This window comes from Quercus robur, chromosome 6 (genome assembly GCF_932294415.1).
Source record: "Quercus robur chromosome 6, dhQueRobu3.1, whole genome shotgun sequence".
Lineage (NCBI taxonomy): Eukaryota > Viridiplantae > Streptophyta > Magnoliopsida > Fagales > Fagaceae > Quercus > Quercus robur.
The window spans coordinates 35,854,431-35,926,519 of record NC_065539.1 but is presented as its reverse complement, the minus strand read 5'-3'; the positions used below and the strand labels follow the sequence as shown (position 1 = coordinate 35,926,519).

The 72,089-nt window shown below is 36.9% G+C and overlaps 1 pseudogene; it reads left to right on the top strand.

The window, feature by feature from the left end:
• Nucleotides 1-20,371: 20,371 nt before the first annotated feature.
• Nucleotides 20,372-50,201, top strand: LOC126690135 (metalloendoproteinase 1-like; annotated as a pseudogene).
• The last annotated feature ends 21,888 nt before the right edge of the window (nucleotides 50,202-72,089 follow it).

Below are 72,089 nucleotides of genomic sequence, written 5' to 3'. Positions count from 1 at the left end.
TGACACCTTGCACCAAGCCAAGGTTGTTTGATTGCGATTTAATTGAGATTTAACCTTGATTAATCATGATCAAGTTTTATGTCACTTTATCCAAAAATAGCCATGTATTTGGATAATTTTCAATACCTTTCTCGCTTTACGTCCAATGTGGGCTTGCAAGTAATTATTTTAAAGGAAATTACTTAACATTTTATATGAGCATGAATTTATGTTGGTTGAATTAGCTAATGTTTTGTCAACTTTCGGTCAAATTTTGGTTTCCTATGGTAAAACTCAATGAATGTTAGGAAACATGTTGTGGGAGATGTATTTTGGTGTGATATGATAGAATTTGGTGGTCGGATGATTTGTTCTTGTCGATTTGATCGTCGATCAAGGTTTGATCAATGAGGGGTATTTTGGTCAATTTAGGTCTTAGTTCTTGAATTTCGTTAATTTGACATTCTATTGGGTCAAATTAACTTAATTTTTTTTTTCAATTCCTTTGATCTGAAGGTATAAAAAAAATTAAACAATTTTTTTTTTTTTAAATTTTATGGGCTTAATTAATCGAGACCAAACAAAATGAAGTATCAATAAAGGAAACTTGTGGTGCACTAGTGGGTGAGATTTTAGGGCTTGTTTTCATAAGTGGCCTAGATTTAGGTTTATGATCACTACTCTTGTAAATTTAGGAAACATGTTTCAAGAATCACATTTCCCTATCAAGATGTCTTCCCAGCTGGTCTTGGGGGTAGTCTATCCCACAAACTCATCTTCTGACTCCTTTGTTTTCTTAGTCATTGAGTTCTACTTGAGGCGTTCACAATGGCTCAATGGATAAGAATCTTAGACAAATACATTTTTATCCATATTATTTTTAAAAACTTTATTAGTAAGATGACTACTTTAACTATTATCCTATTTTTGAAAGTAACAAATTTATAAGACATCTGTATTGGAAGTCAATCGTAAAAAGTCCAAAAAAAAATTATTAATTTTGGTTATTATAGTTAAAAAGAAATTAAAAAGTTTTATCTATCACAATACAAATTTCCAAGTTGTATAATTCCATGATAGTATAAAAATGAAGCATTATTATTTTATTTTATTTTATGATTTGATAATTGGGGTGGAAGGATTTGCACATTGTTCATCTTTGATGTAAACATCAAGAGATTTTAGTTGAACTACATGGTTCTTGAAAAAATGAAATAGTATTATTACAACATGAAGTAAAATACAATCAAGCGTCACTTTATACCATGAGTAGGTTAAAACTTTATTTTTCCCTCTTTGTGTTTCTACTTATATGGTCCAATAGTCCTAGTGCCATGCATTGGCACTATACTTTATTCTCTACCCGCTAATAATTGCATATTGCAAATCCTTGAACACTTAATAATAAGCCCCTTCTCCTCAATAAGCCTAACTAGCCTCACCCAAGCAAAAACATGTTCCAAACTTTGGGTTGGATAGTTGATATTTGGGTGAGGCTAGCTAGGCTTATTGAAGAGAAGGGGCCTAAAGCATGTTCCAAATTCATGTTCCCCTTCTAAAACTTTAGGCCCCTTCTCCTCAATAAGCCTAGCTAGCCTCACCCAAATATCAACTATCCAACCCAAAAACTTAACAAAAACAATAAAAACATTCACAATGATAATTGTATTTTAGCCACACACACACACAAAAAATATATATATATATATATATTACCATCAAAGAATAAAAAAATCATGTGTTATTGGATAAAATAAAGCTAAATTTTTTTGTAATAACAATAAATTGGTATAAATACTAGTTGACTGTAACAAGTTGTTAAAAATGAAATACAATATTTTATTAAGATTATATCTCTTTCTTCAATTAAAAAACTCAAATTCTCTCTCTTCCTTTATTATTTTAATGAGTTGTTTATATTATTTTAAATGAAGTGATAAAAAAAAAATAGAACATATGATATTAGATGTATTGTAAAGTGAGGTGGTAAAATAAATAAAGCAGTTTTTTAAAGTGCTAAAAGCTAAAATTTTTAGCATCACCACTATGAATGCTCTAACTTCAAAAAAAAAAAAAAAAAAAAAAAAAAAAAAAAAAAAAAAAAAAAAACCTAGCCAACCTAGTATTAAAAAAAACACTATTTTGTTTTTGTTTTTGTCTTTGTTGGTAACTAATTACATCTTAATGTATTTAGAAACAACAATTTTGCTGATAAAAAAAAAAAAACTACGATTTTGAGTATTCATAATTTTTTAATACTATATGGATGCCTATTTAGAGGTTTTTTATTTTTTTATTTTTTTATTTTTTATACTCCGATACTCGCTAACTTAAAATTCTAGGTCTGTTCCTAAGTTACCACTTTGATTATTTCTCTTTAGTAGTAGTAAGCTCTAAAAGAAAAATGTTCTTCCCATTGTAACAAGCATTTCATATAATTGCAGATTTGAAGAAAGTGTGCCTAGCTCATACAAGAAGGCTACGAAACACCCCCTAAACTTCGTCTTGTTTTAGGAATTGAATCAATTTATTTTATTTTTTTGGAAAAGGAATTGAATCCATTAATATGATAAATGAGACTTGAGAATAACGTTAGGAATGTCTTATAAATGCCGGTCTATTGGCTAATCAAAGTCATACAGGATACAGCCATAACGAACGACTCAAAAGGAAAATCAAGGTGCTTTCAAAAGATAAAAGATAAAAGCACGTCACATAATACATTCTCATTCGTATAGTCTTTAAATAGCACACAAACTATAGGACTTTTACACCGTCCAATAACTGCTTAGTTTCAAATTTCCGTAACCATGGCTTCAAAGTGCAGAAGCTTTTTTTTTCCTCACATGGTGGACTGAACACAATTTGAGGACTAATGCGAAAAACTTTTATGGGCCTTTTATGTATTTAAATATCAATTAATAATATTTAATTTATTAACAATTAATTTAATTATTGTTCTGTATTATAAATTTTTATTTAAAATCAATTATTTCTTAATTTTTAATATGACAAATTTACTTGAGTGATGCTAACTAGAGATGCTACAAATTTTTACTGCATATCCCTTACGAACTAGTGTGTCAATAATTAGAAGAAGAAGAAAATGATTCAAACATTCATTTATTATGTTATTTAAGTGGTATCATCCATACTCATCTTGTCATATTAGTTTGAAATATTCTATAATAATATTTGTAATAGTTTTAGCATTTTCTAATTACTTAGCCATGATTTGGTTGGATTTCTATTAATCTATAATTTTTTTGTTGTTGGAAAATACTAACACTATTATAAATTTTACTATCAAAAATTACAAACTGATGTGAAAGAGGATATGCTTGGTGATGATGATGCTGAAAATCGTCAATAAACTGTACAGTCCTCACGTGATCTAGACAAAACTTGCACGACAAAGAAGAAGAAAACCTTACAGAAAATACCAGTGTGGTATCAGCCAAATACCCTCCGAAGGTTAAGTTAGAGAATGTTCACAACCCTAGAGTGCCAAAGCTGGGGTTAATTATGCGTACCTTATTCTTTTAGGGCTTTGGGTTTTTATTGTAGCATAGAACCAACCTTTGTTTCTTGGCGAAGAAGATGTTTCCTTGTGGGAAGATCCTCATAAATACACGTATTTTGTAGGATTCTTCCTATATAGAGATTTCGTTGACTAGGGTTAATCGTAGGATGCAAGACATTTCCATTTGGGGTTCCTTGGAGACCACTTAGGCCATGTAGTTGCCACATGGCTTCGCTATCCGTCCCCCTCGTGTCCGTTTAGTTGGAATCCGTCCACTATGGAGGGTTCGTCCGTCTTTTTTATTCTCCACCCGGAAGATAATCTGCTTCATCCATTATTTTGTTCGTATGCTTTGACCGTCCATTTCCTTAGTACCATTGCCTAGGGCTGGCCTTACTGAATGGGTATGTCTACCTCAATTTTATCCTCTCCAGTTGCCCCCTCACTCTATGGGTTCATTGCCCAATTTTTACAAACGGACACATGGAGTGACGGTCTAACTTAACCTTTGGGAAATGCGCCTTAATGGACAGGCTAGCCTACGATCATTAATGTAAGAGGGGCACGTGGCACCTTTTTAGTGGTTGATCACTCGGACCAAAGCGTCCATTCGTCTTCCGTGTCATTTCCTCTATATATATGTCGCTTTTCCCCTTCATTTTTACTTTTCACAAAAAATTTCCAGTGTTAGAGTGCTATTGTTTCCTACCAGAAATCAACATACCATCTGCTTAGTGTGACTGTCCGCCACACCTTTTCCGTCGCCTTTTTGTATCATTCAATTGTAAGTATCCTTTGCCTTATGCTGAACTCTCTTTTTGTTTAGTTAAATATTGTATGCCTGTCACCTATGTAGACCTATACAGTCTTAGGGTTTTATATGTCATGTGTAGGTGACAGATGTCTAGTAAGGAGTCGAGTGAACAATCGTGTGTGTCCGCGAAGGAGCGGGCTACGATGAGGTGTATCTGTCAGGTCAGGATGACCTTGGCACCTTCTATGATGAAAGGGTTCCATCTGCCAACTCACCTTCTGCGTAGGAGGATAAGGACTTGGATGTGGATGGATTTGAAGGTGATTCAAACGACGAAGAAGATATAGGCAGTGTTGAACCCCCCATCCAATCCGTCATAGGTCCTGATGGTTTTAGGCGGTTTATCCTTCTTTTGTTGTGGACGGTAAACAATTTTAATTCTACTATCAACACTCTTAGGGAAAAATACCAGATTCCTATCAACATCCCAATCCATCTGCCATTCAAATTCGAAAAGTGCCACTACCAGGATGTTGAAGACGTTGGAGTGTATGATCAGATGTTGAAAGTGGGACTTAGATTCCCTTTAAGTGCTCTTCACTGTCGTCTCCTTCAATACCTGGGACTGAATCTCTCCGAATGCTTGGAAAGTCTTCCTTGGCGCGGAAGTCTTATATGGAGTCTTAACTAATGAGGCGTGCAAAATGACAGTGGAGGAGTTCTTTCACTGCTACCATCCATCTGAGATTGTCTAGCCTAGGGGCATGTATGATTTCCTACCAAGGAGGCTGTCACTTAGGCTAGTGTGCGAGACCCCCAACTCAAACAGAAACTGGAAGAGTCAGTACTTTTTCATTCAAGGGGACGATTGGATGTGTCACCCTGACAATCAAGGGTACATGCCTATGGACAAAACTTGGGGTATAATACCCCCATCTAGTAGGTGTCCATCCATCTTAAGTTTCATTTTCAATCACTTGTTTTATTTGATATCCTAATTGTCTCTTATTGCAGCTTGTGATTGCACAGAGGTTACTCTTGAGCAATGGAATTTCTTGGAGCAGATCTTTAGGATTAAGTTATTGGACAGAACGTGGGCAAAGCTGGTTACTTTGGACTCCATCCATTGGTATTGTGAGGGTCCCGAACCTATCGCAGCTACTTGTCGCCACAATAGTCAAGTGCACCGACGTAAGTCTGTTGCTCAATATTTGTTTTCTTTTTAATTTTTAGTAGTTTACCTAACTCCCTCTTTCCATCCATCTTTATGCAGAAATGGAAGACAGTAAAAGGAGGGCTTACATCAAGTAGCAGACTACTACACAAAAGAAACAGGAGGGAGGCATTCCCCCGAAGGGGTCAAGCCCGTCCATAAAGAGGAAGCTGTCGGATAAGACTAACCATTTGCCCAAAAGGCCTAAGGTGGCAGCAAGGTTAGCTATCAGGGAGATTGCTGATGCAAGCAAGCTGCCTCCTTCGTCTAGTCCTGGGAAGGGGAAGGGCTTGATGGCAAGTCAAGGTCCCGTCACCAAGAAATGCCCCGTCCTCTTCCGCAAAGACCCATAGTACGCCCTTAAACAATTTTCGTCCATTATTAAAGGCGACAACTATGAGGACCTGGGCAACCATGCCACTGAGGCTATGGGGGAGACGAATCTTTTCAGTCTGGCACAAGTATATATTCGTCCTCTTTTTCCATAAGTCATGTTGTTTCTTCATTTTTCTAACCCTTGTTTCTGATTTCTGTAGGGGGTGCTCATGATGAAGGGCCTAATGGACCGTTGCTTGTCTCAAGAGACGGTGGTGGATCGTGTGAGGGCGAAGGCGAAGGCGATGGAGGCAGAGTTGAGGGAGCTGAAATCCTGGAAGGTCATCTAGGAAAACAAGCTTGATATGATGAAAAAATTCCTGGACGAGATGAAGGCGCAAACAGAGGCACCGAAAAAAGTGCTCAAGGACAAGTAAGATGAAATGTCTAAGTCCAAAAAGCAGCTTCGTCAGGCTGAGGACGCGATAAAGGAATATCGTGACTCTGACACTCTTTTAGCCGAGCTAGGTAGTTCCTTTGCCGACGGCTTCGATGACTACCTCCGTCAGGTCAAGGCCTCCTTCCTTTGCCGACGGCTTCGATGACTACCTCCGTCAGGTCAAGGCCTCCTTCCCGGATCTGGACTTATCTTACATCACCATTGATATCGAAGGCCAGACCCCAGCCCATCCTGTAGACTTTGAAGGCACTGATGAGCTTTTTGCAGATGATACCACTCCCTACCCTCAAGGTGACGAGGAGGCTGCTCCTCATAATGATCAAGCTAAATCTATCGAGGAGGAGTCCCGTCCACTTAAAGGGATCTAGATGGTTGAAGAGAAGGACGGAGAGACCCCGGTTGACCAGTAGTAGACTTTATTTTTTGTTAACTTTTATTTTCTTAGTGTGAAATTATTTTGGGAGAACAATGTGTCTTGTTATTTTCACCATTGCCCATTGTTTTTTGGGCATTATATGTAAATTTTTACACTTCATGGGCTTTTAACTACTGCTTATATTTATAAATTTTTTTCTATTTCCTATCTTTAAGACGTGTTTTTGTTCGTCTACCTTGGAATTAATATTTAGTATGTATTCGTCCCTTTGAGGACTTATTGAGACTTGGGTGTGCCTGGTCATTTTGGTACTATGCTGGGATGCACCCGTCCCCTTGAGGACCTGCAATTTGAATATTTTTGGGATGAACCGGTCCATTCGTGAACTTAGTGTCCATAAAACTTATCCATTTGTAGATTTAATACTCGTCCATTTAAGGACTTGGTAACTTTTGAGCATCTTTTGATATGAACCCGTTCACTATTGGACTTAATAGTTTCAAATCACCCTTTGGGATGAACCTGTCCACTTATGGACTTAATAATTTTTTGTAGTGTAGACAGTACACACATAACATATTTGAATAACTCCTCTTATTGTGATAAATATGCGCATATAAAAAATTGTTCTTGAAAAAATGAAAAACTACCCTTTGGGCTTAAAACTACTGTAGATAGTGAGAATTAACTAAAAAGAAATAAATTGGGAATGAGGAGTGTTGTTGGCCGCACCATCATCTATTGGTAGTATTTCTTCAGTTGTTTTGTGTTCCATGGGTGGTGCAACTTTTTCCCGTTTAGCATCTCCAAGTGGTAGGTGTCTTTCCTATGCCATGAAGCGATCCTGTAGGGTCCTTTCCAATTAAGTGCTAGCTTTCCCTAGGAAGGGTCTCTTGTGGCACCTGTCACATTTCTCAAGACAAGATCTCCAACTTGGAAATCTCTGTGTCTGACCCTAGAGTTATAGTGTTTGGCCATGAGATCCTGGTACCACGCTAACCTTTGTTCAGCCGTTGCTCTGATCTCATCTACCAAGTCAAGCTGTAGGCACATAGCTTCATCATTCCTGCTTTTGTCATTGTTCTCTACCTTATAGCTTGTGAGTTCGACTTCAGCTAGGATAACAGCCTCGCATCCGTACATTCGTCGAAACGGTGTCTCTCCTGTAGGTGTTATTGTCGTCGTCCTATATGCCCATAAGACACTTGGCAACTCTTCTAGCCATATACCTTTCGCCCCCTCGAGCTGAGTTATGATGATTTTGAGCAAGGATCGGTTCGTGACCTCAACTTGGCCATTGGCCTGAGGGTGAACGGGTAAGGAGTAGTGATTCTTGATCCCTAACTGTGTGCAAAAATCACTGAATGAGTCGTTGTCAAATTGCTTTTTGTTGTCTGAGATCAGCACTCTCATATATCGTACCTGTAGATAATGTTCCTCCATATGAAGTTTCGTACGTTCTTCTCCGTTATGGTGGTCAGGCCTTTGGCTTCAACCCATTTGGTGAAATAAACTACAAAAAAAATGTATTTTTAGTGACGAAAATTAGTGAGAAAATATTTTTCGTCTCTAAAAATACAGATTTAGCGACGAAAAATAATTTTCGCCGCTATTGTGATCTGAAAAATGAGCGCCAGCAGGGGGAACATTGGCGTGAACTTAATTAATCTATAGTGACGAAATATTTCGTCGCTAAAAGTTGAAATTTTTAGTGACGAAATATTTCGTCACTGTAGGTATTGATGTGCATAGTATTTGCGACGAAAATCATTTCGTCGCTATAAGGTAGAAGTAGCGACGGAAAATAATCGTCGCTAAAAATAAATCACAAGTTTTCATTTCATTGTTGTAGCGACGAAATCACAATTCTTCACTAAAAGTATGCTATAGCGACGAAATATGAATTTCGTCACTAAAAATCTTAACAAAGTTTGGGTTCTTTAGTGATGAAATGGACCTTCGTTGCTAAAAACGTAAAAACCATACCTTTTGCGAAGAAGAAATGGGCATTGGCGATGGAACTAGTTCGTTACTAAAGACGTGAATATAAACCCATTTTATTTCACTTCCCCCCGTTTATTTCTTCACTTCCCCCTTTTATTTCAGCTCCTAAAATTTTGAGCCCTCCCACCCCTAACATAGCCACCACTGTCGATACCTAAGCCACCACCGTCGATACCTGAGCCTCTCGCCGTCGAAAACTGAACCATTCGCTGTTGATTCTCCTTCGGCTTGACTTAGTGCCCACCGTCCCTTCGTCTTCCCTGAGTTCGAGCTCCGACCCTTCGCCTTTCCTTCACCGATTCAACTGACCCTTCGCCGATTCAACCGACCCTTTGCCTTCCCTTCGCCGGTTCGCCCGATCTCTCTTTCCCTCCCTTTCTTTGATCCAAACTGCCGCCTCACCTCAGCTTGCCAATCCAGCCGCCAATCCAACTCGCCGTCGCTGCCATTCCAGCTCACAGACAAACTCACGATGCCGCCATTCCACAGTAAGTCTCTCAAACTCTCACTCTCTCTACCTCACCTCTGTTCGGAATCGGTAAGTGTTTTTTTTTTTTTTTTCATTCCCTTTTTGCCTTCCCTTTCTCTTTGTTTTTTTCATTTTGGGTTTTAGGGCCCTTTGGCTCATGTTTGTTAAGAATGAGTATTTTTATTTTTGTTGAGAATGGTATAAATCAAATGAAAAGGCATGACTCAAATACTCTTATGTTTGTTTTGTTGTGGTGTGGCTCATTGTCTTGGCCCTCATGGGTCTGTGACTCAGAGTATAATTTGGGTAATTTTTATTATTTTATTTTTTGGGTAATTTCCTTTTTGTTTTTATTTTCTTTTTTTGGGTTTCTTTTTTCAGTTCCAAAAGGGGAGGGGTCCGGCCATTGACAACCCGGATTTCTACAATTGGAACCTAGCCAGATTTTCTTTTTTCAGTTGTAAAGGTAAGAGTGCTTCTTTTTTCTTTGACAATCGGAACCTACAATGTGTCGCTTTTTGTTGTGGGTGTTCTTATACCTTTTGGGGCTTTCAGCTTAATTTTGGGTTTATTCATTGTTAGACCATAGCAAAAGAAGAAAATAATATGAAGTGCCTTCACATAAGAAGGAGATTATTTTAGTTTATGAAGATCTTTGACCGAATGTCTTATCAGAGAATCTCTTGAGAGTATTTGTCTCATCGGAAAGGTAATTTCATACCTATGCTCATATTTGATTCTTTTTGTTATGCTTTGTTATGGGGCGGATGAAGAGTTTTCAAATTCAAAACCACCAAAAGAGTTTTAATATCTTCATTATATTCCTCTCTGCTCACAGTAGTGCAACTCATTTAGGCTATTCTCAAAACAAGAAAAAGCCCCACCAAAAAGGCTTCAAATTTATCTTGTTACATAAACATCATGCAATAGTGTAAGCACTACCTTTTTTTACTTGTTAAAGATAACTTTCCCCTCATCACTTTTCTGATTGTAGTTAGCACTACCTGTATTACATGTGTAAGCTATGAGTTTGTGTAGTAATTTATGAGAGGATCATTTTCAAGACTGAAGTACTTATAAATTTAACTTTTCTTTTGTAGGCTAAATACATATTGTTTGCAATAACTTTGGATTTTTTCTGAAAGTTGTAAGCTTAGTTTGAGCAAAGTAAGTAAATTTTAGTTAAAAACCTTATAAAACTCTATACTTGTAGTGTTGGAAATTGGATTTGTGGTGGCATGTTGTGTTGGAGCAAGCGGGTGGCTTGCATGGTGTTATAAGGTGGTTTAAATACATATTGGGAGTGTTTTTCAATTCTTGCAAATGTGAATGAGCATTGTTGATTAGATGTGAAGAATAGTATTTTATTTGATTTAAATACTTGTAAAACTCTATACTTGTGATGTTGGAAATTGGTTTTGTGATGGGTTGTTGTGTTGGAGCAAACGGGTGACTTGCATGGTGTTATAAGGTGGTTTAAATACATATTGGGAGTGTTTTTCAATTCTTGCAAATGTGAATGAGCATTATTGATTAGATGTGATGAATAGTATTTTATTTGATTTAAATACTTGTAAAACTCTATACTTGTGATGTTGGAAATTGGTTTTGTGGTGAGTTGTTGTGTTGGAGCAAGCGTGTGGCTTGCATGATGTTATAAGGTGGTTTAAATACTTATTGGGAGTATTTTTCAATTCTTGCAAATGTGAATGAATATTGTTGATTAGATGTGATGAATAGTATTTTATTTGATTTAAATACTTGTAAAACTCTATACTTGTGATGTTGGAAATTGGTTTTGTGATGGGTTGTTGTGTTGGAGCAAACGGGTGACTTGCATGGTGTTATAAGGTGGTTTAAATACATATTGGGAGTGTTTTTCAATTCTTGCAAATGTGAATGAGCATTATTGATTAGATGTGATGAATAGTATTTTATTTGATTTAAATACTTGTAAAACTCTATACTTGTGATGTTGGAAATTGGTTTTGTGGTGAGTTGTTGTGTTGGAGCAAGCGTGTGGCTTGCATGATGTTATAAGGTGGTTTAAATACTTATTGGGAGTATTTTTCAATTCTTGCAAATGTGAATGAATATTGTTGATTAGATGTGATGAATAGTATTTTATTTGATTTATATACTTGTAAAACTCTATACTTGTGATGTTGGAAATTGGTTTTGTGGTGGGTTGTTGTGTTGAAGCAAGTGGGTGGCTTGCATGGTGTTATAAAGTGGTTTAAATTCATGTTGGGAGTGTTTTTAATTTCTTGCAAATGTGAATGGACTTTGTTGATTAGATGTGATGAATAGTACTTTAATTGATTTCAATACTTGTAAACACTCTATACTTGTGATGTTTGTGATTAGTTTTGTGGTGGGTTGTTGTGTTGGTACAAGCAGGTGGTTTGCATGGTGTTATAAGGTGGTTTAAATTCATATTAGGAGTGTTTTTAGTTTCTTGAAAATGTGAATGGACCTTGTTGATTAGATGTGATGAATAGTACTTTAATTGATTTCAATACTTGTAAACACTCTATACCTGTAATATTTGTGATTGGTTTTGTGGTGGGTTGTTGTGTTGGTGCAAGTGGGTGGCTTGCATGGTGTTATAAGGTGGTTTAAATTCATATTAGGAGTGCTTTTAGTTTCTTGAAAATGTGAATGGACCTTGTTGATTAGATGTGATGAACAGTACTTTAATTGATTTCAATACTTGTAAACACTCTATACTTGTGATGTTTGTGATTGATTCTGTGGTGGGTTGTTGTGTTGGAGAAAGCAGGTGGCTTGCACGGTGTTATAAGGTGGTTTAAATTCATATTGGGAGTGTTTGAGTTTGCAATGTATATTTGTTTAAGTATTAATATAGATTTGTGCATTCATGAATGGGATAGAATTTTATCTAAGTAGCTTATAGACTTAGATGTTAGAATACATTATGCATGAGTTGTCCTTATTTTACTAAAGTAGCATTCACCTTGCAATTGTAGTCAAACATGGATAAAAGTTGGATGACAATGGGTAAGACACCTAATGACAAATTAAGTCATCCATACATTGAATGGGTTAATGCATTTATTAATTTTGTAAGAACGGTTATGGACTTGAGTGTAATATTCTGTGCCCATGTATTCACTGTGTGAATTGCTATCGACAATCTCCTTATAATGTGCATATCCATTTGCTTCATCGTGGGATTATGAAATCTTACATTAATTGGTATAATTATGGAAAACCTCGTATAATGAAATGTCAGATGGTGATCATATAGATGGTATCGATGCCTTAGTAGGTGACCGAATTAGAGGGGAATCAAGAAATGCAACCGAAGATGAGGAAGTGAGTAATTTTGACAAATTTGAGGAAGATGCAAAGCATGAGTTGTATCCGGGTTACACTGATTATAGTATCTTGAAGTTTGTTATTGAGCTGTTGAGTAATAAAGGACTTGATATGATGCTAGAATTACTGGCAAAGGTTTTACCAAAAAGTAACTTGGTTCCAAGGTCAACTTATGAAGGAAAGAAGATATTACGTGACTTGGGCATGTCATATGAGCATATAGATGCATGCAAAAATGATTGTGCACTATTTTGGAAAGAAAATGAAAACCTTAATAAATGTCCGCTGTGTGAGGCGCCTAGGTACAAGGATACACCTGCCCAAGGTAAGAAGATTCCTTATAAGGTATTGCATTACTTCCTGTTGACATCGAGATTAAGGAAATTATACATGTCAAGCCAAGGAGCTAAAGACATGAAATGGTATATAGATAAACATGTGGATGATGGGATAATGAGGCATCCGGCTGATAGTGAGGAGTGGAAGGAGTTTGATTTGCAACATCTTGATTTTGCCCTCAAACCTCACAATGTAAGGCTGGGGTTGGCTACAGATGGATTTAACCCTTTTGAGAATATGAACAACAACTATAGTATAAGGCCTGTCATACTTATCCCCCTATAACCTACCGCATTGGTTGGTTATGAAGGAGCCATATTTTATGTTGTCCTTGATTATTCATAGTCCCTATCAACTGGGAAATGAGATTGTTATTTATGATGCTTATAGTAAAGAGCATTTTTAGATGCGTGCAACTTTGTTGTGGATAATACATGACTATCCTGGATTTGGTAACGTGTCTAGGTGGAGGACAAAGGGTTATCATTGTTGTTACACTTGCAACGATGAGCCATATTCAGAAGCTTTGGAAAGTAAAATTGGTTTCATTAACCATTAAGCTTATTTGCCTATGGAACATCATTGGAGACATAATCAGCTGCATAATGGTTTATCGGAGAAACAGAAGAGATCTTTAGAGTTAAAAGTGGGAAAGATACAAGAGCAACTAGATAGAATGCCAAATATAATTTTAGGAAAGCATCCAAGTAACAAGAAGAGACAACTCATTGGGGAGCCAAATTGATCAAAGGTAAGTATTTTGTACAAGCTTCCATACTGGAAAAATAAGAAACTTAAGCACAACATTGATGTCATGCATGTGGAGAAGAACATTAGTGAGAGTACTTACGGTACTTTGTTGGGCATTGAGGGGGAAAAACAAGGACACTGACAAGGCACGGATAGACTTGCAAAATATGAACTTTAGGCACATATTGCATTTGAAACAACATCCTGATGGATCATATGACAAGCCTCGGGCTTTCTTTTCATTAAGCCCAAATGAAAACATGATCATAATAATGAGTATTGAGGTGTCATTTAATCTTGCCTTTCCTGTGTTGAAATCCTGGCTCTGCCATAGAGTTGGGGTGACCTCTTTGTGCACAAATTTGTCACAACTCACCCATGGTTGATCCAAAAAGTAGATAATTTCATAAACTAGGAGCAATTATCTACATCTTAAAAGAAAAAAAAATGGCATCTCAAGATCATGTCTTTATTTATAGATATTTCTTGTACAAGAACAATAAAATACCTACTTTGAATATATATTTCCCATGTGAACCATCCTACTTCTTGACTAAATAACCTTACCAAAATACACAAAGTTGATACCTTTATAAAGATTGTTGTACAAGCTTTCCAACCATACCAAAAAATGCCTAAAACAGAGTTTGGTAAGGCCTTCAATCCAGTACGCGAAGTTATTTCCTCAAAACTGTAAAAAATGGACAAAAATCAAATTGGGATAGTGGAAAAATTGAAACCAAGCGCATGCACACACATACCCTACGCAGGGGTCCTATTTCTTGGGTAAGTGTGAGAAAGTTTGTTACTTAATAGCTATAAAAATTTAAAAACAATTCCACTCCCACTAAAAAATGCAAGCAAAAAACCCATAAAATTACCCAAACTATTCCCAAATTTCTTTAGAAAATTCATAAAGAAATGTCCTATAATCAAAATCAAGATATGCAAGGGTATCTTTGTAGAGAGGGAAAATTCTTGACCTATTACAAGCAGACACATCATACTACCAAGTCCACAAAGTAAGGTCAATTACAAAGCGTCATGTACTACAACTAGGTTCTACCATCACCATTCAGGAACCAACAGAAATTTTCCAAGTCTCATGAAAGAAAAACATAAAACGGCATGCAAAATGCCAATTACACATCGGCACATGTAAGCAATAATGTAAGCAGTCTTGCGTGTGTAAGTAATGACATAGACAGTCTAGTCAAGTGCTAACATGTGTCACCTTGAAAATCAAAACATTTCAGCCAATCAAATTTTGCCACGTGTCTTGGAAAAAAAGTCTTAAAATTCCTCTAATCAGACTGTGACACATGTCACTAATCAGACTTTGCCACGTGTCGCTTACCCACCCCCAAACTCCTATAAATAGAAGCCTTCCTAAGGAATTTCTACACACCAAGACATCCAGAGCATAAGCAGCATCAAAGAAGATTCAGAAGCACTTAGAAGTATAGAAGCTCTAAAGGAATCAAGCCTCAAAGCCCTCAAGAACTTCAAGAACTTCAACCTTAAAATTGAAGAACATTCGAAGTAAAACCATCCAAACTACCTTCCTAGATCTTAAAGTTTGCTGGAATCAAGCCCAAAAGCCTCCAGAAACTTTAAGAAACTAGAAATCAGTGAATCTCTATGGATTCAAGCCATAAAAGCTCCAAAGAACTTTCACCATAAACTTTCAAAGACAAAGAACACATGAAGAACACACAAAGAACACGAAGAATAAAGAATTTCTAACAAGCTTTTAGCCAGAAATTCATTGTAATTCTATTTCAAGAGTCTTCGATCTATTCTTCAGCCAAATTGAAAGATATTTGGTGTTCAAGTCAAAATCACATTACCACAATTCCAATCAACAAGTCTTGCAAGGAGATCGAATTAGAGGATCACTCTTTTATAATCATAGAGAATTATACCACATATTCATCAATACAAATTTGCATTTGTAAAACTATTTTACTTGTTTGATTTATTTCAAACTTAAAATTTAGTTATCCACAATCTTTATTTTCAATGTTTTTGTACTCCTAGTTGTAAAGTTGTGATTTACAACTATTTTGTGTTGGCTTCAATCTGTGCCAAATTTGATTGTAATTATATTCAATCTTATGTACCCTGTATTTTATGTGGGATTTATTTGTAAGGGTTGTGTGTGAGAGAGAGAGAGTGTGAAGACTCAAGGCAAAGTGCAGACCAAAGAAGATTTTGCGGGTAGCTCACAAGAAGCCTTCCTGTGAAGTGAAGCATGTGATTAACATATGACTGGAATGCGAAGAGTCATGACAGATGGTGACAACTGGTTTTCGCGAGTGTCTCGTGGGTAAGGCCTTCCCACGAGATACCTGCGAAACATTATATTTTGCCAATTTGTCATATTTGATATACCTTGTCCCTAACCACAATATATATTCCTACATTATCCACAGATGTTGAGGAGTGCTTTTTAGAGCGAAAACCCTAGCCACAACCCTTGAGAGTGAAAGATTGTTATACCCAAAATTCTCTACACAATCCATTGTGGTTTTCCTCAACGCCTACCTCTCCATTTCCATATCCTTGAAAGGTTGATAGCCCAAACACTTACCACATCCATTCTGAGTGTCAAGTGAGGTTTTGGTGCTGCTAGGAAGCATTGGAAGAAGCCAAGCTTTGGCGGATGCAATCGGGCGTATTGTGGGATCTGGAGAGTTAGACAAGACACGGTTCTGAGAAACCTTGTTGGAGTAGGAGCTTGGACGGCTTAGGTGCATTGGGTAGATTAGGCTTTAAAGGTCTCTTGCTATTCATGTATCCCAATTGATTGTCTAGTGGATCGATTTACCGCTTGGAGGGCGGAGGAGAGGTTTTACGTTGAGTACTTCGGTTTCCTCTTCGATAACACATCAGCGTGTTATCTTGTATTTGCATTCTTCTTCCCTACTCTTTTAGCTTTCATTTTACTACTGTGATTTGATGAATATGGCTTAGAGTAGTTTCATTGTTTGTTCGCTCGCATTTACTCTATTCCGCATTTAGTTTAAGTAAGAGTAAAATTAACCGAGCCGTAATCTTTAATTTGGGGGTCTAAACAGCTGTTGTGTTTTAACACAAATCCGAGCTTTCACTAGTTAATTAAATAAATGCATGTTTGTGTGATTAATGTATTGAGCATGTTTCAGATATTTATGAATGAGCATTGCCATGCATGATTGGGCTAGAATTTAATTGCAAACTTATGATTAGTTTGTTAATTCTAATATTTAGATGAACATGTTCATTTTCTCAACCAAAAAAAAAAAAAAAAATGAACATGTTCATGCATATTAATGTAGGTGCCATTTGATGTTTTATTTTACATAATATTTAGATTATGTGTCTAACCCATTTTATTTGAACGCACAAAAGCGCATGTCAACATTGTATTTTGTCTACCTTTGATTTACATCTCGGGCCCTAGAAATTCTCAAAAAATATGTTTCTATCCATGGAACGTGGGAATGTCAAGAATAAATAAATTTATCCCATTCAAACGTTGGATCACTTAAATTTCCAATGTACGAGTTGAAATGACTAAAATGCTCCTAGTTGACCAAACTTTGATTGGTTTGGCCAGTGGCCTGATAAGTGCAATGTTTCACCAAAATACTAGTTTTCTACCTTTTTGTTAGGACATATGTGAATCATGTTAGGAACATATGTCAACATTTTATGTAATTGACTAATCCTTTGACAAAACGAACTTTACTTGTAATTGGGTAGATCTAGGATGTGTTTAATACTTCAAGAAACAAGGTTTCAAGTTCAAGTGTTAAAGCCATGCAAGTTTGTCCAAGAATCAAGTGAGAAAGTACTGGATTTTAAAACTCGACAGCTAGCATCTATCGAGGTTTAAAAGCTGTTTCAGCTCGTGGCTCGATAGCTAGCTCAATAGATGGCTATCTATCAAGATTTATGAAGTTTAGTTTTTCAGAGCTGATTTTCATCCAATCCGTGAATGTATGTTTGTGCTTTCTTTTCTCATAACCCTAAACATATATAAGGATTATTTTAAGGTCCGTAAAAGGTGATGATGTTACACAAGAGCACAATTCAACAAGTGTGAAGAAAAGTGTGACCAGAAACCTTGTTTGCCCTAGTTCTTCTTTCTCTTGAAGAAGTTGTTGTGTTTGTACACCATAGGGTTTTATGACCAAACAACTTCATGATCTTCATCGTGTGATGAATAGAAGAACTTTGCACCAACATCATTCTCAAATTAGTGATCAAGTCGCGTACTAGGATCTGCACATCTATTGGTTAGTCACGTACTACGAGCCATGCATTGAAAAGGAGAGATTGTCACTACAGAACAAGTCCAATTGGGTATTGGGGTAAGTGTTCAACTGTAGGTTGGTATAAGGTACTGGGATTCCTTTACTTGTAATCGCTTGTTTTGATAATAGTGGATTTTTAGGAGTGGTGACCTTAAAATCACCCGGTAGGGTTTTTGCTATGTAGGTCTTCCCCATTTGTAAACAAATCATTGTGTCAATTTATTTTCCGCTGCATACTTTAGCTAATTGGTGATTTGTTTGTGCTACCACGCATATTGCATGTTAATTTGATTAATTAATAAACTTGGTTAATTAATCAATTAATTCATCACAAGGGGTCAATACATTCTTGGCCTATCAAGTGGCATCAAAGCTGGCACACTCTGATTAGGGTTAATCTTTGCTGTGTGATCCATTGACCCTCTGTTGTCATAGCTGTAACCGGCTTGAAGAGATCTTTGTTTTCAAATACATCTTGTTTTTCTAACGTCTACTTGTTTGAGTGTATTAGAAAATTCAAGTCTAAAAGTTATTTGAATTCCATTATGATGACTATCGTAAAAGATCTCAGCTTGACAAAGAAGAAACTAGACAGTCTCAGAATGAAAATGTGCAAAGGAGTTCGTTTGAGAAGAGTGAAAGTTAAAGGTTTAGTTCATAAAAGGCATATGAGAGAAAACACCATTCCTACTGATCTGTCATCTAAGCATGAAGTGTGCTTCATGATGAAGTCCTCATTTAAAGTTATGGACACGTGCTTGTGATACCTTGACAGCGACTGCTCAAGACACATGACTGGAGACCGATCTCTCTTCAAGGTTTTTGAGTATAAAATGGGTGGTAATGTCACTTTTGGTGATGGGAGTAAATCACAGATTAAAGGAAAGGGAATCATCTCTCTACTTGGACTGCCAGACATTGCAAATGTTCTATATGTAGAAGGTCTGAGAGTGAACTTGTTGAGCATAAGTCAAATATGTGATCAAGACTTCATGGTACTATTCTTAAAGGGAAAATGCCTTGTCGTGGATGAGTTTGAAAATAAGCTTATAAGTGGTGTTCGCACTTTAGACAATTGTTATGGCTTGGTTCCTAATGTTGATATTGTGTGCAATAGCATTTGTCTACCAAATGAAGATCTATGGCACCAAAGGATGAGACATGCTAGTTACAAATATCTTTCAATTTTATCTAAGCACGAGTCAGTGTTGGGGGTACCAAAACTCAGTAGAGTGAACAATGTGGTGTGTGGACTATGTCAGCTTGGGAAATAGACAAAAGCTAAAAATTCGGGCACTCAGACATCTGCTACATCCAGACCATTGGAGCTACTATATCTGGATCTTATGGGTCCAACCAGAACCAAGTCTTTTGGTGGAAAGACATACATCATGGTTATGGTAGACGATTTCACTAGATACACTTGGGTCATCCTCCTACGATCCAAGTCTGATGCTCCTGAGCACAATGAAGCTTTGTGCACAAGATTGCAGAATGAAAAAAGCCTGAAGATTGATCAAATTCAAAGTGATCATGGTAAAGAATTTGAGAACTCATATATGGAGTCTTTTTGTACAAGATCAGGTATATCTCAAGAATTCTCTACTCCTATTACTCCTCAACAGAATTGTGTATTGGAAAGGAAGAACAGGGTTATTCAAGAGATGGCAAGAGCAATGCTGCACAACAAGGATGTGGCTAGAAACTTGTGGGGAGAAGCCGTCAACACTACTTGTCATATGGTTAATAGGGTGTATTTTAGACCCGGTACCAAGAAGACTCCATATGAGTTATGGAAGGGAAGGAAGTCAAATGTGAAGTATTTCAGAATCTTTGGAAGTACTTGTTTCATTCTCAAGGATAGAGAGAATGTGGGAAAATTTGACTCCCAAAGTGATGAAGGAATATTTCTGGGATACTCCTCTACAAGCAAGGCTTATCAGGTATACAACAAAAGAACCATGAAGGTAATGGAAACAATAAATGTTGTTATTGATGAATCTTTAGATTCTAGTTCTGAGAAATTTAGTGAGGAAATCCCCAAAGAGATTCTTCCTCTCGAGCCCAGGGAAGTTCTAGAAATTGTTGAACAAGAGCCCGCATCTTCTAGTACTCCAAATACTCCAAGTGTTGTAGAAGATTCAGCGGACTTATCTACCTCACCTGATTTTGAAACCCATGAAAAGAAAGGACCTTCCTCCAGGATCAAATTGAATCATCCTTTTGAAGTTATTGTGGGAAACATGAATGAACTTACACTAAGAAAGCGTACAGTTGATAAATGTGTTGCTAACTTTGTGTCTTATTCTTGTTACTTATCGCAGGTTGAACCCACTAAAGTTGAGGAAGCTCTTCAGGATGAAAGCTGGGTTGAAGCTATACATGATGAACTGCTTCAGTTTCAGAAGAATGATGTCTGGACCTTGGTACCTAGACCGGAGGGTGAGCACATCATCGGCACAAAGTGAATATTCCACAATAAAACTGATGAGGAGGGTAATGTGATCCACAACAAGGCTTGTCTTGTAGCTCAAGGATACTCACAAATGGAAGGAGAAGACTATGATAAGACATTTGCTCTGGTAGCCCGTATGGAGTCCATCAGAATTCTCCTAGCTCTGGCATGTTACTTAAGGTTCAAGCTCTGTCAAACGGATGTGAAGACTGCATTCTTGAATGGGCTACTTAAAAAAGATGTCTATATGGCTCAACCAAAAGGATTCATTGATCCACACTTTCCGGATCATGTGTTGTACCTCAAGAAGGCATTTTATAGGTTAAAGCAAGGTCCTAGAGCTTGTTATGATCGACTCACACAATACTTGGTGTGACATGGGTTCACCAGAGGAAAAATTGATCAAACTCTCTTCATAAAGAGGGAAGACGGCGAGTTGATGGTTGCTTAAGTCTATGTTGATGCTATCATCTTTGGGTCAACTAAGGATGAACTTGCTCATAGCTTCTCAAAACTCATGCAGGCCGAGTTTGAGATGAGCATGATTGGAGAGCTAACTCAATTCCTTGGATTGCCGATTCGTCAACAAGATTCAGGTATATTCCTATCTCAATCTAAATATGCTAAAAATCTTGTGAAGAAGTTTGGTTTGGAATTTGCTAGTTCTGTTAGAACCACTATGAGCCCAAATGTCAAACTCACCATTGACTTTTTAAGTAAAAGTGTAGATTCATCTCTTTATAGAAGCATGATAGGTAGCTTTCTTTACCTTATTGCTAGTAGACTTGACATTAGTTACAGTGTAGGAGTGTGTGCTAGATATCAGGCTAATCCCAAAGAGTCTCATATGATTGCTTTGAAAAGAATCATAAAGTATGTCAAAACCATTGTTGACTTTGGTGTGTGGTACAGCAAGGACACAAATGATGTCTTAGCTTATGATAGAAAGAGTACATCGGGGGGTTGTTTCTATATGGGTAATAATCTTGTCTCTTGGATGAGCAAAAAGCAGAATTCCATCTCATTATCCACTACTGAAGCTGAGTACATCGTTGCTGGTAGTTGTTGCACCCAACTTTTATGAATGCAAAAACTCCTCCATGATTACAGTATCTGTCAAGAGCATCTTACTATCTACTGTGACAATACCAGTGCCATCAATATCTCTAAGAATTCGGTTTAACATTCTCGAACTAAATACATAGTGATCTGACATCACTTCATTAGGGAGCTTATTGAAGATGGTACTCTTACTCTTGAATTTATTCACACTGATGATCAGAAAGCCGATTTGTTTACCAAACCTCTTGACAGCAAACGGTTTGAATTCCTTTGCCAAAACATTGGTGTCATCTCCATGGATTGATCTCTCATTCTCCTCCTTCTTTCTCATGCATTTGCATCTAGTTTTATGCATTGCTTTGTTTAACTTGTTTTTGTTTGTTTTCTTTTCAATTTTGGTTTATTTTGTTTTTCATATAAAAATTTTAAAAAAATGAAAAATCAGAAAAATACAAAAACAGTGTGTGTTTGTGTACATTGGTACTTGTGTACCTTGGATGGCCATTGAAACAAAGTTTTCTAAACTTTGTATCCTTTGTAGCTTAGATGAGCATCTCTATGCATAACTAAGCAAGTGAGCTTAGCGGCTTGTGTTTGTGATGAGTAAGATTAAGTAATCTCTTATACTTAACACTCATATCACTCTTTTTGACGGGAAGGACTATAAAATCCTAAGAGAAAGGCATAAATAACCATCTCACCACTATTGTCCGCCAATCATGAATTGACATTTGTATGCTTCAGCACAGCAAAAGTGCAATGTCAAATGCTTAACATCTTTGGGTATTTCTTTTTCTCTCCTATATGCCCATGAATGATTTGCTTAAAAAGAAAAATATGCAAATAAAAATAAAAGCAAAAAGATCAAAATGCTTTATATATGATTGCAAGCGTGTATTCTAGGAGATGTGGGAGTTATAGGATGTATCTCAAAGGTGATAGTCCCCATCAAACAATTATGATTGTTTGTGAGTTATTTTCTCATATCTCAAATCGTCATAACATGTAGACACTTATGCAATCTTGCAATATTTTTTCACACACTACATGCAATATTCTTTACTACTTTTGTGTGTGTGTGTTTTGGGAGCTATGTGCTTAACATTTTTCTTGTTGAGAGATGATTTTGAGAGCTTAAATTTTTGCTTAGATCTTTGTTTGAGTAGCATGTTTGATTGCATTCATATCTGTGTTTTTCTCTTCTTTGAAAAATTACTTTTGAGCAATCTTGATAGCTATCTCGATACCTCTCGATAGCTATCCTACCTATCGAGCTCTTCAACTTTTTTTTATCGCATTCTCGATAGCTCTTGATAGCTACTTCGATCCATCGAGAAACTTTCTGGATGCTCGATAGCTGTCTCGATCCATCGAGCTTCTTTGTTGAGAAAACCTCTCGTTAGATCCTCGATAGTTGGTTCGACAGCTATAAAGCACGTTTTTAAACATTGATAGCTCTCGGTAGCTCTCGATTGATCGAGGTTTATGAACTTCCTATAAATACGCGCCTTGTGATTTTAGACTCAATTCTTTCGATCTCTCTCAATAGTTTCTCTCTTCTCTCACTCTCAAACACCCAAAACTTAAGCATTTCTTCTTCCTCACTTCTTTTTCGGTCTTAAGATCTTTGTTCTTCATCTGGTAAGATTCTTTCTTCCTCTTTATCATGCATTTCATATCTTTTGACCTAACTTTTGGGATTTTTGATAAACTTTGGGGTTTTTCAAATTAATGAACTTTTTGTGCAATTCTTGGGTTGGGTGTTGCTTCATTGAGTTTTAAACTTCATGCATTGCATCACATGTGCATTATAACAATGTTTCATGTATTTTAGATGTGTTTTTACTTTGTTGCTATGTTGTGTGCTGGTTGGTTTGGATTGGGATGAGCCCACGATGCACTTATATTTGCATGTCACATGTTCATGCATTTTCATGCATACATACCTTCAATTATTTATATTTTGATATATTGTCTTGTTGGTGCTTTTTTGATTGTCTCTCTCTTTCCCTCTATCTCTCTTTCTTGCATTAGTTGCTTCATGGCACCTAAACGCAAATCTACTCCGTCCTAGAACCCTCTACATTCTGGGGCATCTTCTTCCTCTGATCCTACACCTTCTTCTGTTCGGTTTCGTGATGAGAAAGCCCATAAGGACTTCTCGGAGAACTTCTCTCGACGAGGCATTCATTTGGAATGCCAAGTTATTTTGTTTGATTTCTCTGACACTGCACTTCCCACTGTCATCTACAGTAGGGGTTGGAAGTCGCTTTGTGGCACCCCGGTCACTTGTCCCTCCGTGATTATTCAAGAGTTCTACTCCAACATGCATGGATTTGATTCTTCAGTACCTCAGTTTTCTACTCGCATTCGAGGTATGCACATTGTGGTCACTCCGATATTGTATCTGAGGTACTTTATGTCTCGAGGGTAGTGCATCCTGACTACCCTGGTTATGATCGTTTGAGGACCGTGTCCAAAGACGAGCTTATGTCTTTGTTTTGTGAGACTCCTTCTGTTTGGGGTGATCGTCAGAACACCCATTTCTCGACCTTTGCTAAAGGTCCGAGATTTTTGAACATGGTAATGACTTTTATCCTTCATCCTTTGTCACATTATAACACTATCACAGAGCCTCGTGCTCACTTTTTGTTATCCCTCATTGAGGATCTTTCTATTGACTTCCCTTCTCACTTTATCTTTTCCCTCATAGATGTCTATAGGGACAGGGCGACCCGTGATAAGCTCATCTTTCCTTCAGCTATCATGAGGATTCTTTGCCATTTTTCTATCTCCTATCCTCCGTCTAATCCTTTCTTCGTCATGGGTGCCATTGACGTTGCTACCATTCAACGGAGCACAGAACAGTTGAGACCGAGGCAGCCCCACACACAGACGATAGTTCCTCCCACTTCTTCAACTCTATCCACCTCTGCTCCCTCTTCTTCTGCGGGTGGTGTGAGTCTTAATGAGATCATGGCATAGCTTTAACGCATGGATGCTCGCCTTCACACTCTCAGTGATGAGTTGTGTTAAGTGAACACCCATGTCGGCCGTATTGCTCGATGGCAGGCTCGCCTTAGTGGCTTCATTGAGTCTCCTTCTCCTTCTCCAAAGGCTTCTAAGGACGAGGACGACGATGGTGACTCTGATGATGATGGTGATGAGGATGATAGTGCTAGCTCTCCTAGTGATGATGAGATGTCTACTTGATTTACTTACCCTTTGTCAGTCGTGACAAAAAAGGGGGAGTAGTTTTGAGACAAGAGTAGTCATACTCATAGGGGGAGGGTTAGTATAGGAGATTTTGTTTAGGGGGAGTGTTCATATTTTGAGGGATGTAGTGAGGATTTTATGTATCTTTTTCTTTTCTCTCTATTTTAGATACATTGTTCGTGTACCTTGGATCTTGTGATCATGTTGTGATAGCAAACCTTGTACTTGTTAATATATATACATTTAAGGTTGTTATTATAGTTCTTTTACCGATCTTTACATGTGTTGTTTTACCGATCTATTATTTATGTTTCACACTAAGATGTCGTGATGAGATTTGTTTAAAGTGTTTCAAAAATATAGGTTGTCAAAGTTTACTTGCCATAAACTCTCTTCTTGCAAAGATTTTCAAGAGTTTGCGTTAGGATAGATTTTATTGTATTCAACAAGTGAATATGAGTTGAGTGATTTATGACTTCTCTCATATGTTCATTTGTTTGTTGTGGTTTTGTCATGGATTGCCAAAGGGGGAGATTATTAGGACATATGTGAATCATGTTAGGAACATATGTCTACATTTTATGTAATTGGCTAATCCTTTGACAAAATGCACTTTACTTGTAATTGGGTAGATTTAGGATGTGTTTAATGCTTCAAGAAACAAGGTTTCAAGTTCAAGTGCTAAAGACATGCAAGTCTGTTCAAGAAACAAGTGAGAAAGTGCTGGATTTTAAAACTCGACAGCTAGCATCTATCGAAGTTTAAAAGTTTTTGTTAGGAAATTTAGACCCCGGTTGATAGAATTAACAAGTTTTAAACCCAAGTTGTTAATTAGATTTATTATGAATAAAACTTGTTAAAACAAACAAACATCAATATCATGTCAAAATCATGCAGCAGAAAAATAAATAAGACAAGATATGATGACCCAGGAAAACCAATGAAACAAACTAGTTTCACAGTAAAAAACCTAGAAGGAAACCTTCCCGAAAAGCAATTCACTATAGTAAAGTGAAGTTTCAGATCTAGTACAAAACCTTTGTCCCTAGACTCTACAATCCCCGTAGATGAACTCACAGCAGAAATCTTCTACCGCTTCAAAACCTCTGAACTCTTCAATATATGAATGCCACCCTTTTTGCATGGATCCCAGTACGTGACTAACCAATGATGCATGACTCCCAGTACGTGACTAACACACCAACTAGAAGAAGATGTTGGCTGCAAAGTTTTTCACTTCATCAACAATGAAGATCAAGAAGCACTTGATTACAAAACCCTAAGGCGCAAAGACGTAGTAGCTTCTTTTAGAGAGAATAAGGCATTGGTCACCTTTTGCATATGTTCTCCTTGTATTCTCTTATGTGACAGCCTCTGAAATAAGTCTTATATATGTCTAGGGTTGTGAGAAAAGAAACCCTACACATACATCTCAGCATAGGCCGAAAATCAGATCTGGAAATCTGAATTTAGTAATTCTCAATAATTCTCGATCGATCGAGGAGGTGTCGAGCAGGTGTCGAGGGGACAGAAATTTTTTCGATCGATCGACCTAGCTATTAAGAGATGTCGAGATTGCGATAAGAAGCAACTGAAGAGCTTGATAGATAAGCCAGGTGTCGAGAGGTGTCGAGCAGCTATTGAGCTTTAAAATTCAGCACTTTCTCACTGAATGTTCAAATAGTGTGTAAAACAACTTGAACGTTTAAACCCCCAATTCACAAATTACCAATTCAAGCTTATTATCAAACAATATATGTGCGGAAAATGAACGTAAGCTTATAACTGAATTGATAAACAATATAAACCAAATAAAATCACATCCATAGTAGAAATTAAATGGCAATGATTAAGGGAAGAGAGATGCAAACACAAGGACAACACAATGATATGTTATCGAAGAGGAAACCGAAGCCCTCGATGTAAAACCTCTCCGTTGTCCTCCAAGCGGTCAATAATCCATTAAAGAATGAAGTTGGGATACATGAACAGCAGAAGACCCTCCAAGCCTAATCTACCTAGTGTACCTAAGCCCTCTAAGCTCCTACTCCAATGAGGTTACGCCGAACCTATTTATTCTTTAACTTACTGGATTTCGCTATAACCCATAGCATCAACCAATATCAATTGGTCCCTTCCTAACTACTTCCCAAGCACCAAATAGCCTTCTCACAGATATGGGTATGGTGAGAAACGGTTTTGGCTAATGTACCTCTCGAGGATGTAACAATGGAGAGGGTGAGAGTTGCGGAATTCGGAGAATCAATATGTAAAGATTGTGGATGAGTCAATCTTGTTTTTCTCGAGGGTTTTTCTCTCAAAATTCTCTCTGGGAGCTCTCTATATTTCGTGGGTATAAGGAGTATTTATACTAGAGTGAGAAAGGAATGCGAAGAGTCAGTTTTTCCATAACAGAGTGGACTGGCGACTTGGCCTCGCGACTTGACTGAGTCGCGAGTCCAAGCCGCGAGCTAACTGAATGGCTAGTCTGGACTTTTTGTCCTATAGTGCTACAACTAGCATGACGGTTCAACTTCTCTGCATGCTTCACTTGTGTGCATCTTCTGGCGGCTTGCCAGTCGCGAGCCACCCGCGAGATCCAGTCGCGAGTCCCTGCTTCAGTGCACTTTCTTGAGCATTTCTTCACACTCTCTTACACACTACTCTTACATGATTCCCACCTAAATACAGGGTTTCTAAGTGCTGAATTACAAGAAAATTGGCATGAAATAAAGTCAACAAGATGGTTTGTAAGGTTGAATTTATTCAACCATCTAATTGGCTTTATTCCGTGCCAAATTTGCTTGTAATTCAGCATTTAGTAACCCTGTATTTAGGTGGGATTGTTGTAAGGGTAGTGAGTGAGATAGTGTGAAGTTTGCTCAAGAATGTGCAAGAAAACAGAGTGTCGCGGCTGGGACTCGCGACTGGACTCGCGGCTTCAACCCGCCAGAATCTGCACACGTGCCAAGCATGCTAGAAGCTGAACAGTCATGCTAGCTGGAGCACTACAGGACAAAACAGGACAACTGGCCATACGATTAACTCGCGACTGGAACTCGCGACTTAGTCAAGCCGCGAGGTCAAGCCGCGAGCCACCCCTGTTTTGGAAAAACCTGACGTTTCGCATTCCACTCCTCTTCAGTATAAATACCCTTTTAACCCACGATTGAAAGAGAGCTTCCAGAGAGAATTTTGAGAGAGAAACCCTAAAGAAAAACCAGATTGTTTCACCCATAATCTCTACCTTAGAGTCTCATCAAAATCCCTCACTCTCTTCCTCTCCATTGTCAAATCCTTGAGAGGCATTATACCAAACCTGGTTCTCACTATTATCATCTCTGTGAGACAGTCGTTTGGAGTTCTGGGAAGCAGTTAGGAAGGAGCCAATCTTCATTGGTTGATGCTACGGTGTAGTAGCGGAATCCGGAAAGCTAGAAAAGAAAAAGGTTCGGCGCAACCTCGTTGGAGTAAGAAGCTTGGAGGGCTTAGGTGCACTGGGTAGATTAGGCTTGGAGGGTCTATTGCTGTCCTTGTATCCCAACTGTATTTTCTAGTGGATTGATTACCGCTTGGAGGGCGGCGGAGAGGTTTTTCGCCGAGGTCTTCGGTTTCCTCTTCGATAACACATCGGGTGTTATCTTTGTGTTTGCATTTTCCTTCCTCTCTATCTCTGCCTTTACATTATCTGCTGTGGTTTATTTTGTTATGGCTTAGATAGTTGTTTAACCAATTTCATATTATAGCATATGTTAAGTTTCCGCACACTTGTTGTTTGACATATTGCTTGTGTTGGTTAAGTTGGTTTTTGGGGGTCTAAACGTTCAAAAGTGTTTTTGTACACGTTATTGAACTTTCAATTGGTATCAGAGCGGGTACACTTGTTGTGGTTTAAATACCTAAGTGTGATCCTTGACCCCTTGTGTTTATTTGCCATGGATTGTGCTTTGTATGACTCTTTGCATGATTTGGTTGGTGATGAATGTAACATGCCACGTGTTTGTGAAAATGCCTCTATGAGTGGTAATCCTCATAAGTGTGATGACATGTTATTTGAATCTATGGGTGTTGTTGACAAACTCTTCAAGAAAAATGCTAAGAAGTTTCAAAAGAATTTGAGCAAGTTATTTTGTGAAAAGGATGATTTGATTGCTAAGCTCAATGAATCCAACAAATTGGTTGAGAAATATAAAAAACTTGCTGAAATTTCTCTTGAAAAGCTGAAAGAGTTTGAATGTTTGAATATGGACTTGGATGCTAAACTTGTTTTGTCTAACAAACTTGTTGATGATCTTAAATGTGAAAATGAATCTCTTAAGATGCATGCCAAGTGTTTGATTGCTGAACCTATTGTTAAAAAGGATGATAATGTTTGTTGCAATCATGTTGTGGTACCTGATTTTGTACCTAGTGTGTGTTCTACTTTAAAGGACAAATCGGTGTACATTCCTCCACATAAAAGAAATCAAAAGGTGGAGAGAAAGGCTGTTAAGTCAAAGCCTTCGTTTAGGTCTCAACCTAAGGCTTTGGATGGATCTAAGTTTGTTCCAACTTGCCACCATTGTGGTGTGATTGGTCATATAAGACCTCAATGTCATAAGTTGAAGAGGGAACAAAACCATGTTGCTAGATCCATTCCCAAAAAGCCTAGTGGACCTAAACACATTATTTGTCACCATTGTGGTGCCTTTGGTCATCTAAGACCTCATTGCTCTAAGTTTGAAGCTCTTAAGAGAATCAAAAGAAAAGAGAAACTTGAGCTTTTTGGAAGTTGTGCTAAAAAGAGTAAACTGGATTTGAGTGAAAATAGCATGTTGTTAAAGAAAATGTTTAATGCTCTTAACTCCTTGACTATGTGCATCTCCGGTTCTCATTCTTCCAACCCTCGTCTCACTTCTCATGAGACACTCATTCCAAACAATTGTTCTGTTTGGATGAGGAAGGGTTCCTATGGTTGAACTTTTGCTCCTTTGGTCCTTGATCTAATTCTTTCGATCTTTGTAGGACCCTTCATGCATTAGATGCTTCATTGTCATGCATTTGTGCATCATGCATATCTTTATATGCATTGTTTTGTTTTTGTTTTGATCTTACTTTTATGTCTTTGGTTTGTGTGTGTAAAAATCAAAAACTACATAAAAAGTAGAAAATCAAAAAGCTTGATCGACGTTGTTGAGTTTTGTCTCAAAACTTGTTTTGCCTTGTACCTTTGTGCTAATGGCTTTGTGCATTTTCGAGCATTGCTTGTTTCTTTGCACTCATATCACTGTGGAAGAAATCTTGAAATCTATGTGATTGTTGTAAATAGATCTTCAAACTTGTCATGAATGATTAGTGAATGGTTATGTTGATCTTGAAACTTGCATAGACTTGTGTCTATATATCTTCCCACTCTTTATTTTTGTTTTTGCTAAGAAGAGCTCACCAAATGTAAATCTCCAAATGAAAAGAGATATTGAGCTGCAAAAGCCTGTCGCACATTCTAGTATTCGACTAGGAAAAAGGGTAAGCGACCTTATATTAAAGAGAATGTTTATTCAAAAAGCCAAAGGCTTGTTCATTAAAATGAAATATCAAATATCACTCTCACAATGAGAGGCGATTGTCTCAAGAGATCAAAATGATCAAATGTTATGGAGTCAAATGTAAAGCTCCAAGATATGTTATCAAGTCTTGTGGGAGGTCATATATACATATTTCTATAATTGAGATGGATCACTTGATCTAGTGCTAATTGTGTATGCCTTGGTTGAATTGATCATTGAAGCTTCACATTAGACTAAGGATTATTTCATTGTTGATATCCACACACAACACACAAGTTTATGTTCAATAAATGCCATATTCATTTGTGTGATTGTACTTGATGAAATGTGTTTTCACATGCTCAATCTTTGTTAATTCAAGCCAAAAAGATTTTTGAGTGTTTTAGGTGTTTTTGGAAAGTATTTTTGTTAAAAAAATCTGAAAATTTTCAAGAAACCCAGTTTTGCCCTGTTTTGGCGACTCAGTCGCGGGTAAGTCAAGTCGTGAGACTCAGTCGCGTCTTCGCGGGTCATTTTTGGCAACTTGTTCGCGAGTGGAAGGTCCAGTCGCGAGGGTTACTCAGAGATTTTGGCAGCTCAGCTCGCGACTCCCTCGCGGGTAGACCCTCCAGTCGCGAAAAACACTTAGAAAATTTTTCAAAATTTTGTCTTTGAGCGTTTTGTCTTAGAAAATTTTGTCTATTCCTAACAAAAAGGGGGAGAGTATACTCTAGAGAATGTTTCGGAGTATTTTGTCTTTTCTATATGACTCTTGTGCACATCCTTAGGGGGAGAAATTCTATTTCTCATGCACATTTGTAGGGGGAGAGATATTCCATAGGGGAGATGCATATACCAAGGGGGAGAAGGCATTGTGTTAACTAGAAAACCTTGTTCTGTTTGTTTTCTTGTTGGCTTTATGGTGCTTTGTGTTATGCTTTGGTGTTCTCATTGCATCATGTTTGTGCTTTGGACATGCATATATCCCTATGCTATTGTGCTTCTTTGAATGCATGTTCAGATGATCTTTTGCTTTGCTATGAGATCATTGTAGTCATTTCTATATGACTATTTTGGTGTATGATCAAGTTGCTCACATGTTTCACATCATGTTTACTTGACCGCAATTTACTTGTTACATTATACTTGTCCTTTTATTACTTGCTTTACCTTGAGGGTCTAATGTGTTTTGTGCAAGTGTTTCAGGTTACAAGTATATATGTTCCAAGTGCATCACAGCTTCTCATCACTTTGAAGGGGAGAAACTTTAATCACTTTGAAGGGGAGAAACTTTATGCACTTTTAGTTTATATTGTTTAAGTTTTTATTCAATATAATGTGTTTGTACCCATATGCTTTTGTAAGCTTTGAGGGTTTATGTTTTATGCATAGTTTGTAGGCCTTGTGGTTTGTACCATGCTTAAGTGCAGCCTTTATGCTATGTGAAATCAGTATTTTAAATCTAAATGTTCTGCATTGTGGTTTATGTACTGTCACTCTTGTGCCCTTGTAGGATTGTTCCTAGATGCATATGTCATGTGTGCTATGCATTGGTTGAGTGTTGAGAATACAAGTGTCTTGCCTTGTGCTTGTTAACTTGTATGTCTTTGTGTTCATTCTAAGTGTGAATGAACACTGTGATCACTACTTTGTGGTGTTCACTTGGTTGATCAAGCCATGGTTTGTTCATTAACTCCATCTTATGCTTGATCTCTTTTTGCCTGTTTCATATGCATTTATAATTTTCTGCTTACAATAATCATGGTGTATTGTTGTGTTTCAGGAGTTTATGTTCATATGATTCAAGTGCTTCACAGCTTCTAGAATTAGGTGTGAGTGAGTTTTGATCAACTGTTCCCAACTCACATGTTAAGTCTAGAGTCTGTTTTAGGGTTTTGTCACGGAATAGCCAAAGGGGGAGATTGTAAGGTTGAATTTATTCAACCATCTAATTGGCTTTATTCCGTGCCAAATTTGCTTGTAATTCAGCATTTAGTAACCCTGTATTTAGGTGGGATTGTTGTAAGGGTAGTGAGTGAGATAGTGTGAAGTTTGCTCAAGAATGTGCAAGAAAACAGAGTGTCGCGGCTGGGACTCGCGACTGGACTCGCGGCTTCAACCCGCCAGAATCTGCACACGTGCCAAGCATGCTGGAAGCTGAACAGTCATGCTAGCTGGAGCACTACAGGACAAAACAGGACAACTGGCCATACGGTTAACTCGCGACTGGAACTCGCGACTTAGTCAAGCCGCGAGGTCAAGCCGCGAGCCACCCCTGTTTTGGAAAAACCTGACGTTTCGCATTCCACTCCTCTTCAGTATAAATACCCTTTTAACCCACGATTGAAAGAGAGCTTCCAGAGAGAATTTTGAGAGAGAAACCCTAAAGAAAAACCAGATTGTTTCACCCACAATCTCTACCTTAGAGTCTCATCAAAATCCCTCACTCTCTTCCTCTCCATTGTCAAATCCTTGAGAGGCATTATACCAAACCTGGTTCTCACCATTATCATCTCTGTGAGACAGTCGTTTGGAGTTCTGGGAAGCAGTTAGGAAGGAGCCAATCTTCATTGGTTGATGCTACGGTGTAGTAGCGGAATCCGGAAAGCTAGAAAAGAAAAAGGTTCGGCGCAACCTCGTTGGAGTAAGAAGCTTGGAGGGCTTAGGTGCACTGGGTAGATTAGGCTTGGAGGGTCTATTGCTGTCCTTGTATCCCAACTGTATTTTCTAGTGGATTGATTACCGCTTGGAGGGCGGCGGAGAGGTTTTTCGCCGAGGTCTTCGGTTTCCTCTTCGATAACACATCGGGTGTTATCTTTGTGTTTGCATTTTCCTTCCTCTCTATCTCTGCCTTTACATTATCTGCTGTGGTTTATTTTGTTATGGCTTAGATAGTTGTTTAACCAATTTCATATTATAGCATATGTTAAGTTTCCGCACACTTGTTGTTTGACATATTGCTTGTGTTGGTTAAGTTGGTTTTTGGGGGTCTAAACGTTCAAAAGTGTTTTTGTACACGTTATTGAACTTTCATGGTTGATTAAATTCAACCTTACACTCACTTGATTCTTAGACAGACTTGCATGGTTTTAACACTTGAGCTTGAAACAAGGTTTCTTGAAGTATTAAACACATCCTAAATCTACCCAAATACAAGTAAAGTGTGTTTTGTCAAAGGATTAGCCAATTACATAAAATAGTGACATATGTTCCTAACAAGTAAATCACATATGTCCTAACAGCTGTTTCAGCCTGTGGCTCAACAGCTAGCTCGATAGATAGCTATCTATCGAGATTTATGAAGTTTAGTTTTTTAGAGCTGATTTTCATTTTATCCGTAAATGTATGTTTGAGCTTTCTTTTCTCACAACCCTAAACATATATAAGGATTATTTTAAGGGCTGTAAAAGGTGATGATGTTACACAAGAGCACAATTCCACAAGTGTGAAGAATAGTGTGACTAGAAACCTTGTTTACCCTAGTTCTTCTTTCTCTTGAAGAAGCTACTGTGTTTGTACACCATAGGGTTTTGTAACCAAGCAACTTCATGATTTCATCATGTGATGAACATAAGAACTTTGCAGCCAACTTCATTCTCAAGTTGGTGATCAAGTCGCGTACTGGATCCGTGCATCTATTGGTTAGTCACGTACTAGGAGCCGTGCATTGAAAAGGAGAGATTGTCACTACAGAACAAGTCCAATTGTGTATTTGGGTAAGGTTCAACTGTAGGTTGGTATAAGGTACTGAGATTCCTTTACTTGTAACCACTTGTTTTGATAATAGTGGTTTCTCGGGAGTGGTGACCTTAAAATCACTCGGTGAGGTTTTTGTCGTGTAGGTTTTCCCCATTCGTAAACAAATCACCGTTTCAATTTATTTTCCACCGCATACTTTAATTAATTGGTGATTTGTTTGTGCTATCATGCATATTGCATGTTAATTTGATTAATTAATAAACTTGGCTAATTAATCAATTAATTCATCACAAGGGGTCAACACATTCTTGGCCTATCACTTTTTATATCAACTTATGAGTTAGCCGGTGGCTTGATAATATTTTCAAATGATTTTACTAACTTGTACCAAATTTGACCATCGCCAACCTAGGCTTGACTGCAATTTGACCAATATCTTATTGTTCCTTCGAAATAAATTCGAGCTTGGATTGAAGAAAATAGAATTTGCTTTAAAATGACTTAGTACTTTTCTCTCTCTCTTTTTTTTTTTTTTTTTTTTTTTTTTTTTTTTTTTTTTTTCAATTCTTCTTTTGGGTAGCAAATTTCTCGGTTTAAACTGTATTTTCACTACATTCCCCATTGTTAGGTTGTTTGAGGGGTAGCTCCTCATTGTGACCAGGGTTGTCACAAGACCACACTAACTTGGGAAAAAAATCATTATTATATATAAATTTTAAAAATTTATGATTTTTTTATCCTCAAAAAAATTTGTGACCACCCAAAATTTTTTTAGGCCCAACATTATTAAACTTTGGACAATACAAACTTGATCGTAGCCTTGTACACTAAAGTTACAACTCCACTCAATAATTTTTTTTTTAATTGGATATGAATTTTGACAAATCTACTATTGGATTGCATTTTTTTTCTTCTTAATCCTCCATACTTGAAAATTTTCAAGAAAATCAAAGCCCAATAGCTATGTCATTCATCAAATGTTTAAATTTTGCGTTTTTGACTTTTTGGAGTCTAAAATTATACATAAAAATAAGTTTATGAATTGAATAGTAAATAACATTCGATTGACATGATATTTGACATGTTCTTTAAGAATATAAATAACATGCAATTTAATGGTTAGATTTCAAAAAATGTAGTCATGTTAATTTGTTTAGTAAGAGTTGTAGTTGTAACAAAGTTAGATTTTCAAAATATATTGTTAAGGGGACCTCATATATTGTTAAGGGGACTTAAGTTGTAGCAAAACTTTGTCCTTAAAATTTTGGTCCCCTTAACAGCATATGACTATGAGGTCTTTACAAACAAAAAGAAAAGGCCCAAGAAAATTTTTATTTAACTAAAATTCTGAAAGAGATGTAGCTTGCAATATTGAGAATGAGACAATGATTTCAAAATAAGAAAATTCGTAAAAGGGAATTGTAAGATTTTATGTATTTGCGTGTTTTTTTTGTTTATATATAAAGTTATCTTTTTATTAGATTTTTATAATTTAAATTTCTTAATGACCACTTTGGAAAAAAAATTCTTAAAACCACCACTAGGTTGTCTAAAGCTTAAGAAGAGAAATTAGTGCTCAATCAGTGTCTATTTGGCATGATTAATTTTGCCAACTTATTTTACTATTCAGCTTATTTTTGCTGCTATTCATGGGTTCCATTACACTTTTTGGTACTATTTATGGGTCCAATTGTACTATTTTAGCTAACTTTTACCTTTATCTATAGTATTTTCAGCAAAAAAAATTCAATTTCAGCAAAATAAGCAGATCCCAAACAGACCCATAATATAAAGTTAGATTACAATATTACAGCTCTGGTTTTCATTTTTTTTTTTTTAATTTCATGTAGCAATTTCTTGTCAATATAACTAGAACTTTTTAAAGATGAAAAAATATATAATAAAAAAAAAATGGAATTTTACACACTCTCTCCGAACCTGCAGTTTACGCAAATCATTTTTGTCCCAATTAATTTGGAGAGTATATAAAGTATGGCACTGAGTCTAGTCCAAGGGGATTCGTTAAGACTAGGGGTGTGCATGGGTCAGGTTGAGGGGAGTTTTTGACTCAACCCACCATGGTGGGTCAAAAAAAATTCAACCCAACCCACATGGGTCGAGTTGAACCCATGGGTTTGACAAATTTTTATTGTTATTATTAAATTGAGTAGAAAAAAATATAAATATTAATATATTAAAAAAACCTAAAGATGAGTATCAATATAACTCCTTAAAGACAAACAACACTAATGACTAAACAACAATAGTAATTTATTAGGATTTGTGTGAACTAATTGGCTCTTATATAGGATAGGAAGAACTGGTTATTTAAAAAAATTTATTAATTATATAATATATTATATATATATATATATATATATTAAATTAGTATTATTAGGAGGAACCGAGGAAATTCTACTCTATAGCTGGTTTTTTAAAAAAATTATTAAATATATGTCAGTTTTTAGACCCCTTAAACAATTGATTAAACCTAGGTAATTAGCCAAGTTGTTACTTAGTCCAATTAAACAAGTCTAGATTATCACAATAATAAAGATCAAATCATGCAAAGCAGCGGAAAATAAATAACACACGATATGATCACCCAGGAAACCAAACCGGTAAAAACCTAGGGAGGATTTGACCTAGCTATCCTCAAGGTAAACTTGAATCCACTATCAGAAAAAATCGAAGTTCATACAAAAGGACTTACAATCACCCCCGCTCGACTTCCTAATGCTACCAACCAGTAGAACTTACTGACACGACCACGTGCAAGCTCCGAATCCACGGACTCCTTCTTTCTTGGATTCCCACCAGCTATAAGCACCCCCGCTTGTATATTCTTTAAGCTATAATGGCAGCAACTGTTTTGATCATCAAGGTGTAGAAAATATCTCCTCCTTGAAAACCCTAAGTTTGTGTAAAGGAAAGCTCCTCTAGATCTTTCAAGAGATTTACACAAACCGCAATATGAGCAACCTTTAGAGAGCCTTTGGGTACAAAACCCTAAATACAAAAAGAGGCACTCTAATCTCTCTAAAAACCACTTTAAAAAACGTTCTAGGGTTTTCCTTATATATAGGAGAGTTTTACTTGAACCCTAATACGTTTAAGTAGAGTTTGGGCTAAATTGGAACTTTGCAGAAAAATAAATCTGCACGTGGTTCGATCGATCGAGTCTAATTTTCGATCAATCGAGCCTTGCAGATTTAGTCCAATAAATTTTGCAATCACTCGATTCCAATTTCACAAATAAACATACTTTGAGCAAGCCTAAACCTAGACTCTATGTTTTGATCATGGTTTGCCAACATAATACAAATTGAAGTTCTAATACATTAGTTCCTAATTTCTTAGAACCTAACAATCTCCCCCTTTGGCAATCCGTGACAAAACACATCACAAACATGAAATGCTCAAAGTTACATATAGCCCAAAAATAATTCAACCTAACTACTATCTATCAGTTGCAAGAGTAGACAGCTGCATGACTGAATCAACCTGTATATTTCCTGAAACACTCAACAAACGCATAAACGCATGTGTGACAGAAAAACAAAAACAGTAAATCAACAAATATGCAATCTAACTCTCCCCCTAAGTTAGATACATCAAAAACAATGTTAACTCAATGTTAACTCCCCCTAAACAGAACATTCTTGTATTTTCCACACATTTCATCTAAATCTCTCCCCCTTTTTGTCACGCATTGACAAAGACAACTCAAACAAAGAGTTGACAGAAAACATACGCAACAGAGGAAGAGAAAATAGAGAAAGAAGGGAACACAAAACAATTCAACTCTATAAGAAATAGAGACAACTGCCCTTATGAGCAACAAAGGTTAAAAAAATTTCTTCCCCTATAAAAATAGGAAAAAACAAAACAAGTTTTGGGAAAAATAGTTTTGGGGAAAAATAAAGGGGTTGGGGATAAAGAAAAAGACACAAACCAAGTTTTAAAAAAACTAAGTTGAGGATACACATGAAGAAAAAATATTCTCTCTTTCAATAAAATGCAAACATGGCACTATGTAACCCATAAACAGTTGCATGAGTAGAGAAAATATTTGCACATTGATTATCCATCATATCTCTTAAGAAAAATATTTTCTACAGTTCACACATAAAAAAGGCATATACTAGAAAGTACATAGCTCAAAAATTAATCAATCAATTTTTGATCAAGTTAAGTACCTAATGTAGCAAAGTGTATGCATGTTATGTGTGAAAACAATGAGAGATATGACCGCAAAACTGCCAGATGGATACAAAAAACAATGCAATGCATGTGAATCCTAAGCATTAATGATGCATGGAAAAATCAAATTTTTGAAAAAAAAGAGCAATTTAATACAGAAACTCCTCAAAGCACAATATTTCATGAATAAAATGCATGAGTATGAGATTAAAAGTTTTTTTTTAAAAAACTTGAATTCAACATAGATCTTCCAAAAACAAGATTTTCAATCAATTTGTCCTCAAATCTCAAATATTAAAGACATTTTGCATCAAAATCCAGGAACATGTAATCTTGGATGGCCACAACAAGAACACACACAATATAATGTACCAAGTTTAACAAAGAGTAACTTGTGTAGTGTGTGCAACTAGCAAAAACTTGAGATACATGTGAGGTGATATGTAAATAGAAATCAATCACAAAGTCTACAAAATTCATCACATAGAATTTGAAAGAGACTATCACCTAAAGAGTTACATCATATAACTCCCATATCTCCTAGAACATAAATTTGCAATCATGTAAGTTTCTTGAATTTATGCCTCATAATATACACACCAATTTTAATTATGTGATTTTGGCATCAAGCCTAATAGTACACACCAATTTTAAGTATTAAGCAATTTAAACCGAGGCTTCACCTTATGTTTTTTTTTTTTTTTTTTTTTTTTTGTGCATGTGCTACACTTTCTCGAGCACAAAATCTTATGATATGCACTAAGGTGTTCATGATTGGCTAGTGAATAATGGTGAGATGGTTATTTATGCCTTTCTCAAAAGGATCAAGTCTGACTGTCAAATAACATGTGACTTCAAGATTAAGACAAAGTGATAAACACCATAAACATCTTTCCCACACAACATGCACTACAAAGCTCAAACTAGTCAAGTGCAATAAATAATCTCATCAAAGCTAAACAAGGTATATAAACTTGTTATGTAAAGATAATATGGCCAATCCTTGATTATAAATCCAAGATGTGAAATACAAAACACAAAAAACTTTTTGGTTTTAAAAACTACATGACCAAAACCAAAAAAAAAAAAACACATATTATGCTAAAAGAACAATGCAAATGCAATGCATGACAGTGCTTAACTAAGCTATAGAGAGTACACAAACAAGTAATATCAATTTCTTAATTAACCCTTGAGTACATGTACAAACTAGTACATACTCACACAAAATCAGAAATAGCTTAGCACTTATTTAACACATACTATTCAAGTTTCTCCACAATGTCAAGCATGTTCTAAATCAAGAGAGAGATATCAAAACTCATGTAATCCTCAAGAAAAAAAAAACTAGACACAAAATAAAATATTTTTGTCTTTTTGAAATTTTTTTCACTGTTTTTGGATTTTTTTTTTTAATAAAAAAACAACCTAAAAAAAAACACGACCAAAAAAAAAAAACAAAACATGTCCACAATTAATTGAAAGAATTAAATCAGGGACAAGTTAGCAACACTCACCTTAGAGAATCTTTTCTCACCCATATAGCACGAGTCTTCGGCTTTATAGGTGAAAATCCATGAGAAGCAGAGAGTATTTGAGGGATTACACCAATCTTCTGAGAAAGACTAAAATCCTGCAAATTCTTTTCACAAGCCAACAAGCTCAAATTTTTCAAAAGAATATGAAACAATTTATATGGACTTATGGCAGAAGAAATATCATCACAAATCCTAGACTGAAACATAAAATTCTTAAATTTCACTTTATGACAATTAGGACGAATGTGACCGGAGACACCACAAAAGTGACAAACAGGAACAAATTTAGGAATATCAGTATTCCTAACAACAAATCTAGTCACAGATTTTGGTTTTTGCCACAATAAAGAACAATTTGGTCTAATATGACCAACAACACCACAAAGGTGATAGGTGGGCACAAAAACAGATTTATTGTGCTCTCTAACAGTAGGTTTAGACTTAGGTTTAGAAACTTCAGTGTCTACATTAGAATTTTTACCTTTGTCTAACCTAGCAAAACAAGCCTTTTCTTTATTATTCCTCTTAAAAGGAGGGATATAAACTTTCTTAGTTTTAGGCTTAAGAGAAACAGAAACACTTCTGTTATCAACAGCAGACTTGGTATAAGTCAAATTTTGAATTTTAGCTTTAGATTCAACGAACTCTTGTTCCAAGCTTTTCATCTTCTCATCTTGAGAGGAAATTTGATTTCTCAAAAATTCATTCTTTTTATTAGATTCATCTAATCTAACAATCAATTCCTCTTTTTCAAGATTAACCAACTTTACCTCTTCCTTGAATTTCTTAGCAGTTTTCATAGATTTCAATAATTCCTTACGAAGAGTTTCACAGGCATTAATAAAATCAACAGAAGCATGAGCAGAAACATGATCAGAAAGACACTTCAAATTATCCATGACAACAGGGGTCAAGGATCAACTCTTAGATCAAAAGATCTAAAACAAAAGAGCAATCCACTCTGATACCACTTGACAGTTTTTTAGACCCCTTAAACAATTGATTAAACCTAGGTAATTAGCCAAGTTGTTACTTAGTCCAATTAAACAAGTCTAGGTTATCACAATAATAAAGATCAAATCATGCAAAGCAGCGGAAAATAAATAACACACGGTATGATCACCCAGGAAACCAAACCGGTAAAAACCTGGGGAGGATTTAACCTAGCTATCCTCAAGGTAAACTTGAATCCACTATCAGAAAGAATCGAAGTTCATACAAAAGGACTTACAAGCACCTCCGCTCGACTTCCTAATGCTACCAACCAGTAGAACTTACTGACACGACCACGTGCAAGCTCCGAATCCACGGACTCCTTCTTTCTTGGATTCCCACCAACTACAAGCACCCCCGCTTGTGTATTCTTTAAGTTTTAATGGCAGCAACTGTTTTGATCATCAAGGTGTAGAGAATATCTCCTCCTTGAAAACCCTAAGTTTGTGTAAAGGAAAACTCCTCTAGATCTCACAAGAGATTTACACAAACCGCAATATGAGCAACCTTTAGAGAGCCTTTGGTTACAAAACCCTAAATACAAAAAGAGGCACAAGAGGCACTCTAATCTCTCTAAAAACCACTTTAAAAAATGTTCTAGGGTTTTCCTTATATATAGGAGAGTTTTACTTGAACCCTAATACGTTTAAGTAGAGTTTGGGCTGAACTGGAACTCTGCAGAAAAATAAATCTGCACGTGGTTCGATCGATCGAGTGTAATTTTCGATCGATCGAGCCTTGCAGATTTAGTCCAATAAATTCTGCAATCACTCGATTCCAATTTCACAAATAAACATACTTTGAGCAAGCCTAAACCTAGACTCTATGTTTTGATCATGGTTTGCCAACATAATACAAATTGAAGTTCTAATACATTAGTTCCTAATTTCTTAGAACCTAACAATATATAATATATTTTAAATATATATTAAATATGGGTGGGTCGAGTCGGGTTTGGCGGGTTTGTAATTTTATGACCCAAACCCAACCCGATCTGCTATAAAAAAAATTTTTGTAACCCAACCCAACCCACCAAGCCTTAAAAACTGACCCAACCCGGTGAGTCGAGTTTGGCAGGTAGATGGGTTTTCTACACACCCTTAGTTAAGACCCAAATATTAGAGATTTGGTCTCCCTTTATAATTTTAATATAACGCTGATCAACTTATACTCTGACCAAAGAATTGGAAGTCTTTCAATCTTAAATTTTAGTCATACTAATTAATACAAGACTGACTTTGCAAAAGAAGAATCAACGTGCTTTCATATTATCACATACAGTTATAGATTCTACTTGATAATCTATAAATAGCAACCAAACTATAACATTTTTGCAACATCAATTTCTGGCTTAACTTCAAACTTTCTTAGTTACGGCTTATAATAAAGCTTTTTGTCTATTTTCATTCGCTCTCCTCCTCCTCCTCCTCCTTCCTTTCCATTCTCACGTGACAGTTTTTAGACCCCTTAAACAATTGATTAAACCTAGGTAATTAGCCAAGTTGTGACTTAGTCCAATTAAACAAGTCTAGGTTATCACAATAATAAATATCAAATCATTCAAAGTAGCGGAAAATAAATAACACACGATATGATCACCCAGGAAACCAAACCGGTAAAAACTTGGGGAGGATTTGACCTAGCTATCCTCAAGGTAAACCTAAATCCACTATCTTGAAAGAATCGAAGTTCATACAAAAGGACTTACAAGCACCCCCGCTTGACTTCCTAATGCTACCAACCAGTAGAACTTACTGACACGACCACGTGCAAGCTCCGAATCCACGGACTCTTTCTTTCTTGGATTCCCACCAGCTACAAGCACACCCGCTTGTGTAGTCTTTAAGCTTTAATGGCAGCAATTGAATTGATCATCAAGGTGTAAAAAATATCTCCTCCTTGAAAACCCTAAGTTTGTGTAAAGGAAAGCTCCTCTAGATCTCACAAGAGATTTACACAAACCGCAATATGAGCAACACTAAAACGTGGCTAGGGTTTGCCTTTTATACTTAGGACAAATAAGAAACCCTAAAAACGTTTTAAAACAACTAGGGCTGAGTTGGAAAATTCTGCAGAAAAGCAATCTGCCCGAGTTTCGATTGGTCGAGCCTAAGCGTCGATAGATCGAGCCAGGCCGAAAGCCACAGTGCTTTCTGCTTTACACTCGATTCCAACTTTACATTGACATACAACTTTGAGCTAGCTTTAAACACTTCTAAACACATTGTTTTGATCATGGTTTGCCAACAATACAAATTAGAGTTCTAAATACATAAAGTCCTACACTTTAGAACCTAACAAACTCCCCATTTGGCAATCCGTGACAAAACACAACATAGAAGCTCAAAGTTTACAAAATGAAAAGCCCTTTACAAAATAATGCTCATAAACCAAATTCAATCCTAACTACTATCCATCAGTTGCAAGTGTAGACAGCAGCTCAATTGAATCAACCTGTATATTTCCTGAAACACTAAACAAAATGCATAATCGCATGTGTGAAAATAATACAAGTAAACAAAATAACTTCTTAATTTCAAACAACACACAATTAAAGACATATGTCAATGAATAACTCATAAATATAAATCAATAAGCAGCTTGAAACAAGAAAGAAATAAAGTACCAACAAAAACATAAAACTCCCCCTAACATGAATATCCCATAAAAAACAAGGTAAGAGCTAAAAATGTTAAGTACACAGTGAAGCACCTAGATACAATCTAAAACTCAAGCTCCAACCAAAATCAAAAAGTCTCCCCCTAAAAACAAAAACCTACAAGTACTCTCCCTTTTTTGTGACAGAATGCCAAAGGGCAAACAAGATATCCATCATCAAAAGGGAGGTGGTCTAAACTGCGCCAACTCCACACGCAAGGCACGGATCTCATCAAGCACGTCCACCAAAATCTGTCCTTGAGCCGCCTGAATGATCAAGACATGATCCAATGTGCGACGAATGTCTGAATCATCCGCAGCAGTCGATGGAGGACCAGCAGCATCAGCATCAGCAGCAGCACCTGAAGTCTCAACAGCAGCTGTACCTGTAGAAGAGGGAGGAGGGGGAACACTACTAGATGACGCACCTCTAGGACGAGAAGGAGGAACTCTCAACTGAGCAGCCCTCTGAAGAAGAAAGGTGGCACCTATAGGAGCTATCACATGAATAGGCTCACCTAACGGAAAACCATCTAGACCTAAATGGAGCAGAATCCTATGAATGAAAATAGGATGAATCAGCGCATGCCCTACGACAAAACTCCTATGAACCTCGTTCAAAGAACGAAAGAACAAGTGAGGAAAACTGATGGACGCTCTAGAAGCAAAGGCGTACAAAAACACACATCGCTCTAAAGGGATGGTGTGGAAGTGAGAGATAGGCCACAAGGAATGACACGCAATCCTAAAGAAGAGATAGGCAGTCTTGGTAAGCTCAGCGGACATGATCTGAGGATCAGAACCCCATTGGATAGATGACCCAGTGATGTAAGACATGACAACGTCTAAAGAGGGTGACTCATCATAGGGATAGTCAGCATCCCGAACAACCGGCACCCCAAGAGCCTCAGCCACCACCCGAGGGGTAATGGTGAACTCTACACCTCGTATCCAACTCCTAACTAGGGTGTTGGAATCATAGATGTGGCAAGAGAGGTTCGAGTAGAACTCTCTAATCAGGGCGGTCGGAGGTGGATGATCTATCTCTACGAGAGGCAACCAATCCCTAGACTCAAAATTGGCCCTAATGGCCGGATCAAGCACATCTAACACAACAGCTCGCTCAGACCAGATCTTACGCCTACGGTTCAAGGTGTCATAGGCTTCTCTACACTTATCATTCTTAAACAGCTCTACTCTAGGTGGAGACTCAGAGGAAGTGGAAGTGGTCCTATGAGCTCTAGTTTTCGTAGGCATGGTGCTAAGATAAGGATCAAAACACAGAGCGAAAGAACAAAAATCACAAAACCAAAACCAAGGGCAAACTGCAAGTTAGCACAAAAACAAAAAATAGAATCAAAATCTATATGATGCATGAACAAGTTTAAATGTCATGATGCATGTGCTAATGCAATGAATTGAGTCAAAAAGATTCAAATTACAAAATTGGCTTGCACATAAACGTTTTTAACACAAAAACCCCAAAATATAGAAACCATTTGATCAATTTTTAAAAAATTGACGAATTGATCATTACTCATGATATAATAACAAAAATAATGACCAATTACATCAATTGGAGAAGCCAATTTCATCAATTTAAGCCAATTTGACAAAATCCCCAATTCGGATCAAATTCAAAAACCTAGAATTTTCAATTTTTCAAAAACCACAAAATTGATCAAATTAAACTATAGGAAACATCAATATAACATCATGGCACAAAAACCCATTGATCAATTACACAAGAATAGTCTTGAATCATCAAAAACCCCAAAAAGATTGAAGATGCCGAAAATCCCCATGAGAATGCATGAAAAATGCATGAAAACAAGAAATAAATTTGAAAAAGAAGGGCAAAAGGGTCTTACCGGCTTCTAAGGACAAAAACCTTGCAAAAATCTTGAAGGAAAACGACAAAAATTTGATGGTGGAACCAAGAGCCAACGCAGAGAGAGAGAAAAGCTTGAAAAAGTTTAAATAGTGACTTTGAAAAAGTCCAATTCAGCTTTTTTTAAAAACTTGATATACGAGTTTCGATCTGTCGAAAATCAGCCTCGACCGGTCGAAACAGACAGAGACTCCTTCTCTCAAAAATTTTAAAATTTTAAAAATTTCGATCGGTCGAAAAAACAGAATGGACCGATCGAATCAGGCAGAGGCTCCCCATATTTTTCAAGAAAAACACAATTTTTGAAAAACAAGTTGATTTAACTCAAAGCTTTAAAATTTAAGACCAAAAATGCATGAGTATGAGATGATATGATTTTCCAAACAAGAATTTTAAGCCCAATATTCCCAAAAATAAAATTTTGCATTCTCCACAAATTTTCAAGTAACAAATTTAGTTTGCACATAATTCAAAGTGATTGCAAAAACTTGGTTGGTCAGACCATAAATACACACAATAACATGTACAATGTTTAGCAAAGAGTAACTCGTGTAGTGTGTGCGACTAGCAAAGACATGAGATACATGTGAGGTGATATGTGAATAACAATCAATCACAAAGTCTACAAAATTCATCACAAAGAATTTAAAAGAGACTATCACCTAAAGAGTTACATCATATAACTCCCACACCTCCTAGATCATAAGCTTGCAATCATGTAAGTTTCTTGAATTTATGCCTCATAATATACATTCCAATTTTAAGTTTATGTGAGTTTGGCATCAAGCCTAATAGTACACACCAATTAGATTTTAAGAATTAAGCACTTTAACCGAGGCTTCACCTTATGTTCTTTTTGTGCATGTGCTACACTTTCTCGAGCACAAAATCTTATGATATGCACTAAGGTGTTCATGATTGGCTAGTGAACAGTGGTGAGATGGTTATTTATGCCTTTCTCTAAAAGTTCAAGTCCAACATTTAAAAATATGTGACTTCAAGATTAAGACATAGTAATCAAAAAACTATACACATCTTTCCCACACAACATGCACTACAAATCTTCAACTAATCAAGTGCAATAAATAAGCTCATCAAAGCTAAACAAGGTACATAAACTTGTTATGTAAAAATAATATGGACAATCCTTGATTATAAATCCAAGATGTGAAATACAAAACACAAAAATCTTTTTGGTTTTAAAAAATTTATGACCAAAAACAAAAAGCACACATTATGCTAAATGAACAATGCAAATGCAATGCATGACAGTGCTTAACTAAGCTATAGAGGGTACACAAACAAGAAATATCAATTTCTTAATTAACCCTAGAGTACATGTACAAACTAGTACATACTCACATAAAATCAAAAATAGCTTAGCACTTATATAACACATACTATCCAAGTTTCTCCATAATGTTAAGCATGTTCTAAATCAAGAGAGAGATATCATAATTCATGTAATCCTCAAGAAAAATAAAACAAGACTCAAAATAAAATATTTTTGTCTTTTTGAAAATTTTTCAATGTTTTTGGATTTTTTTTTATTTAAAAAAAAAATATTCTAAAAGAAACAAAACAACCAAAAACAGAAACAAGGCATGTCCACAAACAATTGAAAGAGTTAAATTAGGGACAAGTCAGCAACACTCACCTTGGAGAATCTTTTCTCACCCATCTAGAACGAGTCTTCAGCTTTGTAGGTGAAAATCCATGAGAAGCAAAGTGTATTTGAGGAATTACACCAATCTTCTGAGAAAGACTAAAATCCTGCAAATTCCTTTCACAAGCCAACAAGCTCAAATTTTTCAAAAGAATATGAAACAATTTATATGGACTTATAGCAGGAGAAATATCATCACAAATCCTAGATTGAAACACAGAATGCTTAAATTTCAGTTTATGACAATTAGGACGAATGTGACCACGAACACCACAAAAGTGGCAAATAGGAACAAATTTAGGAACATCAGTATTCCTAGTGGGGTTTCCGGTCACAAGCTTTGGTTCATGCCTCAACAAAGAATAATTTGGTCTAATATGACCAACAACACCACAAAGGTGACAGGTAGGTACAAAAACAGATTTATTATGCTCTCTAAAAGTAGGTTTAGACTTAGGTTTAGAAACTCCAGCGTCAACATCAGAACTTTTACCTTTGTCTAACCTAGCAAAATAAGCCTTTTCTTTATTATTCCTCTTAAAAGGAGGGATATAAACTTTCTCAGTTTTAGGCTTAAGAGAAACAGAAACACTTCTGTTATCAACAACAGGCTTGGTACTAGTCAAATTTTCAATTTTAACTTTAGATTCAACTAACTCTTGTTCCAAGCTTTTCATCTTCTCATCTTGAGAGGAAATTTGATTTCTCAAAAATTCATTCCTTTTATTAGATTCATCTAATCTAACAATCAATTCCTCTTTTTCAAGATTAGCCAATTTTAACTCTTCCTTGAATTTCTTAGCAATTTTCATAGATTTCAATAATTCTTACGAAGAGTTTCACAGGCATCAATAAAATCAACAGAAGCATGAGCAGAAACATGATCAGAAAGACACTTCAAATTATCCATGACAATAGGAGTCAAGGATCAGCTCTTAGATCAAAAGATCTAAAACAAAAGAGCAACCCGCTCTGATACCACTTGACAGTTTTTAGACCCCTTAAACAATTGATTAAACCTAGGTAATTAGCCAAGTTGTTACTTAGTCCAATTAAACAAGTCTAGGTTATTACAATAATAAAGATCAAATCATGCAAAGTAGCGGATAATAAATAACACACGATATGATCATCCAGGAATCCAAACCGGTAAAAACCTGGGGAGGATTTGACCTAGCTATCCTCAAGGTAAACTTGAATCCACTATCTTGAAAGAATCGAAGTTCATACAAAAGGACTTACAAGCACCCCCGCTTGACTTCCTAATGCTACCAACCAGTAGAACTTACTGACACGACCACGTGCAAGCTCCGAATCCACGGACTCCTTCTTTCTTGGATTCCCACCAGCTACAAGCACACCCGCTTGTGTAGTCTTTAAGCTTTAATGGCAGCAACTGAATTGATCATCAAGGTGTATAAAATATCTCCTCCTTGAAAACCCTAAGTTTGTGTAAAGGAAAGCTCCTCTAGATCTCACAAGAGATTTACACAAACCGCAATATGAGCAACACTAAAACGTGGCTAGGGTTTGCTTTTTATACTTAGGACAAATAAGAAACCCTAAAAACGTTTTAAAACAACTAGGGATGAGTTGGAAAATTCTGCAGAAAAGCAATCTGCCCGAGCTTCGATCGGTCGAGCCTAAGCTTCAATCAATCGAGCCAGGCCGAAAGCCACAGTGTTTTCTACTTTACACTCGATTCCAACTTTACATTGACATACAACTTTGAGCTAGCTTTAAACACTTCTAAACACATTGTTTTGATCATGGTTTGCCAACAATACAAATTAGAGTTCTAAATACATAAAGTCCTACACTTTAGAACCTAACATCATGCAACTTCACGAAACTCCCACGGCAAGAAATCGTCACCTTTGAGTTTCTCAAACATCTTCAAGGATATCACAAGGGAGAAAAGGTCAAAGGCACCCCTAACCTCAAAGCCTACCTTGAAAATTTTGGTTACTTGAGCTCTTGGAATCTGCCATTAAAACATACCAGCTAAACTACCATCTCAATGCCACTCGAACTTTGGATGCCAAAATGGTATCAACAATGATGATGCCTTGTTGTGGGGTGGCGGATATCACCAATGGTACGAATTGGATGCGCTCAAGCAAGAAGAAACATCATCACAGCCATGACTCTTTACATACCATCTCTCACTATACTTTTTTCCAAGGAAATCCCAAGTGGCCATCTTCTAAGTACCATTTCATCTATGGATTTCTCCCTGGCACCCCAACTGAAGCAATGAGTCCCGTTGCAAAAGCTTTCTAAACATGGGCTGCCAACACACACTTCAGGTTCTCAAGAGCACAAGATCACACAAATGCAAATATCAAAGTTAGTTTCCACAGGAGGGATCATGGAGATGGGCACGCTTTTGATGGAGCTAGTGGAATCTTAGCACATGCTTGGGCACCAACGGATGGGAGATTCCATTATGATGCAGATGAGCAATGGAGTGTTAGAGCTTCTCCAGGTGCATTTGACTTGGAGACTGTTGCATTGTGTTTGTTTTTAGACCCTTTAAACACAACTGAATTAACCTAGTAAATTAACCAAGTGATTACTTAGTCCAAATTACAGATCTAGGTTAACACAATCATATAATCATATCAATGTAAAGTGCTGAATATAAAGAACACAAAGATATGATGACCCAGGAAAATAAACCGGTAAAAACTTAAGGAGGATTTAACCTAACTATCCTCAAGGTAAACCTGAATCCCCTATGAAAGAATCGAAGTTTTACAATAGGACTTAGACCACTAACATCCTATTGCTACCCACCAGTAGAAACTTATTGACACAACTATGTGCAAGCTCCGAGACCACGAACTCCTTCTTTCTTGGATTCTCCAGCAAATACAAGCACACCTGCTTGTGTTTCTTTAAGCTCTTTAATGCAGTAACTGAATCGATTACCAAGTTCTTGACATAGTCTTGAATCTTGGAAACCCTAAGTATGTATGAAGGCAACCACCTCTTGATCTCACAAAAGATTCACACATACAGCATAATGGACAACCAAAAACGTGGCTAGGGTTTTCCCTTTTATACTTAAGACAAAACATAAAACCCTACACATCAAATGGGCTTAGGCTGAGTTGGAAAATTCTGCAGAAAAACATTTTTTCTCGATTGATCAAGCCAGACAGAATTACACGGTAAATTCTGCAGTAACTCGATTCCAACTTTACATAAAACGTATATACTTTGAGCAAGTCTAAATAAGACTAAAACCTGTTTTGATCATGGTTTGCCAACAATACAAATTAGAGTTCTAATACATTAGTTCCTAATCCTTAGAACCTAACACATTGCATGAAATTGGGCACCTTCTTGGACTTGATCATAGCTCAGTTGAAGGGGCCATCACGTGGCCTAGCATACATCCAAGAGTGACCCAAGGTTTGCATAGGGACGATATTGACGGCATTAAAGCCTTGTATAATTTTTAAGTGTTCAAGGATTTGCAGATTGCAATATGCAAGTATTAGCAGGGTATAGAATAAAGCATAGTGCAAAACTGCAAATGCATGGCACTAGGACTATTCGACCATATACATAGAAAAAGGAAGAGAGATTAGTACAAGAGACAAAATAAAGATTTGAAAGTTCAAAAACGTGTACAAAAACACTTTTGAACGATTAGACCCCCAAAAACCAACTTAACCAACACAAGCAATATGTCAAACAACAAGTGTGCGGAAACTTAACATATGCTATAATATGAAATTGGTTAAACAACTATCTAAGCCATAACAAAATAAACCACAGCAGATAATGTAAAGGCAGAGATAGAGAGGAAGGAAGATGCAAACACAGAGATAACACCCGATGTGTTATCGAAGAGGAAACCGAAGACCTCGGCGAAAAACCTCTCCGCCGCCCTCCAAGCGGTAATCAATCCACTAGAAAATACAGTTGGGATACAAGGACAGCAATAGACCCTCCAAGCCTAATCTACCCAATGCACCTAAGCCCTCCAAGCTTCTTGCTCCAACGAGGTTGCGCCAAACCTTTTTCTTTTCTAGCTTCTCGGATTCCGCTACTACACCGTAGCATCAACCAATGAAGATTGGCTCCTTCCTAACTGCTTCCCAGAACTCCAAACGTCTGTCTCACAGCGATGATAATGGTGAGAACCAGGTTTGGTATAATGCCTCTCAAGGATTTGACAATGGAGAGGAAGAGAGTGAGGGAATTTGATGAGACTCTAAGGTATAGATTGTGGGTGAAACAATCTGGTTTTTCTTTAGGGTTTCTCTCTCAAAATTCTCTCTGGAAGCTCTCTTTCAATCGTGGGTTAAAAGGGTATTTATACTGGAGTGGAAAGGAATGCGAAACGTCAGGTTTTTCCAAAACAGGGGTGGCTCGCGGCTTAACCTCGCGGCTTGACAAAGTCGCGAGATCCAGTTGTGAGTTAACCGTATGGCCAGTTGTCCTGTTTTGTCCTGTAGTGCTCCAGCTAGCATGACTGTTCATCTTCCAGCATGCTTGGCACGTGTGCAGCTTCTGGCGACTTGCAGCCGCGAGTCCACCCACGAGTCCCAGCCACGACACTCTGTTTTCTTGCACACTCTTGAGCAATCTTCACTCTATCTCACTCACTACCCTTACAACAATCCCACCTAAATACAGGGTTACTAAATGCTGAATTACAAGCAAATTTGGCACGGAATAAAGCCAATTAGATGGTTGAATAAATTCAACCTTACAAGATTTTACCTACTCATGGTAGAAAGTGATGCTTGATTGTATTTTACTTCATGTTGTAATAGTATTACTTCATTTTTTTCAAGAGTCTTGTAGTTCGATTAAGATCTCTTGGTGTTTTCAACATAGATTTCTAGTGTTCAAATTCTTCCACCTCCAATTTTCAAATTGTAGAAAATAAAATAAAATAATAATGCTTCATTTTTACTACCAATTTCATGGAATCATACTATCTTAAAAATTTGTATGATGAGAAAAAAAAAAGAAAACATTTAAAATTTTTGTTTTAACAATAATAACTAAGACCAAAAATTATATATATTTTTAAGATTTTTATTGATTAGCTTTCATCACAAATATTTTTAAATTTTTGGTACATTCAAAAATAGAATACTAGTTAAAACAAGTCATCTGACTATTAAGGTTTATAAAAGTTGAGCAAAATTATATATTTAGTCGTGTTTTTAACAAAGGTGGGTTAAGGAAATTTAACCAAGGTAACCTCAGGTGGGTAAAATGTCAAATTTCAAATCACAGGTAGGCAATTTAAATTTTAACCAAACCACGGTTGGTTAAGTTGTAATAAAGGCAAATTATAACTTATGCAACTGTGGTTTAGCTAAAATTTAATTTGCCTACTCATGGTTTAAAACTTGATACTTTACCTACCTGAAGTTTAACTGAAATTTAAGTTGTTTACCTGTGGTTTGAAATCCCATGTTGCAAATGTTCCGTTGGATTATTTTAAATCTTATTTGATCTTGTATTTTTATTTTTTTTGTGTTTTGGAGGAAAGAGACATGAAAGTGGAGCAAAATTATATATTTAGCCATGTTTTTAACAAATGTGGATTAAGGTGTTAGGACATATGTGTTTCACCTGTTAGGAACATATATCACTACTTTATGTAATTGGCTTATCATTTGACAAAACGCACTTTACTTGTATTTGGATAGATTTAGGATGTGTTTAAATACTTCAAGAAACCATGTTTCAAGATCAAGTGTTGAAGCCTTCAAGTCTGTCCAAGAAAACAAGTTAATAGTGCAAATTCATTAAAGCTCGATAGCTGCATCTATTGAGCTTAAGAAAGCTGTTCAAAGACTGGTGTGCTCGACACTTACTTGACAGCTTCTCGACACCTCCTATCTGTCGAAGTTTAAGAAGTTCAGAATTCAAATATGATTTTCTTGGGATCCGTGAATATGTCTTTGGGCCATATTTTCTCCTAACCGTAGACATATAAAAGGATTGTTTTAAGGGCCGTCAAACAGTTCACAAGTTGCACAAGCATTGAGCAAACTCTGTTCAAGCAAATTGTAACCGAAGACGAAGTTCTTGCCCTAGTTCATCTCTTTCTCTTGAAGAAGTTGCTGTGTATGTGCACCGTAGGGTTTTGTGACCAAGCATCTTTCCTGATCTTCATCGTGTGGATGAACTGAAAAACTTTGCAACCAACAACCTTCTTAGTTGGTGATTGAAGTCACGTACTGGGATCCGCGCAATTGGTTAGTCATGTACTTGGGAGTCGTGCATCAGAAAGGGGAACTGTCACTACAGAACAAGTCCAATTAGGTATTGGGGTAAGGGTTCAACTGTAGGTTGGTAAGGTACTTGGGATTCATTTACTTGTAACCGCTTGTTGTGATAATAATGAAGTTTCGGGAGTGGTGACTTGAAAATCACCCGGTGGGGTTTTTGCCGTTAGGTTTTCCCCATTCGTAAACAAATCACCGTATTATTTATTTTCCGCTGCATAATTAGTTTATTGGTGATTTGTTTGTGCTACCACACGTTTGCATGATAAATTGATTAATTAATAACTTGACTAATTAATTAATTAATTTCTATCACAAGGGGTCATTCAGTTTGTGGCCTATTAAGTGGTATCAGAGATGGCACACTCTGATTAGGGTTTAATCTTTGTTGTGTTGATCCATTGACCCATTTTTGTCATGGATAGAGGACAATCATTAATCATACCTCCTTTATTTGATGGCACTAACTATGCATACTGGAAAGTACGCATGAGAGCTTTCTTGTAGTCTTTAGATGAGAAAGTGTGGCAAGCTGTGGAGATAGGCTGGACTAAGCCTACAGAAGCGCCAGCCGACTGGGATGATGCCAAGATTAAGGTGGAAAACTTCAACAGCAAAGCATTGAATGCGTTGTTTAGTGCAGTCACCAATGAGGAGTTCAAGAAGATATCCTTAACTGAAACTGCTAAGGAGGCTTGGACCATCCTCCCAGACAACCTATGAGGGTACAAAGGCTGTAAAAGATTCAAAGATTCAGAGGCTCACTATAAGCTTTAAAGAGATAAAAATGGAGGAGGATGAGTCATTCGATGAGTTCTATGCCAAGCTAAAGGACATAGTGAACTCAGCCTTCAATCCTGGGGAAACCATTCCTGAACCCAAGATTGTAAGGAAGGTGCTCAGATCTCTACCTGAGAGATTTCATGCCAAGATCACGGCAATAGAGGAATCAAAGGATATTGATAAGATTCCTTTGACTAAGCTAGTTGGAAACTTGCAGACCTACGAGCTAGGGTTGACAAGGATTGGCAAGACAGGTAAAGGCAAGAGCATGGCACTGAAGGCCAAGAGCAGTGAGACAGATGAATCTTCTGATGATGAAGATTCCAAGATGAAGTCCTACATCACCAGGCAGTTCAAGAAGTTTATGAAGAACACAAATGGAAAGGGTTTCGACAAGGATCGCAGGCAATCCAGTTCTTCTCAGTTTAAAGGCCAAGACAAAGGGAAGAAGGATGCTGTGAGAGTGCCTTTTTCTTTAGCACACAGACCCAAGGATCCTGGGCCAAATAATTGTAGTTTTGGTGGACTGAGCTTGGTTCACCACAGTTAAATGGACTGTTTAAGAACCAAGTGGTGCACAAGGCAAACTTCCTACAATACACATAAACTAGCAAACGAGAATATTTGTATTGAATAACAATGAAAACAGCAAAAGGAATGCAAAGTAATTAGGAAATACACAAAACAATTGTTAGGGATCCTTAAATTAATAAGAAATACTTCATTAGTTTTTCTTAATTGTGGATTACAAATGTGCTCACTAAGACGTGATACAAGGTTCAAATAAGCTAAAAAATTACAGACTTTGATGGCTATCCAAGTCTCTAAAACTTGCAAAGTTTGAATCATTTTGAATCCAAGTCTGTGCTATAGTGGCTGTTTCTGGGATACCGGGAGATATTTCACTACTTTCTTTGAGTTTTTGACAGAGTTTTCTCAACGATTCTATTGTGATTTTCTATTACTGGATTTCCCCCTTTCAATGTTGGCTGCCTTCCTCTTTTTATATTGTCATTCTAGGGTTCGGATACCACTGATTCTCCCCCCTTGGCTCCGTGGGTACCAAAACCACTGTTATGTCAACCACTTTAATGGCTGGTTCTTTCCCTATTTCTGATAGTTTTCATCTTTTAATGCTGTTTCTCTAAAAATCACTTGCTGACTTTCCATTCTGGAGCGTCCTTGGGCAGCTAACCTTCAATCTCTCTTCTTTCAAGGTTTCTTACTTTTCAGACTCAGCTTTTGGTTGTCTTTCCTTGCTGTCATTTTTCCCAGGTGAGTGGAATCCATTTCTGCTGGGTTGAAGGTTTTCCTAGCCACTTCCCCTTATAGTTCTTCATTCTGGGTTCCCCGAGGTACCAGCTTTTTGTTCATGAATTGTCACTCTCCAAGCTCTCTAGTTCTTTGTTGCTCCACTAGGTGCTTGAGAATGACATATCTGTTCTTCGTTTCTTGTATTTCGTGGTACCCCTCTTGAGCTGTCTCAATCCCACACTGTGCTGCACGTCTAAGGATCCCGAGCCTTTGGCAGCCTCTAGATATCGGCCCAATTCTTTCACTGGACTTTGCTGGATTTTTTAATGGCATTTTTGCTGGAAATCTGAACATAAATAGGGCCTTAATGTTGATTCTTCTTGCTGCTTGAATTGGGCCTCCTTTACTTTTCATGGAATGGGCTTTCTTGTGAAATTTTAGACCTCAACAGATGCTAAGAAAGGTGGTCAGTACACTGTTCCAGCAGGACCTAAGTGCTTTGGCTGTCAAGGCTTCAGTCACATGAAGAATGAGTGTCCTACATATCTCAAGAGCATTGGGAAGAGCAAGGCACTTACTGTTACCCTGAGTGACACCGAGCTTGAGGATGATTCTGACAATGAGGATAACGGAATCTTAAATGCCTTCACGGCCACTGTTAATCCTACTGATGAGATTGTTAAAGATGTGATTGAAGAAGAGGAATTGGTGGAATCTAAGTTTGAGAATATGGATGATCAAGATGACATTCATACAGCCTATGAAAAACTGTACAAGCTTTCTAAGAAGCATGAGAAACTGTATAGGCCAACAACCAAGAAGCTCAGTGATGTGGAACTTGACCGCGAGGAGCTTTCCACAAAGTTTGATGAGGCTAATCAGACCATTGGAGCACTGAGGTTTGAGAACAATTTCTTGGCTGAGAAGACCAAGAAGCTTGAAGCAGAGCTGTGTCAAGTCAGAGCTCAACTGGAAAGGACTTCAAGCGCAAAGCTGGATGAGATGCTAAGCATTCAAAAATCTGCTTCAGATTGAACAGGCTTAGGGTATGATCTCTTTTCCTCTAATGTTGCTTCTTCTAGTACTACTATTTTTGTTCCTCTTGCTAATAATGTTAAAATTGAGAACAATGAGATTAAAACTGAATTAGCTAGTGAGAACATAGACAAGGGTAAATCTATCCTAGGAGCACCCTCTAAACTTGAGAAGAAAGATGTCAAAAACCATAGGGCTAAGAAGGCTAACTCTTAAAAGCCTAAACAAAAGAAACAGCATCTTTGTCATCATTGTGGAGCTGCCGGTCATACTCGACCAAATTGCTACAAGTGGCTTGCCACTCAACAGAGCAACGACATGATAGCATCTGGGAACCAGAATCAACTTCAATCCTTTCTTGCTCCCCTTGGAGATCTTCTTAAAGCCCTCATGTTCCTTTTGAACTTGAACGGTTTTTCTCCCTCACCGCCGGTTCAAGGGTTTAATCAAAGGAAAGGTTCTTCCAAGTTGTGGAAGGAAAAGGACTCCAAATGATTCTGTCACTTTTCTCTCTCTCTTCTTGTTTTTGTGTGTGCATTACTTATGTGTTTTGCTTTCAAGTTTTGAGTTAGTCTAGTTTTTATGCTTTGGATTGTTTAACATGTTTTTGTTTGGTTATTTTTCAGTTTTGCTTTGTTTTGTTTTTCATATAAAAATAAAAATAAAAAATTGAAAAATCAGAAAAATACAAAAACAGTGTGTGTTTTGTGTACATTGGTACTTGTGTACCTTGGATGGCCATTGAAACAAAGTCTTCTAAACTTTGTATCTTTTGTAGCTTAGATGAGCATCTTTATGCACAACTAAGCAAGTGAGATTTGTGGCTCTTGTTTGTGATGAGTAAGATTAAGTTATCTCTTGTACTTAACACTCTTATCACTCTTTTTGACGGGAAGGACTAAAAAATCCTAAGAGAGAGGCATAAATAACCATCTCACCACTATTGCCCGCCAATCATAATATGACACCTGTATGCTTTGGCATAGCAAAAGTGTAGTGTCAATGACATTTGTGTGCTTAGGCATAGAAAAATTGGAATGTCAAATATCATTGGGTATTTCTTTTCTCTCTCTAATATGCCCATGCATGATATGCTTAAAAGAAAAATATGCAAAAGAAAAATCAAAAGCAAAAAAATCAAAAATGCTTTAAAAATGATTGCAAGCGTATATTCTAGGAGATATGGGAGTTATAGGCTGTACCTCGAAGGTGATAGTCCTTATCAAGCAGTTATGATTGTGTGTGAGTTAAAGTGATTTTCTCATATCTCAAATCCTCATAACTTGTATACACATATGCAATCTTGCGATATTTTCCACACACAACACGCAATATTCTTTGCTATTCTTGATACATGTGCAGGTACAATGTGATTTGGCCATCACAAGGTTTTACATGTATTAATGTATGCTCACTAAACTGTCTTGACTTGTTTTTGAAATATAAAATTGGTTAGACTTGTTTAGTGTGCGTGTGTGTGTTTTTGAGGATCCATGTGCTTAAAATTTTTATTGAGAGATGATTTTGAGAGCTTAATATGTTGATTGGATCATTGGTTGAGTTGCATGTTGGATTGCATTCATGTCTGTGTTTTTCACATCTCGAAAAACTGGTTTTAAAAGCTAGCTCGACACCTCCTCGATACCTCCTCGATACCTTGCTGTCTGTCAAGCTTCTTCAGCCTTTTCTTATCGCAATCCTGACAGCTCCTCGACACCTGGTGGATCGATCGAGAATGCTTCTGCCTCCTCGATAGCTTCTCGACACCTGCTGGATCGATTGAGATTCTAATCTGGTATCTGATGTTGTGTTCCTTGACACCTCCTCGATACCTGTATCTGTTGATGACCATTTTCTCGACACCTTCCTCGACAGATGTCTCGACACCTCTCGACACCTTCATCTGTCAAGATTTACTAGTACATTATTTAAGCTCCCTGTGCAATCCGGAACCCATTTCGTTCGATCTCTCTCTTGATACTTCTCTGATCTCTCTCCCAAGCTCTCTTATCTTGCTCCAACAATTGTTCCTCAAGGTTTCTTCAAGCTTTCTCAAGATTTTCTTCACTTGGTAAGCTTCTAATCCTTTCACATTCATGCATTTCATGTTTTGAAACCTAAGTTTTGGGGTTTTTGAAAATTTTTTGGGGTTTTTCAAAATTGATGAGTTCTTATTGAAATTTTAGGATGAGTTTTCACTTAAATGAGTTTAAAATCTCATACATTGCACCACATTAGCATTATAATGGTATTGACATGCATTTAGATGTGTGCTATCTGTTTGTGTGCTGATAGGTTTGGATTGGGCTGAGCCCATGATGAAATTTCTTTTGCATGTCACATGTTCATGCATTTCCCATGCATATGTACTCTCTTTTTAATATAATTTTTATATTTGAAATTGCTTGGGACTTTTCTGATTGTCTTTCTTATTCTCCCTCTCTTTCTGTTTACGTTAGTCATGTCTATGGCACATAGGCGTAAATCCACTCCAGCCCAGAACCTTCTTCGTTCCGGAGCTTCCTCATCCTCTGATCCTACTCTATCTCATATTCGGTTTCGTGATGATGATGCCTTTAAGGCATTTTTGGAGAAATTTTCTAGACGAGGCATTCATTCGGAACGCCAAGTCATTCTGTCAGACTTTGCCGACACCAACCTTCCCTCTGTCATTCACAGTAGAGGATGGGAGTCATTGTGTGACGTCCTGGTCACCTGTCCTCTCGTGCTTATCCAGGAGTTTTACTCCAACATGCACGAGATTGATCGTTCAGTACCTCTTTTCTTCACTAGCGTTCGAGGTACTCGCATTCCTATCACACCGCAACTTGTTGTGGATGTGCTTCGGGTCCCTAGGATAGAGTTTCCTAACTATCCTAGTTGTGAGCGTCTGAGGACTGTGTCCAGGGATGAGCTCATGTCTGCTTTTTGTGAACGCCCTTCCGTTTGGGGTGAGCGTTAGTTTACACCATGTAGACCTTTTGCTAAAGGTCCTAGATTCATGAACATGGTGATGACTTTTGTTTTGCATCCACTCTTTCACTATAACTCTATTACAGAGTCTCGTGCTTGATTTTTGTTATCTCTTCTTGAGCATCTTACTATAGATTTCCCTTCTCATTTTATTCTCTCTATTATAGATGTTCATCTTGATTCGGCGTCCCATAATAAGCTCATCTTTCCTTCCGCTATCACGAGGATCTTATACCATTTTTCTGTTCCTTTTCCTTCTTCTGACCATTTCATCGTCATATGTACCATAGATTACGCTACCGTTAAATGTAGTGAGGCGCAGCTTCGGTCGAGGCAGTCGGATTCAGCAGCTCCTCCCTCCCGTTCAGCTCCATCCCGTTCTGCTCCATCCACATCCACTCCTTCCTCTTTTTTGGGCGATGTGACTTTAGGAGACATCATGGCACAGCTGCAGCGCATGGATCCTCGCCTAGATACACTCTCTACAGAGTTGTATCAGGTGAACGTTTGTGTCGGTCATATTGCACGGCGATAGGTGTCTATAGGTGGTTTTGCTCCTAAGGCTACTCCTTCACCACCTTCACCCGTGGCTTCTGATTCTGAGGATGAGGATGATGATGATGATGGTGATGTCGATGATGCTTCGGATGATGTTGATGGAGATGCTAGCTCTACTAATGAGATGTCTACTTGACACTCTTACCCTTTGTCACTCGTGACAAAAAGGGGAAGTAGTTTTGGATATGAGAGTAGTCATTCTTAGGGGGAGAGTTAGTATAGGACCATTTTGTTAGGGGGAGTGTTGATATGTTTTGAGGGATGTAGTAAGGATAGTATGTATCTTTTCTTTTCTTTCTTTTTGGATACATTATTCGTGTATATGAGGTCTTGTGACCATCTATAGACATACATTGTACATATCTCATTCTTTATATTGATGTATGTTTTTCTTTCACCTACACTTTCATGTGTTGTTTATTTTCTCCCTTTATACACATGCTTCTTATTTCTTGTATACAATTTATTATTTCTGTTTCACACAAAGATGCCTTGATGAGTTTTTTTTTTTTTTAAAGTGTTTTAGAAATACAGGTTGTCAAAGTCTACTTGCTATAAACTCTCTTCTTGCAAATTTTTTCAAGAGTTTGTGTTAGGATAGATTTTATTGTATTCAACAAGTGAATATGAGTTGAGTGATTTATGACTTCTCTCATATGTTCATTTGTTTGTCGTGGTTTTGTCACGGATTGCCAAAGGGGGAGATTGTTAGGACATATGTGTTTCACCTGTTAGGAATATATGTCACTACTTTATGTAATTGGCTTATCCTTTGACAAAACGCACTTTACTTGTATTTGGGTAGATTTAGGATGTGTTTAAATACTTCAAGAAACCATGTTTCAAGATCAAGTGTTGAAGCCTTCAAGTCTGTCCAAGAAAACAAGTTAATAGCGCAAATTCACTAAAGCTCGGCAGCTGCATCTATCGAGCTTAAGAAAGCTGTTCAAAGACCGGTGTGCTCAACAGCTTCTCGACACCTCCTATTTGTCGAGGTTTAAGAAGTTCAGAATTCAAATAAGATTTTCTTGGGATCTATGAATATGTCTTTGGGCCATCTTTTCTCCTAACCCTAGACATATAAAAGGATTGTTTTAAGGGCCGTCAAACAGTTCACAAGTTACACAAGCATTGAGCAAACTCTGTTCAAGCAAATTGTGACCGGAGACGAAGTTCTTGCCCTAGTTCATCTCTTTCTCTTGAAGAAGTTGATGTGTATGTGCACTGTAGGGTTTGTGACCAAGCATCTTCTTGATCTTCATTGTGTGGATGAACTGAAGAACTTTGCAACCAGCAACCTTCTTAGTTGGTGATTGAAGTCGCTTACTGGGATCCGCGCAATTGGTTAGTCACGTACTTGGGAGTTGTGCATCAGAAAGGGGAACTGTCACTACAGAACAAGTCCAATTGGGTATTGAGGTAAGGGTTCAACTGTAGGTTGGTAAGGTACTTGGGATTCCTTTACTTGTAACCGCTTGTTGTGATAATAGTAAAGTTTCGGAAGTGGTGACCTGAAAATCACCCGGTGGGGTTTTTGCTGTTAGATTTTCCCCATTCGTAAACAAATCACCGTGTTATTTATTTTCTGCTGCATAATTAGTTTATTGGTGATTTGTTTGTGCTACCAGGCGTTTGCATGATAAATTAATTAATTAACAACTTGACTAATTAATTAATTAATTTCTATCACAAGGGGTCATTCAGTTTGTGGCCTATCATAAGGAAATCTAACGAGGTAACCTTAGGTAAGTAAAATGTCAAATTTTAAATCACAAATAGGCAATTTAAATTTTAATCAAATCATAGTTGGGTAAGTTGTAATTTAACTTAAAAATAATATGGATAAAGATTGGTAACCTTGTTCTAGTAACGTTGTTTGTATTTTTTAGAAATACGTGTGGGTGGAAAAGTGTATGAAAATACATGTAATGTTGTTTAAAAACCGAAAACACGTGTTTAAACACATGTACCAAACAGGCCCTTATATTTCTAGGATCCTTGAGCCATTGTGAATGGAATGCCACACATAGAGCTCAACGATTAAGGAAAAAAAAGTCCAAAGATGGAATATGTGGAATGGACTACCCTCAAGGCTAAGGAAGGCATCTTGATAGTGAAATATGATTCTCGAAATATGTGACCTAAATTTATAGGAGTAGTGATCGTAAACCTAGAATCTAGGCCACTAATAAAAACAAGCCCTAAAATCTCACCCTTTAGTGCACAAGTGTCCTCTATCATGTCATATTTTGTTTGTCTTATAGGTTCAGTGGTGGCTCTACATGCAAGCCAGGGGTCACAGAACCACCCTGACTTGCAAAAAAATATATTTACACTCTTGCGAAAAAAAATATTATGTGTTAAACTAACTTGTTGTGACTACCCTAATAAATATTTTGAACACCCTAACTTGAGAATTACAAAAAATTGGGTTCAACAAAAATAATAATAGTGCTACTACATTCACAACATTTTCACTACAAACCTAATGTGGTAAGCTCTTATTGATTCTAATTTGGGCCAAATACTAATATTACTTTTTTACCTACCAATAACACCTTTTTGCATAAGATTTATTGTAAAAGTGTTGTGGACATAGCATTACTCCAAAGTCCAAAATTAATTCTGCCCCCAAACATAATTCTTAATCCCTTTCTTAAAGCTTAAATAACAACAATAAATATTAGCTCAAATAACAACAAACATAAACAAAAACAAAAAACAAAAAAAATATAAAACCAAACAACAAGTGAAAAATTATTCAACAAAAAACCTATTATAAAACCAAAAAAATAAAATTTGTAGTTCGTTCAACCAAATAATTTCTAATTTCATTTTTCCTTAAAAAATGGTACCAAGAAAAATATTGTAGTAATTAAAATTTTTAGTAACCACCCTAAATGAAATTCCTAGAGCCGCCACTAAATAGGTTTGCGTACAAACTCACAATTAAGTCTAAAAAATTTCAAACTCTTTTTTAAACCCTGGGATCAAGGGAATTACAAAAATTAATTTAATTTGTCCCAATTGAGTGTCTTGTTAACCAATATCAGGAATTAAGTGCCAAAATGACCAAAATGCCCTCTGTTGAGCATCCCTTAACCAACGGTTAAACGAACAAGAACACATCATCCAACCACCAAATTCTATCATATCACTCCCAATACATCTCCCAAAACACGTTTACCAACATTAACCAACACTACAAGAAATCTGTACTATTGCAGTAGTTTTTTGCGGCGGGTGCAAAAATTGCCGCTATATGTCGCATATTGTGGTGTTTTTTGGGACCGCTGCTGTACATAAGGCCTATTGTAGCGTTTTTTTGAACCATCGCTATAGGTATAGTCTTTTGCGGCATCCTATAGCAGCAGGACATAAAACTGCCACAATATATATGTTTTAGCAGTGGTAACTTAGATATAGCGGCAGGACATGAACCCGCCACAATAAATATATCATTTTGCGTACATACTATAGCGGTGGTAGAGAAAAATGCCGCAATATGCGAGTTGTAGCGGCATTTGTATGACCGCCGCAATAGGGACTCCTTTTTGCGGCATTTTTTCTTAGTTATAGCGGTGGGTTGGACCACTGTAATAGACCTCTAAATTCCCCAGCCCCAAAATTTCCCTAAATCTTTTCAGCTTCCCCCTTATTAGGTTTTCACTTTTCCCACTTATCTAGAATTTCACTCTCAAATCTGAAACTCTCACTTTCTCCAAACTCACTCTCTCTCAATCCGAAACTTTCACTCTCTCCAAACTCTCACTCTCTCTAAATTCGAAACTCTCACTCTCTCCAAACTCTCAATCCGAAATCGAATTCCAAATCCTCAAACTCTCCATCCTCGCTGACAACAGCTTCTGCTTCACCCGCTCCGCCACGAACCACCATCTATGTCCCCGAGCTCGACCGTATCATCCTCAAAGACAAAACCACCCTTTGCCTGCATCATCCACCTCGTCCACCTGCTTTGCGTCAAGAACATCATTCCGATCTGTAAGTTTTTTTTTTTTTTTTTTTTTTTTTTTTTTTTTTTTGATTAATCTGTACTCATTTTGCAAGGAATGTTCCATCTCCATCTCCATCTCCCAATCCAAAGGTACTCTCCCTCTCTCTCGGATGCATCCCACTCAAGGTTCGGGTTTTTTTTTTTTTTTTTTCCCGGTTTTGTGATTTTATGAATCTAGTTAATTCATTTGGTATTTGAATTGGTATTAATTTATTGTGTTTTTGGTTAATTTATTTGGTTAATTTTTTGAGATCTATTTGGTTAATTATTTATTGTGTTTTTTTTTTTTTTTTTTTTTTTGAATGTTTGAATTGGTAGTGTTTGAACAACCAGCGTTCAGTTCAGCAAGGAGCCTAACTATCTGTACAACCTCAACTCCTACAAGCACTCTAGTCTCACCCTCTTTTCCTCTCTCCCTATTATTCTGTTTGGTTCCTAAGAAATTTTTGCAAGTTATCTGGTTCTGATTAGTGTTGGAATTAGTTTTGTTTTAAGTTGTTGTTGCTGTGTGTTTGTTTGGGTATTGAGGAAATGGATGGGGAATAGTGGGATCATTCGTCAGGAGCTATGGGGAATAGTTGTTGTTGCTGTGTGTTTGTTTGGGCATTGCTTGCATAAACCGAGTGAGCAGGTGACAACATATTGAGAAATAAACAGATCTTGAAAGTAATTTTGCTTTGTAGTCCTTTCTTTTCAGGAGCTTTTTCTCTTTTAAAGAAAGCTTACACGTGCTTTTTGAAGGTCGGTTAATATTATGGTTATGCTAGTTTTGGAAGAAGATCATATTATCCTAATTGCTTCATAGATAGTTTAATATGTTTGTAGCTTGGTTAGAAAATTTCTTGTGTGATTCCAGTTAGAGATCTTTGTGAAGATTTTGTCACTGGAGCTAGTGTCATTAAAGCGGCTCAAGAAACCGGAAATGTTCTTGGAGATACTTTCATAAATAATGTGTATTTAAGTGATTAGGGAGAAGCCTATGTCTTTGAATATATTATCCTGTTTATGAGATAGGGCAAAATCTAGAAAGTAATTATAGGTCAAATTGTGTGCCAAATGGCTTTTTAGTATTAGTTTAAGAAGTTTGGCATGATTAGTCCACAACCTTTTGTATAATATTTTATTCTGAAAGTTTTCTTCCAATTTAATAAAATTTGCTTATTAACTTGTCAATATATATATATATATATATATACATATTACAATTAAGTTCCACCAAAGTTTTGATTCATTCTTCTGAGTGATGGAATTTCAATGTCTTAGTGAGGTATTGGTGAGTTGGTATCATTTATTATCTCGGCAATAGCTATCAATACTGTAAGAAATTGATTGAGAATAACAATATTTTTGCCATGATGTTGTCTTCTCATTAAGAATTCCCGCGTATGATATTGTCCTCAAAGGAGTGCAAGTTGTATATTTTAGAAGCCATGATATCAAATTATGTGAACTATCTTTCTTGTGAAACTGACTATATACCATTTTACTTCTTGTTAAGGTAAGGAGGTAGAGAATTTTAGACAGCAGCTTTCAGCTGCCAAGAGGCATGCAGAATCAATTGCTACGTACGATCATTCCTGAACCTGAAAAGGAATTTCTTGAGGTTTGTATATGGCTTAAAGTTGAAACATATCAAAACATTATTTTCAGTTTGCATGAGTTATCAAGAATTTTGTATTATTGAAGCTTGTGTCGTAGCAATTGTCTTGAGATGTATTGCTCGGGATTTTGCAAGCAATTCCAAAAGTTAATGCTTCCAGGACATGCCGGTTTTCTATCAATGATAATTTGATAGATATAATAATAATAGTAATTGTAGTAGTAATAATAATAATAATAGTAATTTGATAAATATAAAAAGATTATATAAAATAGAAAGAGGTGTTAATGAATTAAAGATTATGGGATCGATTTATACGGAACAACAAGCCCAATTATTGCACTAGAGTGAACGGGTTGCACGTAGATGAAAGCTACTAACTGTGTGTACTAATCATGCCATCCTGTGGCTGGTCTACTGTGTGGTTCTCGGTTGAATGTTGACATGGGCTTGAAACTATGGAACTTTCTCCTCTTTCTTTACTTCACTTTTTCAAAACAAATGAAGACAATCTTATCAAAATCTTCTATGGATCATAATCTTTCTAACTTAAATGTTAATGTTGATATTAATAGTGTAATTAGTAGTAACTTAATATATGAAGTGGATTATCATATAGATTTGTGATACTCTACCTTCTAAGTTCATGCATGATATATCAATCTCATACTCAATTAAGTTGATGTAGAAGATTTCTAATATGTCCTGTTGTTGACACTTTGCAGCATTTGGACCGTTGATCTCGCATAGATACAACTAATAGTCAGCAAAGTAAGTAAAGTTGGTGAAATAATTAAGGTACTCTCTCTCTCTCTCTCTCTGTGGTTGTGGTGGGTTGTTGAATAACTTGAATTGGGACAAGCAGGTGGCTTGCATGGAGTAATAAGGTGGTTTTATTTGATATTGGGAGTGTTGACTATTTTGTGTAATATTGGATGATTCTTGTTGAGTTGTTTTTATTTGATTAATTCATTTTAGACTATTGCTAGTAATGATGTTATAGTTACCAAATGTATTGATAACTTCTCTATGTGTTTAAATTCATTGTTTTGTTAGGTACATACCTGAAAGTGAATGATTAAAGATGATTTTTTTCTTAAATTAAAGTGAAATTGTGTAAATGAAATGTGTGTTAACTCTTGCTTTGTGCTTTCATGAAATGACATTATAGGTATTTCTTGTAAACCACTTTATAGCAATGGATAGGAGTTGGATGAAACTTACGAATAGAAAGTCGAAAGAATATATATATATATGGAGTCCAACAGTTTTTGAATTTTGCATCTAACCATGCACACTCGGATGGAACGATTTCATGTCCGTGTAAACAATGTGTGCATACAAATTCGTGGCCTATAGATGTCATATAGGCTCACTTAGTGTCAAAAGGGATTTGTAGGGGTTATAACCCTTGGGTTTTTAATGGGGAATCATCATCTGCACAAACTTCTTTTGAAATTCCTAATAGTCATGTCCAAGAAAACCCAATAGAGTATGCCGATCTTCCTGACATGTTGCATGACATGTTCCCCATACAAGATATGACGTTTGGGCCAATGGAAGAAGTCCCTATTGTGCAACAACCCACAGAAGGTCCTAATGAAAATGCACTTTGATTTATGAAATTGCTTGAAGATGATAATCAACCTTGTTATGAAGGTTGTAAGTATTTTAGCAAATTGTCAGCCATTGTGCATTTGTACCACATAAAGTGTCTTAATAGTTGGACCAACAAATCATTTACCATGTTACTGCAATTTTTGCTTGATTTTCTTCCTTTAGGCTGTGTTTGGTTCGTGTAAAAGCATTTCTGGAAAATATTCCATTTTCCGGAAATGCTATTTTCCGGAAAGGAAAAAGTTTACATGTGTTTGGTTGCATTTCAAAATATTTTCCGGAAAATATTTTCTGATGTTTGGAAAAGAAGAAGCAAAAGACAAACCCAGGAAAAAAATCATCAACGATCGCGATCCGAGATCACGATCTCGCTGGCGCGATCTCGCGAAGGCGAGATCGCGATCGACGCTTCGCGAGATCGCGCCGTCGATCGCGATCTCGATCCGGCACGATCTCACGAAGGCGAGATCACGATCAACGGCGCTATCTCGCGACAACGCGATCTCGCGAAGGCGAGATCGCCATTAACGGTGCGATCTCACGAATGCGAGATCGCAATCGACGCTTCGCGAGATCGCGCCGTCGATCGCGATCTCGATCTCGCCTTCGCAAGATCGCAATCGACGGCGCGATCTCGCGACGGCACAATCTCGATCTTTGCGGCGATCGTCGGACTGGAGCTCGCGAGATCGGTGTGGACTGGAGCTCTGAGTTCGCCGGCGATCGTCGAACTGACTGGAATGTTTCTTCTCCTCTCGCGCGCGCGCGCTTTCTCTCTCTCTCTCTCTCTCTCTCTTTTTCTGGAAATACTTTGAAGTGAAAATGGAAGTGTAAAATGATTTCTGTGGTCAAAGGAATTTTTTTTCGGTCAACGGATTTCAATTTCCAGAAAATAGAATTTTCCGGACCAACCAAACAGCCTCATTTCTGGAAAAGCATTTCCGGAAGTGATTTTCACCCAAAACAAACACACCCTTAAATGCTAAGTTGTCAAGGGATTGTTATGGGGCTAGGAAGATTATTAAGGATTTGGGCTTAAGTTATGAGAAGATTCATGCTTGTCCTAAAGATTGTATTTTATATTGGAAGGAGAATGCCAATCTTGAATCTTGTCCGAATTGTAACCATTCAAGATGGGAAAGTAATGAGTCTAAAGGTCAACAAAGTACTAATGCTTCCTTCAAGAAAAGAAAGAAGAAATCTGTAAAGATCCTTCGGTGGTTCCCCTTAAAGCCAAGATTGCAACGACTATTTATTTCTCTTGAAATAGCCAATCATATGAAGTGGCATGCCAATGGTAGTGTGAATGACGGGTTACTGAGGCATCTTGCTGATTCTGAAGCTTGGAAATCATTTGACTCTAAGTACATAGAGTTCTCATCCGAGCCTTGTAATGTGAGGCTTGGATTAGCAGTTGATGGATTCAACCCGTATGGAAATATGAGTAGTACTCATAATACATGGCCTGTCATTTTGATCTCATACAATCTCCCTCCATGGATGTGCATGAAAAGGTCTTCTTTCATGCTATCATTATTGATTCCCAGTCCAACCTCGCCCGGGAATGATATAGATGTGTACTTATAACCCTTAGTAGAAGATCTGAAGGAGTTATGGAATGTTGGAGTAAAAATGTTTGATGTGTCTTCCAAAAAATCAATCCAAATGCATGCTGCATTATTGTGGACCATAAATGATTTTCCTGCATATGGTGATATCTCAGGTTGGAGTATCAAATGTGCTCTTTCATGTCCCCCTTGTAATTATGATAGTTAGTCTCGTTGGTTGAAATATGGAAGGAAATTTAGTTACATTAGACATAGGCGATTCTTGGATAGTGATCATAAATTCCGTAAGCAAAAACAATCATTTGATGGGCATGTTGATATGAGATCAGCTCCTATTATGGTATTCATAGGGGAAGTCATGTTACAAATGGATGCTGTAGTCGATCATGTGTTTGGAAAGAAAACAGTTAATTTGCCTAATAAAAGAAAAAGAGAGGAGGAAGCCTTAACTATGTGGAAGAAGAGAAGTATATTTTTCACCTTGCCTTATTAGGAGGACCATGTGTTGTGTCACAATCTCGACATGATGCATATTGAAAAGAATGTAGTCGATAATATAATTGACACATTGTTGAACTTGGATGGCAAGACAAAGGATAACTTGAAGGCATGTCAAGACTTAAGGGATATGGGTATAAGAAGTGAACTTCAATTGGAAAAGGTTGGGAATGATAAGACACATATGCCACATGCCTGCTACCATATGAATGCTAGTGAAAATGATGGTTTTCTGCAAGTTTTAAAGGATGTAAGAATGCCAGATGGATATTCTTCAAACATCTCACATTGCGTAAAACTCAAAGAATGCAAGATTAGTGGGATGAAGAGCCATGATAATCACATCTTAATGCAACAACTTTTTCCCATAGCAATACGCGGATCATTGCCCCTTGAAGTGAGTAGGCCTTTAATTGGCTTATCTTGTTTCTTTAGGGAGATATGTTCCAAAGTACTAAATGTGGATGAACTTGGAGCTCTTGAGAAGAGAATTGCAATGACATTGTGTGAGTTGGAAAGGATATTCCCTCCCTCTTTCTTTATAGTAATGGTACATCTAGTCATGCATTTGGCTAGCGAAGCCAAAGTTACTGGCCCAGTTCATTATCGTTGGATGTATCCCATAGAGAGGTAACATGTGTAGTAACTTTGTCTATCTAATTAATTGTTTTTCACACCAATTTCCTGTTGATGATCTTGGGTTTTCAAATAGGTACTTGTCAAGACTTAAGTCTTACGTGCATGATAAAACTTATCCAGAAGGCTCCATTGCAGAAGGGTATATAGCAAAGGAATACTTAGCATTCTGCTCACGCTATTTTAAATTTGTTGAAACTGCATTCAATCGGCCTATACGGAATGTTGAGAAATCCATGGGTGCGGTGATGAGCATTACACTAGATTTAAATTCATGGATCCAAGCACATCGTTATGTGCTATTCAATTGTGAAGATATCACCCCATTTCGCAAGTAAGTATTATGTCATTGCGTATCCTTTCATGGCATTCAAGTACAATATTCTAACTTAACACTAACACGTTTGTCTACATAATGTACACATAGTAGAGATCAAAGCTGATTTCTCTTTTCATATAACAGATGATGTTATTCAAAAGCAGCATATGGAGAAATTCTGCAGTTGGTTTAGGAACTATTTAAGTAAAGCATATATATAAAACTTTGTCATTAATAATAGGTGATGTTAATGTCTATATATAAAACTTAGTTTTAACACTTTAGATAGCATACTTATAATAAATGTCATTGTCTATATTAGGTGATGTTAATGGATGCATCTGAGAAAAAGAAACTCTCTGATAAAGTCATATGGCTTGCTCGATATCCAGATAATGAAGAAAAACAGTTCAACTGTTATGTTACAAATGGTGTGAAGTTTCACACCAAATACTCTGAGGCAACTAGGAAAACTCAAAACAGTGGAGTTTGTGTTGTTACTGAAGGTGGTGCTACTTATTATGGTGTACTAATCGATATTATTGAGTTGAACTATTCTAACAAGTATCGATATGTACTATTCAAATGTCAATGGGTTGATGTTATTAGTGGGAAAGGATGCAAAAAAGATGAGTTTGGATTTCCCCTTATCAATTTTTCATGATTGATACACACGAGTGGTCGATTGATTGACGAGTCTTATGTATTCACATCTCAAGCTTCACAAGTATTTTATGTGGAAGATGTGAGACATAAAGATTAGGCAGTGGTGGTCAAAATAAAACCTAGGGAGATGTTTAATATTGGTATTAATGCTTCACATGATAATGATGATGAAGTGGGTACCTATCTTGAGAATTTCCCTTACAATATAACTACTGATGATGCATGTGATGATGCAAATGACAACCATGCTTGGGCTCGAGTTAATGAAGAAGGAACCATTTATGATACACCGTTGATCAGTGAGGATGAATTGCTTGAACAAGACTTTATCGATGATGAAGAGCTTAGCGATGATGTTTATGAGTCTAATGATGATGAGTCTTAGAGTTTCAAAATCTCTCTCTGGTTAGTTTCTTCTCCTTAAAATTGTTTGAAACTGGTTAGTAGATTTAAAAGCCATTTGTAGTTTTTCTATTTCTAGAAATCTTTCTAGTTGAAGTGGAGCTTTGCTTGATTTTTGGTCTCTCTAATTGGTTTTCATGTATGGTTCTCTTTGTTGAAATTGTTTAGTCACTTGATAATCTCTCTCTCTCTCTCTCTCTCTTTTTGCTTTTGTTTTTGTTTTAAATGAATATTGTCTAATGTTGATTCATGTTTGTAGATTTAGCTCACTAGCCTATTCTTAAATCTATTTGGTACTTTATTCATAGTTTCATACATTGTATTAGATATAAGCTAATGTGATAATCTCATAGTTTCATACAATTGAACTACAAGAACTTTACTTTTTAAAAGAAGCATATCATTGAACAGCCATAAGGATGCTACAGTACCCTCCTTTAAGTCTGGTTCAGATTGATATCATCACTCCTAAGCAACCATTTAACTTTCATTATCTCCCTAGTACCAAACTTTTGAAGCTAGCCATTAGTTTCTTATGAGATACTATTTTGTAAAGACTTACTAACTATTCAGTTGCTCAAACCTTCACATACTTTATTTTTGTATCAAACATGATTTTTTGTTGATTCTTATTATTGAAATTTGAACTCAAGAATGTTTCCACTAGCTGAATTAGTGCTCCTTTTCACTCCTCTAGAGAATTGAATGGAATTTAATTAACTAAAACCCCCTGCCCTTAAAAAATGGAACAATGCAGAAATTTGATCATACTAAGAAGTCCAATTCTTTGTCCACAATGATGACTTATTTGGTGAGTTGGGTCCTCCAAAAGTTTCTCCACATCTAATCCAATTGCATGTATTAATCTGCAAGCTTAATTTTTTTAAATGAACAAGCAAAACATGGTCCATTATGCAATTAGTTGAATTTTACAATATAGCAAAGAGAACAGTTTGAAATTAGTAGGTGAGCTTCGAATAAGTACAAGTAGTAGTCTTACTTGAGAAGCAAAACTAACCATTGGATCAAGAGCATTGGTTTGCTTGCACATGACCCATGGTACTCCTGTTTGGAGATCAATTGCCATTTTAGCTGTCCAACGAACATAAGAGGGCCCTTTCATACATTCTGGCATATTGGCGTGTTAGATGCTAGTACATTTTGCACA